This window comes from Spermophilus citellus (genome assembly GCF_964194105.1).
Source record: "Spermophilus citellus genome assembly, chromosome: 6".
Classification (NCBI taxonomy): domain Eukaryota; kingdom Metazoa; phylum Chordata; class Mammalia; order Rodentia; family Sciuridae; genus Spermophilus; species Spermophilus citellus.
In genome coordinates, this window is record NC_138187.1 from 61,683,493 (window position 1) to 61,734,681 (window position 51,189).

The 51,189-nt window shown below is 39.9% G+C and overlaps 1 protein-coding gene across 7 annotated transcripts; it reads right to left on the reverse strand.

Annotated features, from left to right (window-relative positions):
* Nucleotides 1-360: 360 nt before the first annotated feature.
* On the reverse strand, nt 361-45,135 carry SEPHS1 (selenophosphate synthetase 1). Of its 7 annotated transcripts, none has more exons than XM_081297123.1 (9): nt 41,379-45,135; nt 38,227-38,501; nt 32,926-33,029; nt 30,679-30,786; nt 29,400-29,554; nt 25,759-25,849; nt 23,348-23,447; nt 4,166-4,378; nt 361-2,270 (listed from the first exon to the last, which is right to left on the reverse strand). In XM_081297123.1, exons 2-9 carry the CDS (start codon nt 38,417-38,419, stop codon nt 2,056-2,058), a joined length of 1,179 nt encoding a protein of 392 aa, XP_081153249.1. In that variant the 5' UTR covers nt 38,420-38,501; nt 41,379-45,135; the 3' UTR covers nt 361-2,055. The 7 variants fall into 7 exon arrangements, with proteins under 7 accessions (XP_081153249.1, XP_081153251.1, XP_081153248.1 ...); XM_081297125.1 differs by lacking the exon at nt 41,379-45,135 and adding an exon at nt 40,586-41,367; XM_081297122.1 differs by lacking the exon at nt 41,379-45,135 and adding an exon at nt 40,582-41,367.
* Nucleotides 45,136-51,189: the final 6,054 nt, after the last annotated feature.

The window sequence follows — 51,189 nt, forward strand, 5'->3', positions numbered from 1 at the left end:
TCTGGGTACATATTTTAAGACAGAAATTCTTATTCTGTGAGTCTGGGGGAAAGGGCAGTAATGTCCCTTTTGACAAATAACCCCCAAGGGATTCTAAAATGCAGGAGTATCTGGGTCACTCTCTGAAAAATACCACTTAAGTTCTTGCTCCTGGGATCTATGAATCACACAGACATCTCAGGCATTTTCTCTTTATGAATATGAATCTTTAAAGAGCTGAAGGGCATAATCCAGTTCAGCTTACTTCCTCTTCTTGGGCCTGCCACCAAGGACAGCATCAGCATTGAGACCTAATCTATACCAAAGGTAGATCAGATTTGCATCACCTGTTAAAAAAAAAAAAAAAAAAGCTCAACAGTGTTTTTTGTACTCAGAGGTTTCCAACACATTTTATTTTGCAGACCACTGGCGGGCGTGCAGCTTGAGGACCGACATCTATATAAATTCCTATAAAAGTCCAGTATTGCCAGTCTGTGGCAGCCTCCTCTGCACTGCCCGCCACCAAGGGCCTCAGTCTCAGGTGCACACATGAGGGGGGCCTGAAGACCCTGGCTTCCAGGTAGCTTTTCGTGGGGAGGAGAGTTCCTTTGGCGAGGATCGACAGGTTTGGAGTGCGGCTGCAGTGCCGGCAAGCAGGAAGCCTTCAAAGCCTTGCGGAGGACTGGCACCCTTGATGCTTCTCTTCTTTCGAAGACACAGGAAGATGCAGCGCCCTTGTGCTTAACGATTGGAACCCCCTCGACTGCTTAGTAGGTTAAAATATAAGGAAGCCTCTGCTTTAAGTAACACAGATAACACCTCTTTAGATTGCCTATTTGTTCTAGAACTACAAAATTTAATTCAAGAAAATATAGGTCCCATGAAAGACTTAAAAGTTTTATAAAACTAAAATCTAGTTTTCCCCGATAAATTGTACTTTAGGCAAAACCCTCCCAACGCTTCTAAAATAATACTAAAAGGGGCATCTGATTATACAAGAGCAATTTAAAAAATTAAATATTTATTTGAATAACAAGTTTTAAGTTCGAGCTGCAATGTTGGCAATGCAGATTTTTAACAGATCACAAAAAGCGTGCACAAAAAAGTACTAGCGCAAAGGACAAAACAATGCTAGGAATTAGGCTAAAGAGCTGCTGATTTTAAGGAAACAAAAGGCCTGAAATCACTATACAAAATATAAAATGTATTAAACACTACCATCCACACAACAGCCTTTATTATTGATTATATTTAAAAATTATTTGCGTAGTTAATTATATATTGAATTGTAAATGAGTATTATACATGAACTCCCTATTGGAAGGCAATTCCTTGTTGCACTATAGAACATCTAATTACATTGAAAAAAGTATTCTTTTTTGCTATATCAGTAAAGAAAAGTTAATGATATTATTGTAAATATCAGGAAGGCTACAAAAAGAAATAACATTTCTTTTTTGTCTTCAAAGTGCTTTCCATGCAGACTGAAGCACTTGCCTTGTGAAACTGAATGCACTATTGGAGAATGTCCTGGGTCAAAGAGATGCTCTTGAATTATTAGTCTCAGCTTTACAAATCAAAGATGCAAAGGAATCATGCAACCTTCTTACTACCAGGAGACCATCTTGTCACTTACCAAATCTAACCTTCCAGAATACCATCCAAGATACAAAAAAAGACCAGACTGATATGATAAATACACATATAATGAAAAGACACAACTGTTATGTGACACTACTCTCAGTAATGTCTGTGCTGTGTGAAAGCACCTTTAGAAAGAGCCTATGCGGCAAGAGATACGTGTCTAAAGATTCAAAATGAATCAACAGTATTGGATAACAATATAATTCTCAACTCAGAAGCTGCCTCAAGATTAGGTGCATCTTCAGTTAATGTAACAGGAAAAGAAGGCCATGGATTTCATTTTATTAATTGTATCCACTCACAATCGACCTAAGGTCACCAGATGTGTAGACACAATGAGATTTTTGTTGTTGTTTATAGTCTTTAATTGAAGTGATGATAAAGGAAATAGATCTATTTAAAAACAAAACCAAATAGCTATTTCTGTCTACATTAGGAGGTGGCACCAGGTGTGGGATTCACATTTTGAGTGGCCACTTGTGGTGCAACTTCGATAATCCGGGGCTTGTCTATTATTCTGGCGGTACGGTTGCCCTTCTCTACAATCCCAATAATCCATGCTTGGTGACCTTCGCCATACTTGGGGGACTTTATCTCTGCACAGAACCGAGCAGCCTGCTCACGTGGTAAACATATTAGAAGGCCTCCTGGCAAAGGAAAAGAAAATAATTATCATTATTGTGATATTACAAGCTGAAGCAGTTTCTTTGCCTCTACTAAAAATTTCTTCTACACAAGATCTAAATTCAGCCAGCAACTTAATCAACTTGCTCTTTCCATTAAACCAAAATGCTTGCCCTATCCCATAGACTAAACAATTCCCTGGTATACACCTAGACAATAATAAACTTTAAACTGTGACAATGACCAATCTGCAAACCATTTAATGCTGTGTGTAGTAAGGTGCTGGGGCCTCAGTAACATGTGGTAGCTTTTTTTTTTTTTTTTAACACTACATTGAAAGAAATATTTACAAATGAATAGAAATGCTCATTTTCAATTTGGATTCCTCATCTCACCAAAACCACTCGTTTGTATTTTAAGACTCATGAAAGAGTTTATGCCTCAAAGAATCTAGGTTCTAGTTCCAACTCATTGTCTTCAAAACAGAAATAGTAACAACACATTAAAATAAATCTTCACTATTTCTAGTAACTAGGCCAGAGAAAAATTGCTTCTAAGTAAAAATTAACACAGGAACAATTTGTATAGTGTACTTTTACTTAAAAAGTAAAAACTCATTCTGAATAAAAAAACAAATTTAAGTAATTGGTATTATTCACTAACTCATTCAATATTCCCTCAGTGCCCACTAGATGGCAGACTGTTCCAACCAGATAACCAACAGGGGGAAATCTCTGCCTGCTTTGAGACAAAACTTTTTTCTTTCAAGCAGGAAGTTGAAGGGTCCTTATCAAAATCCGTAGGGGGCCTGATGAAGTCCGGAAATTCCAAGCCATTTCAAAGGGGCTGCAGTGGGCAGGGCTTTGTGGTCTTCACCTTTGCCTATACCAGAATCTTCAAGAGTACTAGGACCACTCCAGATCTGACATCAGGTATTCTGGGGGTCAGGTCTAGACAACTGACCATTTTTAAATTCTCAGGGTAGAAAACTAGAGTTATACAGAAAAGGAAAAAGAAATAAGAGAGAATCTGATAAGAGTCAAGATAAAGCACAAGGGAGAAATGGGGGAGAGAACTTTGAAAACAATACATTACTTTCTTTTTGTGGGGGGGAGGGGGTCCAGGGATTGAACCCAAAGTCACTTAATCATTGAGCCACATACTCAGCCCTTTTTATTTTAAGACAGGGTCTTATAATAAAAACGTTGCTTACAGCCTCACTAAGTTGCTGAGGCTGGCTTCAAACCTGTGATCCTCCTATCTAAGCCTCTCAAACTGCTGAGATTACAGGCATGTAATAATACAGCCATGACACCTGGCTCTATTTTTCTTTTATCTTCTTTTGGTACCAGAGATTGAACTCAGGGGTACTCGACCACTTAGCCACATACCCAGTTCTATTTTGTATTTTATGAGACAGGGTCTCACTGAGTTGCTCAGCACCTCACCATTGCTGAGGCTGGCTTTGAACTCGAGATTCTCCTGTCTCAGCCTTCTGAGCCTCTGGGATTACAGGCATGCACCACTAAGCCTAGCTCTATTTCATTCTTAAAAGAGCAATTTTAGACATTTTTTCAAGAAAAAATTATAGTCAGCTCAATGTCTTCTGTAGGTATTAGTTTATTTCAAATACTAAGCTTCCAATGACATTTGGGTAATGACTTATCTTTCCCACATTCTCCCACTCCCATTCCACTGCTATCTATATTCCTATATTCAAAAGGAGAAGAAGGGAACACTCAAAATATAGCTCTTGGTCACACATGGTAGGTACTGGAAACCCACACAGAGTTGGCCAGAAATAATTAGGACTACCCTCACAAAGTGGAGACACACTCACACACTAGGCCACTGCTTTCTCATGGAGCATTCTGTTGGCTTAAGTCCAACCCTCAGACTTGGACCCAGGATCCCATACCTGATGTCTCCGGGCAGGTTCCATGCATGAGACCAAACATGTTCCCACAGGCCTTGCTCACAGCAGCCATCTTGGCCAGCACAGGGAGGTTGTGAATCACAAACGACACTTCATTCCTCTGTTGCTTAGCCAGGTTCTGAGCATGGCCCAAGATCCCAAAGCCTGTGATGTCAGTGGCTGCGTGGGCATTGAACGTGTGCATAAGTCCTGCAGCTAAGAAAGCCAGAGGAAAAAAATACCTTAGTTGAAGAACTCAGAATCACAAAATAGTGAAAACTCATTTGTCAGGGAGATGGCATACAGAAATCACGAAAAAAGATAGTATTACAAAATTAGCAAAATCAATGAAATTCTGATTTTCCTTCTTCCTTTTCTTCCTCTTTTTGTGGTGCTGGGGATGGAACCCAGGGCCTCACACAAGCCAGTCAAATACTCTACCACAGAGCTATACCCCTAGCCCTGATCTATTTCAATCTAAACTGCCTGGAACCCGTCAGCAGTTTCAGTCAAGAGCTATTTCCAATATGCTGACAAAAACTATACAGAGGAATTATTAAACAGCAGGTAATTTAGATCTCCTCCTAAATACAAAGAGGACTTTTAAAGATTATTTGACTTAAAATCAAAGTACTCTTGCTAGAGATCAATTATCTGAAAGTTCTTTACTTTTCAATTGAAAAGAATATCAATAGGGGCTGGGGTTGTGGCTCTGTGGTAGTGTGCTTGTCTAGCATGTGTGATGCACTGGATTCAATTCTCAGCACCACATACAAATAAAATAAAGGTTCATCAACAACTAAAAAATATTAATAAAAAAAGAATATCAATAGACTATATTTTGGAGTTTGGGGGTAAGTTTAGGGAGTTCCCACATGCCCCTCCCCCAGTTTTACCTACATGAACATTTTGCATCTACAGCACAATGAGTCAAATTAGTACTTAACTATCAAAGAAAATTCATAACTCACATGAGGGTTGAGTGTGTTAATTCTACACATTTACAAATGTATAACAACAGCCATCCAACATTACAGTATCATGCTCTAAAAATCTTGTGCTGTGCCTAGTAACCCTCTCTCCCCCAAACCCCTGGCAGCCAATGATCATTTTACTGTCTTTACAGTTTTTCCTTTTCCAGAATGTGCTATCAGATGCATCATACTGTAGCAGCTTTTCAGAGTGGCTTCTTCCACGATAGCACCTTTCTTTTTAATATCAATGATATTCTATCATCTGGATATGCCAGTTGTTTATCTGTTAATCTACTGAGGGACGTCCTGATTCTAAGTTTTGGCAATTACAAAATCATGAATAAAGCTGCTGTAAACATTTACATGCAGGTTATTATGTGAATTTAAGTTTTCAGAAGGGTAAATTAACAAAAAGCACAATTGTTGGATCACATGGTAATAATGCCCATTGTTCCATATCTTTGTCAGCATTTGTTGTTGTCAGCCTACTGGATTTTAGCTGTTCTAATAGGTGTACAGTAGTAACTCTTAGTTTTTACTTTGCAATTCTCTAACAAAATAAAAGGCTGTGTAGCTTTTTATGATTATTTGCCATCTATGTATCTTCTTTGGTGATGTGTATGTTATGGGGTTTGGCCCTTTTTTTTTTTTAACTGAAATGTTTTTCTTAAAAAAAAAAAACTGGATTATTGACTTGTAAGAGTTCTTCATTTATTCTGGCCACCAGACATTTATCAGATACATTTTGCAGATTTTTCTCCCAATCTGAGGTTTATCTTTTCTTCTTCTTAATAGTCTCTCTCACAGAGCAGATTTTTATACTAATGAAGTCCAACTTACCCAATTTTTCTTTCACAGAAAATATTTTTGTGTTTTATCTAAAAAGTCATCTCCAAATTCAATGCTAACTAAATTTTCTATTTATCTTCCTGGAGTTTTACAGTTTTGTTTTATATTTAGGTCTACATCCATTTGAAGTTAACTTTTATAAAGCATGTAAAGTCTATGTCTAGATTTATGTTCTGCATGTGAATGTCCACTTGTTCCGGAACCATTTGTTGAAAAACATTTTTCCCAATGAATTGCCTTTGTGTCTCTGATAGAGGTCAGTAGTTTGACTATGGCTGTGTCAATCTATTTTTCTATTTCTCTCTATGGATCTATAAATTATTTCTTACAAGTAAAGGGGGGAAAGTATGAAAAATTTATATTTCAAAATAAATTGTTCGCAAATAGGTAACAGGTTACTAAGTGCAGTGTCACATCCCTGTAATCCCAGTGACGTGGGAGGCTAAGGCAAGAGGATTCTAAGTTCAAAGCCAACCTCAGCAACTTAGCAAAGCACTATCTCAAAATACAAAATAAAAGGGATTGAGGATGTAAGCTTAGTTATACTAAGTATCAATAAATGTTGACAAGGATTTGGGGGAAAAAAAAGGTATACTCATATGTTATTGGTGGGACTGCAAATTTTTTTATTTGGTACAAGCACTCTGGAAAACAGTATGGAAATTCCTCAGAAAACTTGGAATGGAACCACCATTTGACTCAGTTATCCCACACCTAAGTATATACCCAAAGGACTTAAAATCAGCAATACCATAGTTACACAGCCACATCAATGTTTATAGCAGCTCAATTTTCAACAGCTAAACTATGTATGGAACCAACCTAGGTACCCTTCAACAGATGAATAGATAAGAAAATATGGTACATGTACACAATGGAATATCACTCAGCCATAAAGAAGAATGAAATTATGGCATTTGCCAGTAAATAGATGGAACTGGAGATTATCATGCTCAGTGAAATAAGCCAAATCCCAAAAAACAAAGATTGATGTTCTTTCTGATGTGTGGATGCTAACACACAATAAGGGGACAGGGGATTAAAGTTATTTGGATTAGACAAAGGACAATGAAGGGAAGGGGGGATGGGAATAGGAAAGACAGTAGAATGAATCAGACATAACTTTCCTATGTTCATATGTGAATACACAATCAGTGAAACTTCACATCAGGTACAACTACAAGAATAGGATCCTAATTAGAATGAGTTATACTCTATATATGTATGCATGATATGTCAAAATACACTCTACTGTCATGTATGTCTAAAAGAAAAAAAACTATGTATATGAGGATATATAATATGGAAAAACAATCTTAAAATGTCAGATGAATAAAAGCAGATTCCAGAAACATAATTTATGATTCACACTAGTTTAAAAAACAGCAGGAAACCAAAAAAAGTTCTGCAGGAATAAGTAAAAAATACTAATGAGCTATTTGGGGTGGTGGAACTACAGATAATTTTCTTTTCTAACTGTTTTCCATCTTCTGATACTTTTTCTAAAATAAACATGTAATTCTTCTATAGTAGGATAAATGGGGAGAGAGAGATGTTAAAAAGAAAAGTTACATATAGTACACCACTGTAAATTGATACATAATACTTTAGAAAACAATTTGGCACTATCTAGAAAAGCTGAGACCAAAGAAGTTCTAGCAGCAATGCCCAGGTCCATCATTGACAGCAGATCAAATAAGGCAGCCATGCAGTGGAATGTTATAAAGTAATTAGAAAGGCAGATGCTAAAGTAAATCTTTTAATATTTTTAATACTTCAAAATCAAGAGTATCTCTTAAGATCTCCTGGGGACAAGAAAAGGAGAACAATGGAATGAGCCGGACCAAACTTTCCTATGTACATATATGAATATGCCACAGTATATTTCTGCTAGGAGCCACAAGCATATATACGATGTATGGCACCTTTGGTTGTAAAGTGACGCCAGCTAGCCACTGAGATGATTATGTTAAAATTTACATTCATATGCAAACTGGACTCCCGCTGTTCACCTTGGCCTGCTACCGGACTCAAGTTACGGGACTTTACGGGACTGTTGGAGAGTTCCCATTGGTTGGGGAAGGATAGTAGGAGGGAATTCCGGAGGAGGTGGGAGGAGACGGGGGGGTTCCGGTGGGCGCGCGGTTCCGGTCGGACACCCTCGTGGGAGGACCGGTTTTTGACTTGCTGGCGCTGAGAGTGTTAGCGGCTTTTTCAAAATAAAGTTTTGTTCCTGCTTGATTGGCTCGTGATTCTGTGCCCAGCCAAGACTGCGGCATTTGGCGGCCCGTGCGGGGAACGCCTGAAGCTTAGAGGTGAGTAAATTGCTCGCCCCTGAGGGAAGGCGACAGGATGGATGACCTTCTCAGAAAACAATGTGTTCTTGTTTTGATTTATTTTGTTTTCATTTCGAGCTCCCTAGCCCTAGAATTTTCTCAGGCGAACTGGAAAAAATGGTTGGCTCAAGGTTTGAAGTTATTCAGCCCTGAGAAAGAGAAAATTGATACAACCATTGTCTGCTCCGTCTTTGTTTCATTCTGCTTCGGCTTTGTTTTATCCTACCTTATTGGGTTAGGTTATAGTAGATTAGAATCCAATAAAAAACAAACCGAAAAACTGTTAAGTAAATTGTTAGAGGTCCAGACTATGGTAGAAAAAACGCTAGGTCAAGCAAAAGAGAAGGTCTCTCAAGCTAGTCAGACAGAGGAGAATTTAAAGAAAGCAAGCTTAGAGGACAAGCAGCCATCAGGTGGAGAATTACAACAGGAGGTTGCTACCAACTCCGTTCTATCACCAGAGGGCGTAACTCAGCCAACAGCTCCATCTACCGCTGAGCGGCCCTCAACTACCGTAGTTGATGGACGGAATTCTGAGGCAGGACCCCAAAGATTAGCATGCCCTGTACTTGAGCAGGCAGGAGGGCAACGAATTCACCGTGCTTTAGATTTCAAAACAATAAAGCAATTAAAGGAGGCTGTAACGACCTATGGGCCGCAAGCTCCCTTCACAATAAGCATGGTTGAATCTGTTACCAACTTGGACATGACACCAGCAGATTGGGCTAACATGTGTCGATCTGTGCTAAACGGAGGACAATATTTGTTATGGAAGGTTGCCAATGAGGAATTTTGCATGGAGACAGCTAGGCGAAATGCAGAAGCTGGGTACCCTCAAAGAAATATGGACATGCTTTTGGGGAAGGGACCTTATGAGGGTCAAAGACAACAAATTGAATATGACCCTGGTGTGTACGCACAAATTGCTGTAGATGCAGTTAGGGCATGGAAAACTTTACAGGGGCATGGAGACTTACAAGGTCAATTATCTAAGGTAATACAAGGAACTAATGAACCTTATGCTGAATTTGTAGATAGACTTATTCAGTCAGCCTCTAGGATATTTGGAAATACAGAACAGGTAATGCCATTTATAAAACAACTGGCTTATGACCAAGCAAATCGTTGCTGCAGAGAGGTCATTAGACCATGGAGACATGAGGATTTAAACACATATATTAAATTATGTAGAGACATTAATGAACAGGGGCAAGTCTTAGCAGCAGTACAACAGGCTTTAGATGCCAGGCCAAGAACATGCTATAATTGTAATCAAACAGGACATTTTAAAAGGAGTTGCCCCATAAGAGGAGGGTTTAACAAAGCTGGATATCAAAGGAATAGAATACCAGGTATTTGCCCACGATGCCGTAGAGGGAGACATTGGGCTAATGAATGCCGTTCTCAAACCACCATAGAGGGTATTCCGTTATCAAAAAACGGACAAGGACCAAGTGTTTACCCACGATATCGTGGAGAAAGGTATCAAGCTCCATTGCCAAAAAACGGACTAGAGGGCCCAATGCCCCGGGGCCCCAAACCACAAATATATGGGGCAATGGAGGAACCCAACAGCCCCATCAAGGTAGTGCCCAGGACGCATTATCCATTAAATCCCTCATCAGACAAACTAGAGGGAGCGCAGGGCTGGACATCTGCGCCTCTGCCAGAGCAGTACTAACCCCAGAGATGGGAATTCAAATCATTCCCACAGGAGTAAAAGGACCTCTTCCCCAGGGAACAGTAGGCTTATTATTGGGACGCAGTTCTTCTACACTAAAAGGACTTATGATAAGTCCTGGGGTAATTGATCCCGATTATGAAGGTGAAATAAAAATTATAGCTAGTTCTCCAAGAGGTATATCAGTAATTTCACCAGGAGATAGAATAGCACAGTTATTAATAATACCCAGCCTGCATGATAAATTTTCCAGTTGTAATGTAGAAAGAGGTTCCAAGGGATTAGGCTCCACAGGTGTAGATTGGGCTATGCTGTCTTTAAATTTAGATTCTCGCCCAATGCTAAAATTAAAAATTCAAGGACATGACTTTAATGGGCTGCTGGACACAGGAGCTGACCTCAGCATCATATCTCGTCAAGAATGGCCAAAACATTGGCCATTACAACAAGCCACTCAAACGCTTCGAGGCCTAGGAGTGGCAACAAATCCCCATAGAAGTGCTATGGTATTAGATTGGAGGGATCCTGAAGGATGTGAAGGAACTATACAGCCCTATGTATTGGATCATCTTCCTGTAAATTTATGGGGACGAGATGTCCTAGATCAATTAGGATTGACATTAACAAATAACATCAATCCTAACGCGCCCACTACTAGGGCTAAACAAGGCTTTAGGAAAGAAAAAAGATTAAGAGAACAAGAACAAGGTATGACAGCACCTATTCAAATAGATCAAGAAATAAATAGACATGAATTGGGTTTTCAGAAAGGGCCACTGAGACAATCAAAATTACTTGGAAATCAGAAAGACCAGTGTGGGTTCCTCAGTGGCCCTTGACTAAAGAAAAGATACAAGTAGCCCATGACTTGGTCAGACAACAGTTAGCGGAAGGACATATACAACCTTCCGTATCCCCCTATAATACTCCCATTTTTGTCATTAAAAAGAAATCTGGTAAATGGAGATTATTACAAGATTTAAGAGCCATTAATAATGAGATGGTTATTATGGGACCTGCTCAATCAGGGATTCCTCAATTGTCTGCTTTACCAAAAACCTGGCATGTTTTAGTTATAGATATTAAAGATTGTTTCTTTTCAATTCCAATTCATCCCGAGGATAGTCCACATTTTGCATTTACTATCCCTGCACTGAATCATGAAGGTCCTGATCAGAGATATGAATGGAAAGTACTCCCTCAAGGGATGGCTAACAGCCCAACTATGTGTCAAATTTATGTTAATAAAGCAATCCAGCCACTTAGAAACCAAAATCCTGAACTACAAATATTTCACTATATGGATGATGTGTTACTGGCACATAAAGATAAAAACACATTACTAGAATGTTATGCCACACTTACAAATTTATTGAAAAATTATAATCTAGAGATAGCAATAGATAAAGTACAATTAAATCTTCCAATTAATTATTTAGGAGTTCTATTATCCTCAACCATGGTCCGTCCACCAAAAATTCAAATACGAGTAGATCAACTCAAATCACTTAATGACTTTCAAAAGTTATTGGGAGACATAAATTGGATAAGGCCTTATCTAGGCATACCAACAGGAGAGTTAGGACCTTTATTTGATATTCTAAAAGGTCCATCAGATCCAAATTCACCCCGCATGTTAACGCCTGAAGCAAGAAAAGTATTAAAAATCATTGAAACATATATGGAAAATATGCATTTGGATAGAATTGATATAAGTTTGCCTTTATTATTTATTGTACTACCAACAAAAAATATTCCTACAGGAGTATTTTGGCAAGAAGGTCCATTATTGTGGATACATTTATCTTATTCCCCTAACACTATTCTTACTAGATATCCTGAGGCTGTAGGACAATTAATACTCAAAGGAATAAAAGCAGCTAAGGGAGTGTTTGGGATTTCTCCCAATAAAATTATTACTCCATATACTATGGATCAAATTGATGAGTTAGCTAATGAGTTAAATACTTGGGCAATAATCCTGTGTAAAACTAGTGTTTCATTTGATAATCACTTACCATCTAATCCTTTGTTGTCTTTTTGGTCTAAGCATCCTGTAGTTTTTCCAAAAATGACAAGAAAAACCCCTATCATAAATGCTCCAAATATATTCACTGATGGGTCAAACAATGGTACAGCAGCAGTAGTTACTCCTGATCAAACTTTTACATTTTTAGTACCCAAACAATCAGCTCAAAAGGTAGAGCTTAATGCAGTATTACAAGCTTTTATGATGTTTAAAGATTCTGTATTTAATTTATTTTCTGATAGTCAGTATGTAGTTAATGCTATTAATTCCCTTGAAGATGCTGGTAGGATTTCCCCTTCCTCTACTGTTTTCTCTTTGTTTTCCGCTATACAAAGTCTAATCTGGGACCGAAAAGATCCATTCTTCATAGGTCATATCAGGGCACATACAGGATTGCCTGGAGCCCTTAGTATGGGCAATGAACTAGCAGATAAATCTACACATGACATACATATTTTCTCCACAATAGAAGAAGCTATAAATTTTCATAAAAGGTTCCATGTCAATGCTAATACTTTACAAAAGCGTTTTAAAATAACTAAAGAACAGGCCAGACATATAATAAAACAATGTCAAAATTGTGTGACATTTTTACCACAAGTTAATCTTGGAGTCAATCCTAGAGGACTAATACCTAACCATATTTGGCAAATGGACGTCACACACTTGCCAGAATTTGGAAAATTAAAATATTTACATGTTACAGTTGATACCTCTTCCGGATTTTTGATGGGCTCCCTTCATGCCGGAGAAAAAACTAAAGATGTTATAGCTCATTGCTTACAAAATTTTGCCACTGTGGGCGTTCCAAAACAGTTAAAAACGGACAACGGTCCTGGTTATACTTCCTCCTCTTTTAAACAATTTTGCTCATCATTTGGTATTACTCACATAACAGGAATTCCATACAATCCACAAGGACAAGGCATAGTTGAAAGAGCTCATCAAACTATTAAAATGTACTTATTAAAACAAAAGGAGGGAATTGGAAAGGGGTATATATCCCCCAAAGATAAACTTAAAATAACCCTTTTTACTCTAAACTTTTTAAATTTAGATTCATCGGGACTTAGTGCTGCGGAAAGACATTTGTACCCCAAAAATGTACATAAGCCTAAGGTACTTTGGAAAGATATTCTAACAGGACAATGGAAAGGCCCGGATCCAGTGATAGTCTGGAATCGGGGCGCTGTCTGTGTTTTCCCACAGGATGAACAGCAACCGATTTGGATTCCAGAGAGATTAACTAAAACAATTTCTACAGAAAAAGAAGATGATTTGACTCAAATCCATAACAGCTGACATCCAGAGCTCCAGCTTGGCTATTCTTACATCTGCGACAGTGATTAACCAAGGTTTTTTTTTTTCAGTATCTATTTTATTATTGCATTTTTCCACATCATAAAGTTCTATTTTATTTTTGAGCTCATACAAACCTAGGTTAATGTTTTTCTGATCAGTTTTATTTTTTGACTGTGTTTTATTTTTTATTTATTTATTTATTTATTTATTTATTTATTTATTTTTTTTTGACTGTGGAGTTTTTAAACATTGCAATGGAGATTTCACCTAAGTATAGTTACAAGGCCTTTATTTACTATTGTCTTATGTGTTGTATGTTGTGTGCACACTTCTGTTTTGTGTTGTATGTCTGTATGTGTGTATGTCCATATTTCTTATATGAGGAGCGCTCATGAAAAAATGGATCCGAATTTTTTCTTTATTCACGTGATTTATATGGTTTAATTTAAATTAGGTGAACAGCTGTTTATGATTGTTGTTAAAGATGGTTAACAGATCTGTTTGTTTACTAATTTAAATTTGGTAAACGGCTGTTAAGGATTGTTTTTAAAGGAGTTTAACAGATCTGTTTGTTTACTTTCACCTTTTCTTTTTATTATATTTAATAATTCTGTTCAGGATAATGTCTCTTTACCATCATTGCCAGAATTTCCATCTCCATCCCAATTCCAGTGAAGACTGAGATAAAACCAAACTACAGCTTCTATGATAGCTATCACAGTAAACTGTATAAACTGATGCATCAATGAATATAACTCAACAAGTAATGCTATCAAGGACTTGATTTACTTTGGGAGGATATGGACATATTGATAGACTCCTCCAATTTGAACTGCTTGCAGAACTTGCCTGGACTATATATCAGTTGCATACATTGTGAAATATCATCTGGTGCACCGAATTGTGGTACTGCTGGCATATTTTTGCTGATGGTGTCACCAGTGATGCAATTTCCTTGCCAGCTCACCCCATGTTTATTGTGGTAATACTGGCATATCTTTGCTGATGGTGTCACCAGTGACGCAATTTTTCCAAAGGAGCCGTCAATTGGCTTGGTGTCGTGGCATTTCTGTATCCTCCTCCCTTCTACTAGTGATGGTCTAAATTTGGGGGCCAACAGAGGTGAGGCAAAGAACCTCACCCCCCCACTGGCACCAAGGCTAAATTTGGGGGCCAACAGAGGTGAGGCAAGAACCTCACCCCCCCACTGGTGCATAGGCCTATCCACAAGCATGGCTGAATGCTGGACCGGTAGTCAGCGACGGGTTGCTCTGATTACAGTGGATTCAACCTAAGACAGGAAGCTGACGCCTAAAGGTCAGTTCTCCCATGACGGGTAAGAACCATATGTTAAATTGGACAACCTACCAGGCACGGTCCCTAGCCACATTGCTTGTTGCTTAATTAAACAGAAGGGGGCAGATGCTAGGAGCCACAAGCATATATACGATGTATGGCACCTTTGGTTGTAAAGTGACGCCAGCTAGCCACTGAGATGATTATGTTAAAATTTACATTCATATGCAAACTGGACTCCCGCTGTTCACCTTGGCCTGCTACCGGACTCAAGTTACGGGACTTTACGGGACTGCTGGAGAGTTCCCATTGGTTGGGGAAGGATAGTAGGAGGGAATTCCGGAGGAGGTGGGAGGAGACGGGGGGGTTCCGGTGGGCGCGCGGTTCCGGTCGGACACCCTCGTGGGAGGACCGGTTTTTGACTTGCTGGCGCTGAGAGTGTTAGCGGCTTTTTCAAAATAAAGTTTTGTTCCTGCTTGATTGGCTCGTGATTCTGTGCCCAGCCAAGACTGCGGCATATTTCACCTTTATATATATCCACAATAGATTAATAAAAAACAAGACCAAAAAAAAAAAAAAAAAAAAAAACAAACCCTATAAGTAAACAGAAGAAAGATAAACAGAGTAGAGAAAAGGGAATAAGGGTAGGAGGATGAGACACAAATGCAAAGTAATAGAGATCAAATTGGAACAAATTATACTCTGTGTCTGTTTAATTTTGTCAAAATGAAAGCCAATATTATATATAACTAAAATGATAAAAAAAACTTTTTTAAAATTATTTTTTAATAATACAGTTAAGAAATTTTTAAAAATATCCTGGTCATGGGGCTGGGATTGTGGCTCAGCAATAGAGCACTAGCCTAGCATGTTCAAGGCCCTGGGTTCGATCCTCAGCACCACATAAAAATAAATAAAATAAAGGTATTGTGTCCAACCATAAAAATTTAAAAAAAAAAAAATTCTGGTCAGGCTGGAGGATGTAGCTCAATAGTAAAGTGCTTGCCTAGCATGAGCAAGGCCCTGGGTTGAACCCCCAGTACCATACACAAAATTTTTTGCTAGGCAAAGTGGTGCATACCTATCAACTCCAGCAACTCAGGAAACTGAGCCCCTAAGCAACTTAGCAAGACCCCTTCTCAAAATAAAAAACAAAAAGGGATGGGGATGTAGCTCAGTGATAAAGTACTCCTGGTTTTAATCCCCAACATTTCATTCAAACAAGAACAAAAACAAACAAACAAACAAAAACCCAAAGAATTCATGACTTAAGTATTACATATATTTGGATCAATATCATTTTGGGAAAGTTTAAAAATAAAAGGGAAAATACCAAGAAATCAGACAACCCATCCAATGTACAGAACACTCCTTGACTGCTGATGGGGTTGTGCAATAATCCATTGTACCCTGAAAACATCTTAAGTTGAAAACGCATTTAATACACACAATCTACCAAACAGCATAGGTTGGCAATACAGTAGACTATAGAATATTGGCTGTTTACCTTTGTGATAAAATAGCTGATTAGGAGCCAAGGCTGCCACGTAGCATTTCAATCATATTGCCTATCTCCGGTACCAGAAAGACCAATTATTCAAAATTCAAATTGTGGTTTCTGCTGAATATTTCTCACTCTAACACCATTGTAAAGATGAAAAATTGTAAGTAAAACCATCACTAGTACGGGACCTGTGCTTGGATTTCCATGAGTAAATTCACATAAGCCAAATCAGGTACCAAGAGAAGAAGGCCTATAGTCAACAATCACATCTGGCCAGCCACAAGTGGGTTTTCTTTTGTGTTAAAAAGCTGTGTGCAGGCATTAAAGACTTATGAGGAGAGATTCCAACATGGCGACGGGCGCAGAGAGATCAAGTCTCTGACCTCTTCAGCTGTGCAGGCATAGGGAGTCGTAAACAACCTAAATCTGTTTGCTCAGGATCACTAGGCAATGCTGAGCTGACGTGGATCTGGGGCGAACAGTCTGGGCCTCTCAGAACACACACTGAGCCCGGATCGGCTGAATTCAAGCTCCCGTTCGCCTGCTTCCCGCAAACAGCTGTGACTCAGCACTAATCCATCCTGCTGAAACAACTGGTCAGCCCTTCTGATCCTACGGAGGTAAATGCCTACCAAGCCTTCATAGGTAGTGGCCACAGGTTTGAAACGGGGCTTGGGAGAGACAGTAAGGACCCACCCGTTGCATTGGTCGCCCGGCAAAGGGAAACGAACTGTCGCCATTTGCAAGAGATACCAGAATGGCAGAGAACTGACGTCATCAGACTGCGGCGGAGGAGATAACTTCATTGAAACCTGTGGCTACAGGTGTGTAATTCCCTAGCCTTCCCTCTCCACACATCAGGGAAACCTTAAGGGCCCCTCCCAGCTCTCCCTTGAGCACGATAGCTAGACCGAGGGAATCAGAGGTGGCGCGGGACCCATGGCGCGGAACTACCGCTCCCACCAGTGCTGACAGCTGAGATCTCTTGCACCAGCTACCGGAAGCGTGGCTACCGGAAGGCAAGTAAAATTCGCTGAGGATTCTCAGCCCCAAGCTCTACAAACTTAGGGTCTGAGGGAATGGCAAACTGGAAGAGTGTGCCCAGTAGTTCATGAAAACAGGGCTCCCGGGAGCAACAGACCTGGCGTGTAGCCAGTATTGTGGTGAGCGGCACCCGTGAGAGGGGCCTGGCTAGAGGAAAAGTGGGAAGTGCCTAGTCACAAGAGGAGGCCCTAGGCACTCAGGATTGGAGACTCGCCCAGTCTGGGAGGGGCTGCTGCACAGTGATTGGTTCCCGCGTATTGAAAGGAGAAACTTGGCCTGGTGGGCACAGCGCCACCTACTGGAAGAGAAGTTAATCAAACTCTAAGACTGCATTTATTAGGTTTTTTTTGCTTTTTTTCTTTTCTCTTTTTTTTTTGATTTGGGTTTTTCTTTCATTTTCATTTTTCTTGTTGTTTTTTTAATTTTTTTTTTACAATTTTTTAAAATGTTTTTTTCTTCTAATTTTAATTTTTTTATTATTTTTTAAAAAAAAATTTTTTTCTTTTTTTATTTCCTATTTTTTTTCTTCTTTTGTCTTTTCATTTCTTTTCAATTATCTTATCCCCCCTTCCTTGAATTCTACCTGTTTACTCTCATTCTCTTTAGTGACTTCTTCCCTTCCCTTCCAATACCTTTCCTCCCAAGCATCTAATAAATTTATACGAGTAAACAGTAATTCATCAGTCATACAGAACAAGAAGTAACATGAGCAGCTTCAAAAAGCAAGGAAGAAAAGGAGTACAAACAATGCAGGACAGCCTAAATATTCAGGAGGACCTAGAGTCATCAGAAAAATGGTCATATAAAGAACTCAAGGAACATCTTAGACAGATGGAATGGAACCTTAAAGAGGATACAAGACAGCAAATTCAAACAGCAAAAGAACACATTGAGAATGAATTACATAAACAGATAAAAGAAGAAGTTAAGCATCTCTATCAGGAGATAGAGATTATAGAAAATAATCAAACAATAATTCTAGAAATGAAGGAAACGATAAACCAAATTAAAAACTCAATTGAGAGTATCACTAACAGAGTGGAGCAAGTAGAAGCCAGAACGTCAGATAATGAAGACAAAATATATCATCTTGAAAAGAGTCTAGCCAACTCAGAAAGGCTGGTAAAAAATCACAAGAAAAACATCCAAGAGTTATGAGATAACATAAAAAAACCAAACTTACGAGTCATCGGGATAGAAGAAGGTACAGAGATTCAAACCAAGGGAATGAGTAACCAGCTGAATGAAATAATTACAGAAAACTTTCCAGAAATAAAAAAGGAAACAGATATACAAATTGAAGATGCATACAGGACCGAGCACACAAAATCACAGTAGACCAATGCCAAGACACATTGTTATGAAGATATCCAATATACAGAACAAAGATAAAATATTAAAAGCTACAAAAGAAAGGAGACAGATTACATTCAGGGGTAAACCAATAAGGTTAACAACGGATTTTTCATCACAGACACTGAAAGCAAGAAGGTCATGGAACAATGTATTTCAAACACTGAAAGACAATGGATGCCAAGAATTCTGTATCCAGCAAAATTAAGCTTCAGGTATGACAACGAAATAAAAATCTTTCATGATAAACAAAAGTTAAAAGAATTTGCAGCCAGAAAACCAGCATTGCAAAGCATTTTGAGCAAAACACTACACGAGGAAGAAATGAAAAACAATAACCAAAACCATCAGTAAGAAGTGCCTCGGTAAAGACAGAGGGCGAGGGGAAAGATAATCATGGAGAAACTAAATTTTTTTTAAAAAGGATAAATAATCAAACATGGATGGAAGTACAAACCATATATCAATAGTAACTCTGAATGTTAATGGCTTAAACTCACCAATAAAGCGACATAGGCTGGTATCATGGATTAAAAAAACAAATCCAACAATATGCTGCCTCCAGGAGACACATCTGATTGGAAAAGACATACACAGGCTGAAGGTGAAAGGATGGGAAAAAATATACCACGCACACGGTCCTCGTAAGCAAGCAGGGGTGGCCATCCTCATATCGAATAAAATCGACTTCAAGACTAAGTTAATCAAAAGGGATAAAGAAGGACATTATATACTGTTAAAAGGAACCATTCACCAACAAGACATAACAATTATCAATATTTATGCACCAAATAATGGTGCTGCGACATTCATAAAAAAAATTCTCCTCAAGTTCAAGAATCAAATAGACCACAACACAATAATTATGGGTGACTTCAACACACCTCTCTCACCATTGGACAGATCCTCCAAACAAAAGTTGAATAAAGAAACGATAGAACTCAATATCACAATCAATAACCTAGACTTAACTGACATATATAGAATATATCAACCATCATCAAATGGATATACTTTTTTCTCAGCAGCACATGGATCCTTCTCAAAAATAGACCATATATTATGCCATAGGGCAACTCTCAGTAAATATAAAGGGGTGGAGATAATACCTTGCATTTTATCTGATCATTATGGAATGAAACTGGAAATCAATGATAAAAGAAGGAAGGAAAAATCCTACATCACATGGAAAATGAACAATATGTTACTGAATGATCAATGGGTTACAGAAGACATAAAGGAGGAAATTAAAAAATTCTTAGAGATAAATGAAAATACAGACACAACATATCGGAATCTATGGGACACAATGAAAGCAGTTTTAAGAGGAAAATTCATCGCCTGGTGGTCATTCCTCAAAAAAAGAAAAAACCAACAAATAAATGAGCTCACACTTCATCTCAAAGCCCTAGAAAAGGAAGAGCAAAACAACAGCAAATGTAGCAGAAGGCAAGAACTAATTAAAATCAGAGCAGAAATCAATGAAATTGAAACAAAAGAAACTATTGAAAAAAATTAACAAAACTGAAAGTTGGTTCTTCGAAAAAATAAATAAGATCGACAGACCTTTAGCCATGCTAACGAAGAGAAGAAGAGAGAGAACTCAAATTACTAACATACGGGATGAAAAAGGCAATATCACAACAGATGCTACAGAAATACAGAAGACAATTAGAAATTATTTTGAAAACCTATATTCCAATAAAATAGAAGATAGTGAAGACATCGATAAATTTCTTAAGTCATATGATTTGCCCAGACTGAGTCAGGAGGATACACACAATTTGAACAGACCAATATCAATGGATGAAATTAAAGAAGCCATCGAAAGACTACCAACCAAGAAAAGCCCAGGACCGGATGGGTATACAGCGGAGTTTTACAAAACCTTTAAAGAAGAATTAATACCAATACTTTTCAAGTTATTTCAGGAAATAGAAAAAGAGGGAGCTCTTCCAAATTCATTCTATGAGGCCAACATCACCCTGATTCCGAAACCAGACAAAGACACCTCAAAGAAAGAAAACTACAGACCAATATCTCTAATGAACCTAGATGCAAAAATCTTCAATAAAATTCTGGCGAATCGAATACAAAAACACATCAAAAAAATTGTGCACCATGATTAAGTAGGATTCATCCCTGGGATGCAAGGATGGTTCAACATACGGAAATCAATAAATGTTATTCACCACATCAATAGACTTAAAGATAAGAACCATATGATCATCTCCACAGACGCAGAGAAAGCATTCGACAAAGTACAGCATCCCTTTATGTTCAAAACATTAGAAAAACTAGGGATAACAGGAACTTACCTTGATCTATGCTAAGCCTCAGGCTAGCATCATTCTGAATGGAAAAAAATTGAAGGCATTCCCTCTAAAATCTGGAACAAGACAGGGATGCCCTCTATCACCACTTCTGTTCAACATAGTTCTCGAAACACTGGCCAGAGCAATTAGACGAAAGAAATTAAAGGCATAAAAATAGGAAAAGAAGAACTTAAATTATCACTATTTGCAGATGACATGATTCTATACCTAGAAGACCCAAAAGGGTCTACAAAGAAACTACTAGAACTAATAAATGAATTCAGCAAAGTGGCAGGATATAAAATCAACACGCATAAATCAAAGGCATTTCTGTGTATCAGCGACAAAACTTCTGAAACGGAAATGAGGAAAGACACTCCATTCACAATATCCTCAAAAAAAAATAAAATACTTGGGAATCAACCTAACAAAAGAGGTGAAAGACTTATACAATGAAAACTACAGAACCCTAAAGAGAGAAGTAGAAGATCTTAGAAGATGGAAAAATATACCCTGCTCATGGATAGGCAGAACTAACATCATCAAAATGGCGACATTACCAAAAGTTCTCTATAGGTTTAATGCAATGCCAATCAAAATCCCAACAGCATTTCTTGTAGAAATAGATATAGCAATCATGAAATTCATATGGAAAAATAAAAGACCCAGAATAGCAAAAGCAATTCTAAACAGGAAGTGTGAATCAGGCGGTATAGCGATACCAGATTTCAAACTATATTACAGAGCAATAGTGACAAAAACAGCATGGTACTGGTACCAAAACAGGCAGGTGGACCAATGGTATAGAATAGAGGACACAGAGACTAATCCACAAAGTTACAACTATCTTATATTTGATAAAGGGGCTAAAAGCATGCAATGGAGGAAGGATAGCATCTTCAACAAATGGTGTTGGGAAAACTGGAAATCCATATGCAACAAAATGAAACTGAATCCCTTTCTCTCGCCATGCACAAAAGTTAACTCAAAATGGATCAAGGAGCTTGATATCAAATCAGAGACTCTGCGTCTGATAGAAGAAAAAGTTGGCTCCGATCTACATATTGTGGGGTCGGGCTCCAAATTCCTTAATAGGACACCCATAGCACAAGAGTTAATAACAAGAATCAACAAATGGGACTTACTCAAACTAAAAAGTTTTTTCTCAGCAAGAGAAACAATAAGAGAGGTAAATGGGGAGCCTACATCCTGGGAACAAATTTTTACTCCTCACAGTTCAGATAGAGCCCTAATATCCAGAGTATACAAAGAACTCAAAAAATTAGACAATAAGATAACAAATAACCCAATCAACAAATGGGCCAAGGACCTGAACAGACACTTCTCAGAGGAGGATATACAATCAATCAACAAGTACATGAAAAAATGCTCACCATCTCTAGCAGTCAGAGAAATGCAAATCAAAACCACCCTAAGATACCATCTCACTGCAGTAAGATTGGCAGCCACTATGAAGTCAAACAACAACAAGTGCTGGCGAGGATGTGGAGAAAAGGGTACACTTGTACATTGCTGGTGGGACTGCAAATTGGTGCGGCCAATTTGGAAAGCAGTTTGGAGATTCCTGGGAAAGATGGGAATGGAACCACCATTTGACCCTGCTATTGCCCTTCTCGGACTATTCCCTGAAGACCTTAAAAGAGCATGCTACAGGGATACTGCCACATCGATGTTCATAGCAGCACAATTCACAATAGCTAGACTGTGGAACCAACCCAGATGCCCTTCAATAGATGAATGGATAAAAAAAATGTGGCATCTATACACAATGGAGTACTATGCAGCAATAAAAAATGACAAAATCATAGAATTTGCAGGGAAATGGATGGCACTAGAGCAGATTATGCTTAGTGAAGCTAGCCAATCCCTAAAAAACAAATACCAAATGTCTTCTTTGATATAATGAGAGCAACTATGAACAGAGCAGGGAGGAAGAGCAGGAAGAAAAGATTAACATTAAACAGAGACATGAGATGGGAGGGAAAGGGAGAGAAAAGGGAAAATGCATGGAAATGAAGGGAGACCCTCATTGCTATACAAAATTACATATAAGAGGTTGTGAGGGGAATGGGAAAATATACAAGGAGAGAAATGAATTACAGTAGATGGGGTAGAGAGAGAAGATGGGAGGGGAGGGGAGGGGGGATAGTAGGGGATAGGAAAGGTAGCAGAATACAACAATTACTAATAGGGCATTATGTAAAATTGTGGATGTGTAACCGACGTGATTCTGCAATCTGCATTTGGGGTAAAATTGGGGGTTCATAACCCACTTCAATCTAATGTATGAAATATGATATGTCAAGAGCTTTGTAATGTTGTGAACCAATAAAAAAAAAAAAAAGCTGTGTGCATGTATGTGGTAGGGGAAATCAATGAGAAACTGAAACTCTATGTGGCCTTCAAAGCCTAAAATATCTACTACCTTGGCCTTTTCAGAATGTCTGTCAACCCTACCACAGAACCCTTCCCTGCCCATACCTGTCCTGTTGAGCCGTGCCATATTCATCATTGCTTCTTGGTATGCCAACTCTACGTCTTCTTGGGTGACTACTAGCTTAATTTTATTCCATTTTTCAGGCTAACAACAGAAACATAAGTCAAGGAGAAAAGAGGGGGAAAATATGATTAATCTTTACTTCTTACCACTGACACAAAGAACACCTTTTTGCTTAGTCATCTTCTGAGTTTTATTTATCTAACTTTATACCAAATATTAAGTGTCCATCAGTCCTATCATCATGATTTCTTTTCTGTTCTCATTCTACATTTCTGTCACCAATATTGCATCTTATTGGCTATGTAAACCTGGCAATACACACAGCTACACTAAGATGGCAACAGGTGTGTGAGCACAGGCTGAAGCTTGCTCCTCTTTGGGAGGGTGTAAATCACATTATCAATAGCTTTGAATGTCCTCTGGTTCTCCTCTCATCTCTCCTATTATGTCCACAGCTTTCATTTTTCATATTATAATTATATTTTTATTGATTTTAATTGAGGCCTGGAGTAAAGCTTTTCTTTTGGAGACTGGGTCTCACTATGTTGCCCAAGCTGGCCTTGAGTTTGCAATCCTGCCCTCTCAGCATCCTGGGATTATGGGCACATGCCTCTGCCTAGGAGTGAAGCTATCTTAATGAAGAACTGGAAACAACTTTAAGTGCATGCACACTCAGGTCAGTCATGGGTAATAAAAGGACATCATACTGAGGACAAAGAGATCTGCCTTTATTCCCCTCAGCCTAATTTTTGAAGAATCCAGCACTATGATGCTGGGTTCATGACATACTGTTATATGGCCCATTAACTACCCCCATTTATGCATCTACTTATTTGTTTTATTACAGAATAAAGAAAACCCAGTAACCTACCACCAAGTGTAATATCTAAACATCAGCAATATCGTCTATCTACCCTCACTCCATTGCTCCATCTCTCCCAAGAAGTAGCAATTATCCTGGATTTTGTACTTTCTTAACATTCATAATGCCTAAACAGCACACTCTTTGGTTGTTTCTGTTCTTTATTAAAAAGAGCATATAGTAGGGCTGTGATTGTCAATGATAGAACACTTGCCTAGCACATGTGAAGCATTAGGTTTGGTCCTCAGTACCACATAAAAATAAATAAATAAAATGAAGGTATAAAAAATAAATAAAATGAAGGTATAAAAAATCCAATAACATTAAAAAAAAAAAGCATATTGTGCTGTTGATGTGTCTTTGGTACTTGCTTTCTTCAATTCTGAGCATTTAAAAAAACTGGTTAAAAAAAAGCAAAGGTAATGTTGACCTCAGGTGGAGATACCAACCCCCTTGCCTTGCCTGCTTCCAGCTCCCTTGCTCAACTGTGTAGTCCTGGGAGGTTGTCCTGGCTAGCATCTGTGAAGTACCCCCTGCAATGCCCTTCCTATCTAGTTTACATCCCTGGGTGAGGAGGGAAAAAATAACTGAGAAGGTGCAAACTTAGAGAATCTCTTACTCTGCTACATCTGCTACAAATAAGATATATACCCGAGGTTTATGAATGAGAGAATATACCACAATCTTATTAATTTCTGAGTTGTTATGGAAGAGAAAAAACAAACTCAGGTATGATTACAGTTCAGTGGAAAAATGCTTAGGAGAAATACCTTTCTATTCTAGATGCATTCTCCATGAGAGAATTACACATCAAAATGTTCATAATTACTAGGGCTAGGGTTGTGGCTCAGTGCTGGAGTGCTTGTTTAGCATGTGTGAGGCACTGGGTTTGATCCTTAGCACCACATAAAAATAAATAAATAAAATAAACGTACTGTGTCTACCTACAACTAAAAAAATATTTTTAAAAAATGTTCTTAATTACTAATCCATTTAAAAGACAATTACCAAACAAAAACTCAACCCCCAAGACTAAAAATTTGTCCCTAACTGGCCTTATTTATACCCCAAATACCACTTTCCACAAATTCTCCCCACAGTGTTTTTACTATCATCATCATAATCATTTTGTTATGCTGGGACTAAGCCCAATGCCTCACACATGCCAACAAGAAATCTACCACTGAACTACGCCCCCAGCCCCGTATTACTTTTTAATGATGTTTAAGATGTGAAAATCAAACCAAAAATACATGATGCTAATCACTGGCCTCCCAAATTCTTTATAGAAAACCTCTGAAGCCCTAAGCTGGGGTTACTTACTTCAAAAGCTACTTGAAACTTTCATTTGATACAAGAATATGGGCAATTCTGAGGATATCTTTTAAGGACCTGATTGATTAAATTAAATTCTATGGTACTAAAAACTAAAAGTTTCATTTTCTAAACCCTCCTACAAAAATCACTACAACTCTGAAAACTAATTATTGTGCTCCCGCCCCCATCACACACAAGCAGCAGTTTACTCACAATATCCAGCCACTGATGCACAGCGACAGCAACTTGTGTCCCCAGAGGTTTTGTCAACACAAGCACATCCCCTGGTACTGCATTATCTGGCCTGAAGAAAAGAAAAATAGCACATTCTTGTAAAACTAACCAAGGAGATCAACTCATTAAAACAGGAGAAGGAAAATTCTGTTAAAAAAAAAAAAAAGTACTTGCTTTTGGACTTACTTAAATTTAAGCCAACTGTTACCATGTACTAGGTGACATGGCCTTACAACCTCCTACTGAAGCTATTACTGCAACAAAATATTAAAAGGAAAATGAAAACATCCAGACTTAAACACATTGGTCAATTATCTATAGATTTTTTTAAAAAAATGTAACAGGCACAGTCCTACACACCTGTAATCCCAGTGGCTGAGAGGCTAAGGCAGAAGGATTGGAAGTTTGAGGCCAATCTGGGTAACTTAGTTAAGACCCTGTCTCAAAATAATATTAAAACAAAAAGGGCTAGGAATACAGTTCAGAGGTGGAACACTCCTGGGTTTGATCCCAGTAACATACACACACAGTATGCAAAGAAGCAAATCATTTAGTCTTCCAAGTTCCCATCAGGCCGTTTTCCCTTAGCCATATATGAGTGGGTGTAATTCACAGATGTACCAGAGTTCCAAATTATTTGAGGCAACAAGACTTCTCAAAGATGGCTTTCGTGATCACTTATATGGTAGAGACTCAGGTAGAATTTTTTAGATTATGGGATTTGGCTGGAATTTGAGTCTGGTGTTTGGTGATTTCTGCAACCAGCTTCCCAAACTCAGTGACCAATAATAAGTTTCCTATTTGGCACTCAAGGGTCAGGGTAGACCCTGCTTTAAAGAAAGAAAGCAAATTCTAAAAGGGCAGCCCTGAAAAGGAAAAGACATCCTCCAAAGAAAATAACTATTATATTTGTATCCTCACTACCAGGATGTGCATCCACCACTCAGACCTTTCTTGTCTCAGCTCAAGGAGCTGTCCACATCACTGGAACTACTAAAATGATATAAAAGCAAGTTAGGGCAAAGACTTCAGAACGCATACCACACTCCCTAAATCAACCTATAAGATTTGTATTCATTGTCAACTTTGAGCAATATAAAACTTGGAAATTGTACAGGACTCTCATCTCACAAAAACTAGACCTTCAGATAAAAGTATCCTTCAATCCTGGTCCACTCATACCTGAGGCTAGTAAATTATTCCACTTTAACAGTTATGTGCAAGCAACAAATTTATATCAAGTGTAATAAACTATGGAGTTATTTTCAAGTTTATGGGCAATATGACAGAATGTAATCATATGTACAAGTTCTTTCAGCTTTTTTAAAAAAGTAAATATATATGCTATTGGCAAAATATTCGTTAATTTTTCTCCCCATTCAATTCTTTACTAAAAAGCTGAAATGGGTGAGATAAAGATCCTTTAGTATCTAAGTGGAAAGCCTGAAAACTACTAACATATGCTATATGTTGGGAAAATAAAGCATTGGTGGTATGTAAAATGCACGATCCTTAATGCAGAAGCTATCTGATAGTAAAAATAACAAGGAGCTTCCATCAATTAAAAAAAAATGGGCAAAAGATCTTATTGTGAAAAATGTTCACCCCTACTTATAAGAATAAGGTTAACTGGGTATAGTGGCACATGTCTGTAATCCCAGTGACTCAGGAAACTTAAGACAGGAGGATCGCAAGTTCAAGTCCAGTCTCAGCAATTTAGCGAGGTCCTAAGCAACTTAGACCCTGTCTCAAAAGAATAAAAAATCAAAAGGTCCGGGGATACAGTAGTAAAGCACTCCTGTGTTAAATCCCCAGTATCAACAAAAAAAAAAAAAAAAAAAAAAAAGAATAAGGTTAAAACCACCAAGCAGATTAGGCTGGGGATGTGGCTCAAGCGGTAGCATGCTCGCCTGGCATGCGCGTGGCGCTGGATTCGATCCTCAGCACTACATACAAATAAAAATGTTGTGTCTGCCGAAAACTAAAAAAAAAAAAAAAAATATTAGAAAAAACCCAAAAACCCACCAAGCAGATCAGTGAAGATCAAGTTTGTTAACCCCACTGAGTTTTCAGGATGTGGGGAAACTGATCCACTAAATTCATTGCTATGGAGCATAATCTAGTAGAGCATCTATGAAGGGCAAACTAAATGGAGATATCAGAATCATCAGCACATGTCACCCTGCTCTGGTGATTCCACTGAGAAATTTTTTTTCAGTAGATTCCCCTGAGTAAAATGATCTGTTACCTCTAAGGCCCCTCACTAGAGTATTATTTGTAATGTCAAAATGACTGAATATCATCTAGTGTCAATAGCAGATTGGTTTAACAATATACAAGACTAATAAAAAGGATGCCTTGCAGGCAGGAATCAATCTGGTGATCTAGCCATAGGTGAAACCATTTGCACTGTGGATTCTTTTCATACCTTTTTGAATTCTGAACCTGCTCAACACAGTCCCTATCAGTACCTATTCAAGAAAGAAAGAAATAGAGTTTACAGTGCCTTCAAAAACAGGGCAGAGTGGCTTTTCTTAACAAGACATTAAATATGGAAAGTGACAACCTGTGTTTAGTTACATTTCCAAAGAATATAGAGAAAGGACCAAAAAACATATGAAAAGATACTTTGATTAAGAAATGCAAATTAAAAGCACAACAGGCTACTACTTCACACACAGTAGGATGGCTATAATCAAAAAGAAACAATAAACAGATTTTAGAAGGGATGTGGAGAGACTTATGTCCAACCAAAAAATCTGCATGAGTATTTATAGTATCATTCACAACAGATAATAACCCAAAGGTCCACCAACCAATAAATGGGTAATAAAACATGTGTGTCCAAATGATGGGTTACTCAGCCATAAAAAAGTAGATAGTAAGGATTTATGCTACAACTTCTTTTTTTTTTTTTTTTTTTTTTTGGTGTGCTGGGGAATCGAATCCAGGTCCTTGTGCATCGGAGGCAAGCATGCTACCAACTGAGCTATATCTCCACCCCTATGCTACAACTTGGAAACATTACAATGAGTGAATGAAGCCAGACACAAAATGTCATACATTGCATGATTCCATTTATATAAAATGTTCAAAACACTTAAATCCCTATAGACAAAAAGTAGAGTGGTTGCCAGAGGATGGTAGGGAGGAAGGAACTGGAAGGGATTGCTAATATGTATAGGGTTGCTTCTGGAATTGGATAGTAATGATGATTATATAACCCCATCCTCACAAAAATCAATGAATTATGTACATTAGAATGATGAATCATGTGACATTTTGTTATGTGAATTATAATTCAATTTAAATATAGAAAATGTTCAAAAACAGGATCAAAGAAGTACCACTTGCTACAAAATGGATAGACTTTAAAATGTTAATTATATGAAGTAAAATAAGCCAAGAAGGGATAGAAATGGGACTGACAACCAAGGGGCTTCTTGTTGGGATGATAAAAATTTTCTACAATTGACTGGTGATGGCTGTACTTTATAGACACAAACCCACCTAATTGAATACTTTTGGGGTGAACTATATGGTATGTGAATGATTTATATAACAGTGAAACAGATCAGGTGGCATGAAACAAAAATCAACTTACATGATAATCAACTTACATGATAAATTCATTGGGCTGGCAGACAGTTGTAGCAACTCCTCCCAGAACAATCCAGGGGTTTAATACTGTTTGGCCACCGGTTACAGATGTTCCTGCTTCCTCAGCTGCATCTTTAAAACCCTGTATAATTAAGGGCATCACTTTATCCCTTTCCTAGGGTTTAAAAGGACAAAAAGGAAAAGTCAATTCTCTTCAACTCAGAAAAGAGCTTCTATAGTTATAAAAAGAATCACAGGATCCTAAATCCTGAAAACTAACAATAAGGCAGGGTGTAACAAAAATAGGAAGTATTTCACATTGTAACCGTTTTTATCAAATGCTGGAAGTTGTTATAGGCTACAATGCTAAGAGAACTCAGTCAAGAGAGGAGGAGAGATGTATGGGACTGGTCCACAGGCTGGGCTCCAAGTCTGATGACCATCAGACTCTCTCTAAAAATAAAAAATTAAAAGGCCTGGGGATATAGCTCAGTGGCAGAGTGCCTGGGTTCAATCCCCAACACTGCAAAACAAAACAAAAACCAACCTAGCTCCCTCTGCATATTCACCTTACCTTTGGGGAGGCTTACATTTACCAAAGAGTGTGAAGACTGGTGAGGGCCAAGATGGGAATGCACACCCACAAGGCCCTTGCTGACACCACTACATATAACAGATCAAAGCACACATTGCTAGGGTAGAACAGAGGGCCTACTAAAAACGCAAGAAAAAAAAAAAAAAAAAAACTTTACTTTTTCCGTAAAGTAAGGCAAGCTGATTTGGGGGGAACACAGGGGTGGAGAGTCAATAAAACCAAGTATCTGTCAAAAGTAGCCAAGAGGAATTCATTTTTGGTTCAAGGAACAAGTACCAAAGACAAAGTATCTCCAGGAAATTACACAGAAGTGTCTTCAGTGACACCTTGCCACCAACACAAGGTTACTGACCCTCTAAGTGTCAAGAGTCCTGGACCTATATATAAGGCAGTGCCTGATCCCACAAGTCTGGCACTTAGGTACTATTACTATGGCCTATACTTTATTAAAACACACATACATAAAACTTATAAGTTTCAATCTACCTGGAAGAGAAGGAGATAGCAGGGTGGTAGAAATAAAAAGATAAATAAACCAGATGCTCTCATTTTAATTTACTGCTAACCACCCCAAATTAGAGAGCTGGAAGGGCTATTGGAAGCCACATGGCCTCCTCACTTTCCAGATGGGAAACAAGTCAGAAAAGTCTCACAACTAAGACCACAAAGACCAGCAAGCAGACACAGAGGGACCTCCTACTTACCCTGTCGGTCATTTTATTACTGACTCCAAGGAGCATCAGCATATTGTCACATTCTGTAACCCCCATTGCATAGAGGTCACTGAGGACATTGGCACATGCTATCCTGCCCTGGGAAGAGAGGGGAGATGTGAGAAGCACAAACAGGGAGTTTCCAACTGCAGAAATGAAGACCAAGCCTATGGTTTGGCCTCCAAGGAGAACTCAGAGACTCTCCAGGAAGAGCAATTACCAGGATGTGGTCCTCAACTTCTAGATTTGCAAACTAGTTACCTTTCTTTTGGTATGTCTTTCTCAGACATTCCTGATAACACATTCCCTTTCTGTGTAGAATAAAGATTTACATGTTCTTTTTTTGTTTTTCCCCCCAATATCATCATCCTGAATATCAGAAGCCTGATTTATCTAGATAAAGGAGGTTGTGGGGAGATGTCAGGAAGACCAAAATTAGAACCAATAGTCTAAGAGAGTCAGGGAGTGAAAGAGTCTGAAAACAATGACACTAAGGCAAACTTGGAAACATCCACTTATCTTAATTAAACAGATTCTACAAAAATGTTGACATTACTGGTTATGAAAAGAAAAGAAGATGGTTTTTATGTACTTGGATTGAAAAATTTTTGTAGCCTCAAGACTATAAGAAATAAACAGGAAAACCATCTTGTTTGAGAAACAAACAAAAAAAAAAAAATAGAAGAAATAAGAAATATACAGGCCTAAAGTAAGACTTTTTTCTAAAGAAGTATTTCCCAGTAAACTATACTGCTTTATTAGGAACTTGAAATTGTTTAATAGGAATGTAACAATAAAGGTTGTTTTTTTTTTAACTGCCATTGGGGATTTTTAAAATGTAAGCTGCTATTATATAAATTACTCTTTTTTCAGACAGTAACGAGAAAATGAAGTTTTTCCACTCATAAAAAGATAATCAAACTCTAAGGTAGTATTATCAGTTTCAATGGCTGTTTAATTGTTTTATATTTTCTTATAAATTCCTGGTAGATTAACAACCTTCTGCAGATCCACTAACATTAGGCCAACAGGTAGTATACAACTTGGAGACACCAATCACTGGTCCGAGTGGTAGTGACTTACTGGGAACTCACAAATGCTTTTTTAAAAATATTTTTTAGTTGTGGTTGGACACAATATCTTTATTTTATTTATTTATTTACTTTTATGTGGTGCTGAGGATTGAACCCAGTGCCTTGCACGTGCTAGGTGAGCAAGCGCTCTACCGCTGAGCCACAACCCCAGCCCCTCACAAATGCTTTTAAGAGATGGTATAAAGAGAATAAATTCTGGCTTTAACCTCTCTGCCTCCTGCTCAGGTGGGACACATGGGTGTGGCTCACCTGCCCAGTCTCTCAGGAGTTTTGGACTAGAAGAGGGAACAGATGGAGGTGCAGAAAGAACACTGGTTCCTAATAACCTGTTTACTTGTTACAGGAATCCTAGCAGTGAATACCCATTATTTTGCTACCTCACAGTCTAAATTCCTCTTATGCAGATTAATCCCAATGTCCTCACCATATAGGAAGGACATCTGGCATTTTATAATAAGTGGGATATCCCCATGTCTTGATTGGCCTCTCTTGGTTGGTAGGGAAGTAGGGTTAAAGGCTGACTAGGTTAATGTGGTCAAAAGCATGCAATAGAAAAATGGAAAATATATCTGTGTGATACATGATCAGTAGCTAGGAACTTCAATTCAATGATCAGATATATGTCATACATAGTGTCATAAACACTGTAGTGGGTAGGTATGCAGATAACTGATGGGAAGTAACCAATGCTGACGTTTATCAGAATAAATGTTCAAGAAGTCAAATTACAATGAGACACTAAGCTCCTTTATTTCTGGAAGGAAACCTTTGAGACAGAGTTCAGTAACATAGGAATGGTGAGGTTTATGAATGTCAAAGAAACAGAATATAAGAAAAGAAAACAGAAACCTATATCAGTCTTACAAACGACTAAAACAATAGGTGTTCTTATGCACAAACATACACTCAGGTACAAAAGCAAGAGAGGGACTTCCCTGTTTTACTTACTTTATGACAGTGCCAAGCATGAGCACAGAATGGGCCCACTGCTTTGACTACAGGAGTCACAGCAGGGATGGGTAGTGTACTTTGGATATAGCAAGAACAAAAACCCCCATATCACAGACAGACAAAACTACAGCTACAACCACAAACCAAATGCATATGTAATTCCAATGATAAAAACACATTAGGTTAAACTTACCATCATGTAAGGGTCATCTACGATAGGATAAATGTAATCTGTGGTTTGAACCAAGGAAAGACCACCATGCCTCAAAGGAATGACACAAGTATCCATTCCAATGCCTGGGAAGATGGAAGTCATCAGCATCCAAAAATAAAAGGGGAAGGTCATTTTATTTCATATGATCAACATTATGAACAAGAAGATTTCTGTATAAAATACTTATGGAAATTCTGCATTGCAAATGAGGCCATGTGTTTCCTATCAAGAACCATAACATGAAACTTAACTAGATTAAGAAAGAAAATATGAATAAAAAAGTTAGTCATCAAAACCCAATTTCAATATGGGATGATTTTTAATCCTTAATGTTTGAATAAAAATTCTTTTTATTACTGTATTTTTATTGCATTACTATATCATATTACGGGTACCATTCAGGAATTCTTTAAAGATGAAAATAGTACATATGAATTTGTGGTTTTTTTATCTATAAATACTGAGTATATTTTTAGATATTATTCTATTTTTCCAGTGGGGTATTTATGTATTTCACATACAGAAAATGCTACCATTACTTTTTTATTTTAATGAAAAATGAAAATGAGAAAGAACAAAGCCAGAATAAAAATTCAAAATTTTCTACTAACATCTATGTAATTCATTTATAGGTTCCCAAAAGCAATTTTTAAAAGATCTTAAAATTCCATGTTAGTCCCTTTCTGAAAAACTTAAAATCATCACATGTACTAGCTTTCAATATAAATTTTCTGTCCACTGTAAAGAAAATTTCTCAGTGGGGCATTGTGACTTACGCCTATAATCCTAGCTATATGGGAGGCTTAGCTCAGTGGTAGAGTACTTGGGCTCTGGATTCAATCTCCAGCATTGCCCCCCCGACCCAAATTACTCAGTATGGGTATGAGCAATACTTCAGGTTATTAAAAATTATTCCTCAATATTTAGAAAGGTAGTAGGGACCACCAATGGGCTAATTAAAAAGAATTCCTTTTTTCTGAAAACAGTTTTGATGCCACTACAGTAGTCTACGTTAATCTGAAAATTACCTGTAATGTACACATTTTACAAATTCAGACTGGCATTCCCAAATAAGCTGAATACAGAGTGTTTTCCTATACCACCCCTCTCAAAAGGATGCCCTTCCATGCTCTTAGGAAATATTTCACTTTGGCAGTCCAATAGCCAAAGTCAGGAAAAAAAAAATCAGGATGAAGTACAAAAATAAGAAGATAGAGTCAACCCTATAAATGTGGAATTCCAAATGAAATAAAATCATATCTCAATCTCATTGAAAGGACTTTTCATACTTTACAGCACCAAAACTGTTTTAAACCATCTCATATCATGACAGCAACAGATCCAATAGCATTTGATTGCTGCTACCCTTTCTCTTTTCTAGAGTTGGTCCACTATAACTAAAGCAAAAATAAAATTAACCTTTAAAAAAAAAAGCCATACTGTGAAAACAGGCTTTTTACTATATTTTACTATACCTGATGGCAAAATAGAAATTTTTAAAGAGATAAGTAAGGAATGGAGAATATAATTTCAGAATGGCAAGTCTCACAAACTGGAGACAATAGTACACCTGACTTGTGCTCAGTTTTTATCAATTCGGTAACAAAGTATGAAAATTCATCTCAATGGCACACATGCACAGACACAAATTTCACCCAACAGTGCTCTTTCCCAGGTAAGTGCACTCAGCAAGAACTGCTACTATCTCCCTAAATAACAATTCTAACAACAAGTTCTGAGTGTACTATTATTCACTTTGGAAAACAGTGAGATAGTTTCCTCTGGGTTTCTATTTAAACTACAAGACTACTGAAAGAGATAGTTGTTGAATGTTACACACACACTGAGGATTGAACCCAGGGGCACTGTACCACTGAGCCCAGCCCTTTTTTCTGTTTGTATAGGGTCTAAGTTGCTTAAGTCCTTGTTAAATTGCTGACAATGATCTCAATATTAAATTTGTATTAAATAAACTGGGAATGGTGGAGAATGACTATAACCCTGGTGATTCGCTGAGGCAGAAGATCACAAGTTCAAGGCCAGCCTCAGCTACTAAGTGAGATCCTGTCTCTAAATAAAAAAGAAGGGCTATGGATGCAGCTCAGATTATAGAGTACTCCACATCCCAAACTGAACTAAATACATTTGATTTGTAAAGCACTTTATTTCTATACTTAGCCAATTCTTTAACAGAGTAGCTAATGACTCTGAGTATGTTCCTGGGCTAAAAAGAAACTGCCATTATCCACATTTTCCCTTTCACAACTGTGACACTACTGTAATGAAGACCAGTGCTGTCCCATGTGGTAGCCACTAGCCACTTGAGGTTGTTAAGCACTTGAAACACGGCTAGTCCAAATTGAGATGTGATATAAGTGTAAAATAGACACCAGACTTTAAATAATTTTTTAAAAACTCATTAATAATGTTTTATATGCATTCAAAATAAATTTTTTATATACTGGGGTAAATCACCTCCAAAATTTTAAGGAAGGGAAAGGCATAAGCCTGAGACAGACCATAGGCTTTGAAAAACTAAGGTTTCAAATTTAAAGAGAGGAAAAGGGAAATGAACAAAGGAAAATGCCATGAAGTAAGGAAAAAACTACTAGTCTGGGAAGCTTATGTTGAATTATTAGCAGGTGATGGGGAATTCTCAGATTAAAACTCTCCATCAAAATAAATAAATAATCCAACTCATCATATACCACCAATATGTCAAGTATGTACCAGCTTCTAACACACACTTAGGCTAACATTTCTTTAATTGGGATACATCTAGTAAACATGTGCACCTTTTTTTTTTTCCTTTAAGTTACTGATGGACCTTTATTTTACTTATTTATATGTGGTACTGAGAATCGAACCCAGGGCCTCACACATGCTAAGTAAGCGCTCTACCACTGAGCCAAAACCCCAGCCCCAAGTGTATGCATCTTTAAGCTGTTTTGATTCATTCTTCAATTAGAATGAATTATGATATTCAATTAAAAGTAGAAACACAATCACATATAAATATGCATCTGTATTATATATACACACACATATACACATCTAATACACATATTATACATATGGATACAGACACAGGTAAAGAAAACAGAAAATTTCTGGCATTCACAACTATTTCAATAAGTATTGTTGTCTCTTATTGTAGACTGGAAATTGAGTAACATTAGTGACTGGTACAAGATTAGCAGGTTAAGTATAACTCTGATTCCAAGGAAAAGTTCTGGCATGAAGGTACACCACTTCTATAGGTTTTACTACTCTGCTTCTTTCAGCATCCATTTGCTTGTCATCTGGAGATCTGTATACCTTCAGGGTTTGCCATGAATGCAAATTTAGGGGATGTGTTTTTTCTGAGAAAATTAAGTTTCATTTGCTTCTCAAAAACCATATGTGACCAGACAAATGGTCTTTGTGTTCTTCTATCTACTTTTTCCTGCCTTTTCATTGGTTCCTTCTGTCACTGATGAAAGCTGAAGCCAAAGCAGATCCTCTCCCTACTTCCAACCCATTTCGTTTTAGAAACCAGAAGGCAAGCAACACGAAGAGGTAGAGTTCAGATCTTGACCCAACTCTGCCCACAGAATGGGCACCACCTTTCCAAGCTTCACAAATTACTGGAAGAACAGTGACCAGACCCCATCAAAGCACTCAGGGACATAAGGCAGGCCCAAGATCTCAAACAAGATCAACAGGATGATGCTATGAATAGCAATTACTACTTAACTTTTTTTAAAAAAACATGTTTTTATTTTTTAGTTGTAGGTGGTCACACAATATCTTTATTACATTTTCACATGGTGCTAAGGATAGAACCCAGTTCCACACGCATGGTGGGCGAGCGCTCTACCACTAAGCCACAACCCCAGCCCTACTACTTTACTTTATCCATAGGAGATTCCCCCCCCCTTCTTTTTTTGAAGTACTGGGTATTGAACCCAGGGCCTTCTGCATGCTAAGCAAGCACTCTACCTCTGAGCTACATCTCCAGCCCTATTTCATTTGGTTTTGACCACTGAGTGGCTTATTTTTCTATACTATTTTCAAGAGCTTCCTCAATGTACTCTCACTTCTTGACAAGTCAGTCAACATTAAATCCAACTCATTCATGTTGATATTCCTCCACAGCTAGAGGAGAGAAACTGTTTTCAAATTGAGCTTCTGGGAATCCTGTAGGCCATGGGGGAGGGGATGAGGAGTAATTTTCCTCCCTCCCAACCAAAGCAACTCCCTACCCACCCCAGTACTGAGGACTGAACCCAGGAGGGCTCTACCACTGAGCCAAATCTCCAGGCCTTTATATTTTTATTTTGAGAGAGGGATTTGCGAGGCTCTGCGAGGCTAGTCTTGAATTTGTGATCCTCCACAGGAATATAGCACCAAGCCCAGTGCAATCCTTTTATTAACTTTATATATTATGGAATAAAGAAGTAACTCAAGCTCAAAACCAAGATGGTAAGACAGAATTTTCTAACAAAATAGTGAGCCAAAACAAATGAAATTAAATTGTATGTGAGAAAGATCAAGTCACCCTAACTACAGAATATCCACACCCCCAAAACACAATCCACTCACAGGGTAAAGTGATAAGTATTTCATCATGCACTTAATAAACCATACAAAAAACTCTAATGAACAATTTCCCAGACCCTAAAGTGTCTCTCTGAACTCTGTTTGGGAAAAGGAAAACCATAAGCACCAGGAATTTAGAAAAGAAAAAACTACTGCCCTCAATTCCAGATGGCACCCTGAGGTCAAGCAGGGTTTCAACCTGTCTTTTGAGTCTGGAGCAGTCCTGTGTGTCCTACTCTCAGCTTTTCAATCATTGCCTACTGTATAGGATCTCAAGTTCCTCCCAGGCCCAGTCACTACTCTCAAAGTATTATACATTATGCTTATAGTATAACCTTCCCTAGGGCTGTCAAGAGGATGCATGAATTTCAGGGATCATTTTAAGAAAAAAGCATAAAAGAATTTCTGCTTAATCCTCGGCTAACCAAAAAATTCAATTTAACATAAAAAAATGCTTTTACTGTACTATAATGATGTCAATCACATACTCCATAGTTTAATAACTGTTATAGACTCCGTGTCTTGATGCTTTTCAAGTACTTCCTCTAAACTAGGGATAATAACATAAAACTGTCACCACTGGATTGCTCTTTGAATTCTACAGACATTTTTTTTAAAAAGGCAACATGGGTAGACAGAAGTTTGGTTTTGGCCTCACTGACTGGACTGTAAAGTATGGAAGAACAATGGTTTACATACCAAGCCTTGGCATAACAGCTCCCAGAAACTGTTCATCTTCTTGGAAGTGGTTCTCTTGTAAAGACTCCAGTAACTTCTGCAGGACATCTTGGGGCACTTTGCAGCCTGTGCCCTTCAGTTCAGTAAATCTGGTTAACCGGAAGCTCTTATCCAATTCATAACTTTCCGGGTTAAAGGACTCCCGCGTAGACATGGTTCTGGGGCCCACACTCCTCACAGGTTAGCCCTTCCCCTCCCTCTCTCTTGTTTGGCTGAGTTTTTTACTTCTGATCCACCTAGGTATCACCAAAACATAAAAACATCATTAAAAGAATACACACATGTACTTGCCAACAATCAAGTGAACACATTAGGGAAATTCAGTATGTGACAAGGGCTGAAACCACTAAGACCATAAGGAAATAATAGCCACAATACCTTGTTCATAATGGTAATGCATAAGTTGGAATACATCTTTTTAAAAAAGAGCCTATATGTGGGTTGGGGATATAGCTCAGTGGTAGAGTCAATGCTTGGCAAGGGCAAGGCCCTGGGTTCAATTTCCAGAACAAACAAGAAAAGGGCCCATGCCATCCCAGATATCTATGCAAGATCTGAAGTGTGGTTATAATGTTGGCTCTGAAAATAGTAAGGAAGATCTTCCCTGAAGAAGGCAGTCTGGCCAGCAAGCTCATATGGCACTGTGCCACCTTGAACAATAACCCCAAAAGGTTCTTCTAGGGTGCAATATCATGAGAACCAAACTGCCAGCCACTTCATTTGTAGATCTGAAAGCCACCATGGTGACTTTTCTAAAGTGACTTTTCTAGAAAACCTTTTGATCTTTTGGTATCTGATAGAAAAACAAAACACCTATTGGAAACTGGAAAAGGACATTTATACAAATACATTTGATGAAATTCTTCAAGATACTAAATTCTAATTTTAGAAAACCATGTTTCCTTCCCAGCCATAAGAATACAACACAATACAAAACTAATGAACTAACAGGAGGCTTCCCTAATAGACTTAACTTTAAAAACTTGAATGGCTGTTTAACACAGTAAAGTCTGTCTTCTTTAAGAACACTTGGAAAGTTCTCTGATGTTTTAATGCAGTGCTATTTCCTAGAAAGCAAACATCCCGCCCAACAAACTAGTACACACATCATTGACAAAATATGCTACTGCTCATTACCATTTCATTACAGAACTAAAACAATAAATTAAAACCTCCCAAATCACTAGCATTTACAATATCTAGGACCATCATAAGTTTCTGGAACATGCCCTTCTAAGTTAGAAGCCTTCTGGCTAAAGCAAAAAACATGTGCTCCCAATAAAGTATCAATCTAAAGGTTTGTAAACCTCCAGATTGATACTTTATTGGGCATAGAATTATAGACACCCCAAGTTTTAGGGTCATTTTCCCCAATAAAATCTATGATTAAGAACATAATTCCCATTTATAGAGTTTTGCATCCTCTGGGAAGCACATCGTTCATATAAAATAAATTTACAAAGCCTGAGTTTGAGTAGTAATCCTAAGCATCCTTACAAAAACATGTTCGGAATGAGCAATGACTTTAGCGGGAAAGCTACAACTGTACCAGGACAAACCTTCCAATACCATTCCAAGAAACCAAACTGCCCCCAAAGAGAAAGCGAGCCAAGCAAGTTACAGTGATGGGAATTTTGAAGCCATTTTAGAGTTTGGAAAGTCTTAATAACACTTCGACTAAGAAAGGTTTGAACAAAAACAGCAAAGTTCTTGCCTCCGCAAAATGCCTTACATTTAACACCACCCGATCCCCACCAGGGGGAAAAAGAAAGAAAGAAAGAAAGAAAATCCAACTCCTCAGAGCATCCAATTATTTTCCTACCTCCCATCCCTATATCCTGCCCCACCACCAGAAGGTGGGGAGGAGAATTTGGGGATTGAACTTCCTTTTTAATTTCTATTTTCCCACACTTTTAGAAGGGGGAAAAAAGTTAGAAACACCTTACATCAAGAAGGAGCTCAGTAGTTTTAAAATTCCAAGTGGAATGAGAAATACAAGCCACCACGTTCACATTCCAAGCTTAAAAAAAAAAAGTTGAACTTATATTTTTGCAGGGGAGGAGAAAAGAGGAGGGTCGCTGGGACCGCTAGTGAAGTAAAGATTAGAAAGAGGGGCTAAATTTGCATAATAAGAGAGTCGACCGCGACTGAGGAGCCACGTGTTTACACCTTTAAAACAATGACATGAATATTTAAAGATAACGTTTAACCCTTTGCTTCCTGGGCACGTTTTCATTTTTGACTCGAGAGCGAGACGCAGGGCCGGAGAGCGCGGTCAGCGCGGTGGGCAGGGCGAGCGGCCCGCCTTGTACCTACCTACCCCCAGGCCCCGCACGTGCAGAGGGGTGGACACCGCGGCGTGCGCGCAGGGCCCGGGCGCTCTCCATGAGGCCCGTGGCGCAGGCGGCCCGGGCGCGAAGGACGGCACTCGGGAACACCTTAAGTCTCAGGCTGCCGCCTTTAAAGGCACAGCAGGCCCGGGCCCCACTCTTTGTGCGGCGCCGCGCTGCGGGCTGGCGGCCGGGGGGAGGCTAAGCGGAGCTGCCCACTGGGCCATGCTCACTCAGGCCGGTCCGCGGCGTCGAGGGTGGCGGGAAGCGCGCGCGGCCCACGGCGCTGGAAGGGCGCGAGGTGCGCGCGACCCACAGGCCCAGCCCGGCGCCCAGGTCCGGCTGCGCCCGCGGGGCCTGCAGACGCGGGCCGGGTGGGGGCGGGGAGGGCCGGAGGCGCGGCACCCGGGACACCGAGCTGGCTCCCCCGCCGCGCGCGCGCGCGGGTCCCCACAGCCGCCGCACAAAAATGTCGGCGGGCGAAAAAATTAACCCCTGCGTGGCCGCCCTCCCCCTCCACTCCTCCCCGCCTCCTCCCTCCCTCTTTCCCCGGCCCCGCGCGGCGGCGGCGGCGGCGCGGGCGGTGCTTCTTTTTTAAAGCGGCCCCACCAAGCCCAGGCTCTGCCCCTCTCCAGGCAGGGCTGGAAGGGCCGGCCGTGCACGGCTCCCCGGCGGTCCCGGGCGGCCCGGAGGGGGGATTTGCAACGGCCGCCGCGGGCCTGCGGACCGATATTCCCCTTTAAGCCTGGTGTCTCGCCCCCCCTCGCCAGGCCCGCCGCTTACCGGCTCGCTTTGCGCCCTCCGCCTCCTCCCGAAAACGGGCCGCGGCCGCTCCCACAATGCACCGGGCGCGCCGGGCTCCCTTAAGCGTCGCCTGAATAAAAATGCTGCTCCCGGCGGCGGAGGCCCGGCCCGCGCCTGGGCGCCGCGGGGGTCGGCCTGACTGCGCGCGGCCCTGCGGGAACCGGGCCGCCGCGCTCCCGCCGGCTGGGCCGCAAAGGTTCCTTGAGGCCGGCCACCTCTTTTTAAGAGGCGGCGGGCCGCGGCCGGAGCGGCTCGGTGGCTGCGTGCGGCCCGGGAAGGGGGCGGGGGCGCTGTGCAGGCCCGAGCGCGGCAATGATTGGTCTCGGGGGAGGGGTGGGGGGTTGCAAACCCGAGGAGCGGTGGCATCCGTTGTATGATGCAAAAAGGATTGATTTCAAAAGTTGCGAGTTGCATTGGCAGGAGCCTGGGGCGTCGTGTCCACCTCCTTTTCCCCGACCCGATGGAAAGGCCAGGAGTGATTTCTTCAACCTGGCAGTGCTCGACCGCGCTGCACCAGCGGGACGCAATACCTGCTCCTCAAACGCAGCGGTTGGAGTATGCTGGAAGACAATAACCATGGAAACAATTTGCAGAGTGTAGGAGCCGAGGAAAAGCCACCTCTGCTCCAGTGAAAGATTTGAAAACATAAACGGCGCATTTGAGTCTCATTGACTCCCATCATCTTCTCCACCTATTGTTTACCCGGGCTCCGGAGTTCACTGGAGCCTCAGTGAAATATGCAAATTCCCTGCAAAGTTTCTTGAACATTTTAATATGCTTGGTAGGAAGTTTGGGGGGAAAGCTTAAGGTTCCCCAGTTACATCATTTTGTTATTCACATGTCCCAGGAAACATGGCAGCCTACTCCTGTGTTTGCTTAAAGTGACATCAGTGAGGCAGCTTCACCTCATGAAATTGAAATGACTTTTCAGGTTTTCGACTTTCTAATGCATTGTGGATGTAAACAAAGTAAAAATGTGTCGGTGTAATGTCTTTTAGGGCTTCCCTTAAAACTGAGCAGGGTAAAGCAATGCCATACCAAACTTTTGGAGTGGGTCAGCATTTTCTGAATTATTTTGGAGCAATGGAACAGGGCTTTATGGGCGCTTTCAGGTTTTCACATTACAGAGTTGTCCATTTTCTTCTTGAAATGTTTGCAAGCTACCTAAGGTTTTAATCTAGGTGTGGATGCAGAAGTGATGCCACTTCCAAGACTGGGTGGATACAAGCTCCTGTTTTTGTCTTTTTCTCCTTGACCTGTAAGGTTTCAGAAGTGCATGGTAGCATTTTTCGGTTCTTTAACGTGCAATTAGACTTTTGTAAGATCATCAGGACTCCTGCGGTTGACAAAACCGGATTTGTCTGGGAACTTCCTGGAAAGAGGACACCTGCACACAATCACCAGGTACCACTCTTCGGAGTCCAGAATCAGGGGAAAAGGATAAAAATAGTTTTATCCCTCCACACCTTTTTAAAATTGATTGTGTTTTTGGCAATGTGATTTTTTTTAAGTGAAAATTTCATGATTAGAGAAAATTTGGTGGGGTAGGGGTTAGGTGAAGGTGACATAGGACCCTATGCTAAGATTTGTGTGTCATGCCAAGGAGTAGTTTTAGCTCTGAAACAGTGTTGGAGGATGCCCTCTCCCAGAGGGGAAACCAGAGCAATGTTCCTGGTTGAGAGGTCTTTGTACTAGTTAAGCCTGCAGATGTACTTGAATTGAAAGTAGGGGGAGTGTAGATAGGGAAAGGAGCTGATGTGACTTAATGTGTGCGAAGAAGAGGAAGAAGACCCCAAGTTTCTAGCTTGGGACAGAATGGGTAGCAATGTTTCTGATATTGGAACTCTTAGAGGGCAAGCAAGATTTGGGGTGAGTTCAGCTTTGGAAATGTTAGATTCCAAGCTCACAGGGTATTCGAGGTAATTGGAAAACAGACTCATGAGTTTGAGAAGCAAATCTGAGTTCCATGTAAATGGTGTCTGAAGCCTCTGTGAGAGGTGGGATTAACCCAGAGGAAGGGTTCAGGAAAAAAGGGAGGAAGACATTGGACTGAGCTCTGCAGAACTTGGAAACAGAATGGCTGGGCAAGCTAGAGTTGATGAGTTCTTCCAAGACTGGAGAGAGCAAGTATCCCTAGAACCATCCCTTATTGCAGCCACCAGGGCTAGAACTCTTAAGCATCTCTCAAATAGTTCTGGAGATGGAATCCAGAGCTTCACACATGCTAGATAGCCCTGTATCTGTGAGCTACACCTTGGTCCTGAAATGGTTCTCTTGAACCCAGGCTGCAGATTCTTGATTGAGTCATAGAAACCATGATTCATCTGGGGCCCAGATAATCTAGCAGACCTCTTGTCCCTCTTTCTTTCTTCTAGATAGAGCTCCTTCCACATGTATTGCTTTGCTTGAAGTCAGCCTTTCTCTTGCTAACCTGTCAAATAGTTCTCTCTCCGGAGGGCTCACCCAAACTTTATTTCGGGGAGCCAACACCCTTGGGTTCTCAGGTTCTGCTGGCTCTCTGGTTCCTCTCGGTAGCATTATCTGACTGAGGCTTATTTGAAATACCATTTACCAGCTGCATTTGAAAAGTTACATGTAGTATCTGTAATGAGTTGAATGATGTCCCCCAAAAGATATGTTGAAGACCCCCCCCAAGCCTATGAATGTGGCCTTATTTACAAATAGAAGTCTTTGTAGATGTAATTAAGTTAAAATGAAATGAAGGCTGAATTAGAGTGGATCCTAAATCCACTCTATCCTAATACAATCACACCTGTAATCCTTGCTACTTAAGAGGTTGAGGCAGGAAAATTACAAATTTCAGGCCGACACGGGCAACTTAGTGATACCCTCTCTCAAAAAATAAAAAGAGCTGGGGATATAACTTAGTGGTAGTATACCTGTAGGTGTTCAATCCTCACTTAAAAAAAAAAAAAAAAAGCATGCAAGAAAAGAGAGATTTGAAGATGTTGACACAAGGAAGCCATGTGAAGACCTTGGTAGAGGATGAAGTGGTGTAGCCAGGAGGCAAGGCACATCAAGGATTGCCAGTAAATACCATAAGCTGGAAGAGGCACAGAAGGATTCTTCCCTTGAGTCTGCAAAAGGAATGCAGCCCCACTGACACCTTGACTTCAGGTTTCCAGCCTCCAGAAGGATGAGAGAACAAATGTCTATTGCTCTAAGGCCCCCAGTTGTGGTACTTTGTTGTAGCAGCCCCAGGATCCAAATCCAGCAGCTCTGAGGTATATGTTGTGGGGAAGGGGTGCTAAGAATCCATGCTTTATTGGGCTTCTCAGGTGATCCTGATGCCTCTGAGGAACACTCCCAGACTGGCTCTTTCTTTCTTAATTAATTATATATTATATAAATATGTATTACTATTCATATTACACAATGGTTGTTCTTTTGAACCCTGTGTTCTGGAGTCCTCAAAACAGCTCTGATTATTTGACTTCTCTATTGGTCTGCCTTTCTCATTCATTCATGACTCTTGCTATGCAGCTTTCCCACCACTTGCTGACTTACATTGTTACACACCCAGTTCAGGGGTCTGATGCTATCCTACTGTCAAGTCACAAGTCAGAGGGTGGACCTGGTGAGACTCTGGAAACTTCCCTGGGGTCCCCAATATAACTGGGGAACGAGGGGATAGGGACCTCTGAGAGGAGGCACTCCCTCCCTTTTTCCCTTGAGAGTGTCTCTTTCCCTTTCCCTTCTAATAAATCCCTATCTGCTACTATGTGTGACTTGATTGAAATTCTTCAGACAACAGTGCAAAGAACCTGTGGGCACAGACACCGCCCCCCCTCACCTGGACTATGTGGCTGGATCTTGCCCTAACACTGTGAACCTTCCTAGCCCTGGAAAGCTTAAATGTCAGTCAGTACTCCATCTCCTACCTGGTAGTTCTATCCTATCTTTACACCCTGGTACCTGCACTTTACCTCTTAAGGATTACTAACTAGTCTCCCAAAATGATCCCTTTCTCTTTCCATTAGCGTGGATCTCACACTTAACTTTGCAGGCTCCCTTCCTAACCTCCCATGCAACTACTTCTTTGACCCTCTCCATCCTCAAATGTCCAACCCTAGGATCTTTTTATTTTTCCCTAATACTAGGGATGGAACCCAGGGTCAGAGTTTCATCTCCAGCACCTTCCCCACTGCTTTTTTTTTTTTTTTTTTTTTTGAAATTAGGGTCTTTAAATAAATTGTTGAAGCTGGCCTCAAACTTGTGATCCTGCTGCCTCAGCCTCCCAAGTTGCTGGGATTACAAATGGGGCCCTAAGTCCTTTCTGTCCACCCTCTTCAGTCACTTGACTAGAGAAAACTCAGAACGTGGAGATCTTGACATGATGAATATACAATCCCCTGTGCCAGCTGGGTTGTTTTTTTTGTTGTTGTTCTGTTTTGTTTTGTTTTGTTTTGTTTTGTGTGTGTGTCTGTGTATTGTTGGGGATTGAACCCAGGGTCTGTGCATTTGAGGCAAGCATTCTACCAACTGAGCTACATCCCTATCCCCCTAGCTGGGCTTTTCTGACAGCTCAGAAATTCTGGAGGGCTGATGATGTGGCTTAGTGGTAGAGTGTACTAGGCCCTAGACTCAACTCCCAGAATAGCAACAATAACAACAAAAAGTCCTCAAGACTGTCATTTCCAAAGTTCATTATTTTCCCTGAGGCCTGTTCCACATTCCAGTGCCTTCAAGAACAGGTGGATACCTGTCTGTCCAAGGGTAATGCCTGTCTGTACCCCACATTCTATCTCTCCATCAGTTGCTCACCTTTTTTGAGGACCTACTCAGTACTCCCTGTTCCAGAGGTTTTACAGGTTTCCTCAGAATTATCCTGGAAGAAGGTTCCATTACACATTTTGTTTCCTGAGGGAAGAAACTAGGACTTAGTTGATTACATAACTTGCCCAAGGTCACTATCTTAGTTTGGGTTCCCCCAAGGCAGATCTTTGAATAAGAATTAGGAGGAAAGGAGTTAATTTGGGAAGTGATCCCAGGAAACCAGGAAGGAAGAAAACCAAAAAGAATGTTAATGAGTCTCTTATCACCAGGAGCAACTGGGACTCAGCCCTGTTGTGCTCCTTGAAAAACTATAGTGAGCAGCTCCCTACCAGGGGACAAGGAGGGGGAATAAAGGCCCACTCAAGGATGTCTATGTCCTAGTCCCCAGAACTGCAGATATATTATGTCATTCCTAGATGGAATGAAACTTGTTAATCAGTTGAGTTTAAACAAGGGCAATTATCCTGAATTATCTTGGTGAACCCAAGCGTAATCCACTCCTCCTTAAGAATGGAAGAGAGGACCTGAGAGATGGCAGCATAAGAAGGCTTGACCATCATTACCAGCTGTGAAGATGGAAGAAGGGGCTAAGCATTTAGGAAAGCAAGTAGCCTTTAGAAGGAGTGGAGGGCAAGGACAAGGGATTCTCCTCCACTGTCCCCAGGAGGGGCCCTGACCTCAGCCCAGTGAAATCCATGTCAGACCTATGATTCACAGGACTGTCAGCTAACAATTCAAGCCAGGGACTTAGTGTTAATTTGTCACAGCAAAAACAGAAAACTAACCCACTCCTTTAAATTTGTGCCACTGGCAGGCCGGGAGGCTAAAGCATTTATGAGCTCACTCCCACCCTTCCTTGATTAAGGTTGCCCTGGGACATTAGCTCCCATCCTGGCCCTTCACTGGACTGGAAAAGACTTGGAACTTTTGGAGTCACAGAGCAGCCCTGGAGAACCAGGCAGACAATCAAGATGGGGTGTTGTCAGGGGGATGCACACTGTCCCCTGCAGCTTCGGGTAGGCAGAGGTGTGGGCAGCTCTATCACAGTGCCTAGCTGTAAGCAGTAAGGCCAATATTTGAACTTGAGCTGTTTTAAGTCTGGAGCCCTCATACCTTGCCCTGAGAGCCTCCCTCCAGCATTTGATGGCATTCAGTATTCACACTTTTCTTTTTAAAAAATACTCTGGGTTCCATGGTTAGCTATTCCTTGCTATTCCTTCACTCTCCCATCTCTTTGACTACTTCTGCACATACTAGGCAAGTGCTATACCACTAAGCCAATTCCTTCCTCTCTTTCCAGTCTGCCCCCTACTATCTATCAATTCTGTCTCCTTGATAGTTTTGACATCCAGACCCTCCCCTCTACTTCTACCATTCTGGCCTGTGACTCATGCTGTTGAACAGTAATGTATCAAAGGCAAACCTGGTCATGTTCTTTCCCTGCATACAACCTTGAAGAGGCTTCTGTTGCTTATGACTTATTTCTCAAAGTCTGGTACTCATTTGTGAATATGTGCAGATGAGTTCCAGTGTTCCATGAAGGAACATTTTCTTTCTTTCTTTTAACCTTGATTTTATGTATTTATTTTTATGTGATGCTGAGGATCGAACCCAGTGCCTCACATGTACTGGGCAAGTGCTCTAGCATTGAGCCACAACCCCAGCCCAGAACATTTTCTTTTTATGATCGAATATTCACATATAATGTCTATCGGAAAGATGTAACTAATATATAAAATCTGTGATTTCACAAATAGTAAGGTTCAGGATGAAAATGACTCAGTTTAGATGTTGGGATGTAACTCAGTGGTAGAGTACTCAAGGCCCTGGATTCAGTCCCTAGCACAAAACAAAAACAAGCTCAACCAAGCAAACAAAAATTATTAAAAAGTAATCTGGTTGAAGGAAAAGTATAAAGAAACAGCACAATTTAAAGTAGAAGCCCTGGCTCAATAACTAGTAGCTATAGGATAAATTTTGAACTCCTTCATATGATAAAAATGAAAATCCAAATGAAACCAAAAAATCAGCCAGGTGTAGTGGTACCTCCTATCCCAGTTACTTAGGAGGCTAAGGCAGAGGATCACAAGTTCCAGGCCATTCTGGGCAATTTAATGAGACCCTATCTCAAAATAAAACAGGAAAGGGCTGGGTTTTTAGCTCAGGGATAGAGTATCCTTAGGTTCAATCCCCATTACTATAAAAACACACACACACAAAAATCCCTTCAGGATCTATCTTCTACTTTTCCTTTAAAAAAAAAATGGTACTAAGGATTGAACTCAGGGGTACTTCATCACTAAGCCACATTGGGAGTCCATTTTATTTTTATTTTGAGACAGGGTCTCACTAAGTTGTTGAGGTCAGCCTCAAACTTGTTATCCTCCTGCCTCCACCTCATGAGTTGCTGGTGTTGTAGGGACAAACGAGGCAAGGCACCAAAGATAGCAGGAAACAATTTTATTTGACTGCAGCCAGGTTCAGAGGGTACAGCTTTTGCTGTGATCAATTAATCCCCTGAACCCCAAATTCAGGGATTTTCAGAGTTTTATACCCAGCATGTAAGGGGAGGGGCTCAGAAGTTCACAGTCTGCAGAAGTTCACATAAAAGCAGCTTTTTCTTTCAGTGTTCTGGGCAAGTTAACTCTTCAAGGACAACACCTGAGAAGGGCAGAGCTTCTTCTCCCCTTTCTTTTCCTCCCCCTGCCAGCTGTTACCATGGAGCCCATTTGTAACTTGTCTTAAAAATGTAGACATCTCTGTGAAGCCCAGCTCAAGGCCAGAGGCCTTGTTTGCACATTTCTTCAAAGTGCTATACTGGATACGTTTGTGAAAAACTAGTAAGGGGGTGTCCAGCACCTGGAGTGCTGGTATCTTCTCGGCCAGTGGCCAAGTAAACAGGGCGACACGAAAATAGGAAGTTTATCTACATTGGACTCTTTTGCTGACAGTCCTAAAATCAACCATGGTCAAGAGGGCTTTTCTGTGGAGAAAGGGGGTGCCACTTCAATTCCCCCCTTTAATGATGCTCCCCATAATTTAATCCTTTAAATTTAAGAGCATCATTACCATTATCTTGGCTTAAAGCCTTATATAATGCCAAAACCTTAATTGTTGTCATCCTTTCAACAGCAGCTTCTTTAGTGGACCCATTAGTTTTAATGCACAGTGGAGCCAAACATGGGAGCAATAAACAGGTTAACAGCAAAATACTCACTACCAGTTAAGCTTCTAAATCTACCAAGAGTTGAAAACCATCTTCCAAAAGCATGTTTGGGACCCAAAATTTAATGCCCTTCTAGGTAGGCACTAACATGTGCTAGTTCTCTTGTGTTGTTGGCTATATTCTTAACTGTTTGTCTATTGTCATTCATTTGGATGCAACCATCTGAGCTGTTGAACTCTCCACATATTTCTTTTTCCTCAGCCAGTAGGTAATCTAATGCCAAGCGGTTTTGATAGTTAGCCACTGGTGTCAGGTCTGTTGTGTGGCTAGGAGGTCTAAGGCTTTGGCAGTCTGATTAATAATAATTTCTAGTGTAGTTTGTAAGTGAATAATTCTGTTTAACATGTAAATAAGAGTTCTATAGCTCCAACTGCCATTTTGTGCCCAGGTAGCTGAAGCATAAGTGGCAATAATCCTCTGGGGTGGCCAGATACCTTCACCCCAAGATTGGTGACTTCCTAAATCAAGTTTCTTTCCAATGGACCTCTTTTTCCTTTCCAAACAGTCATCAATCTATAGCATTCCTCTGGTGGGGCAGGTCCTAAATATATGTTTTACCACCTCTTGGTTATAGTGGATTGTCTTGACACATGGTTCACATGATCTCCATGGTTAGAATAGGAGTAGGGCAGAATCCCTTAAGGTTATCAAAGGAAACCAAACTAAATAATAGACTAACCTTTTGGTTAGCATAGGTTAAACAGCATAAATTAACAAAGCCAAACTAATAACAAACCATGCAAGTCCTAGAAAACTTATATAAGCAAGATAAAAAACTATAAGTAAAATTTTGTTACCCAGAGTCCAGTCAGTAGGAGTTACTATAATCAAACCAGTAGCAAAAAACCAGAGAATTATGTATATATCTAGAAACAAGGGGTGGCAATGCATTACAGTATAAGAACTAACTCAGAGGTTGAAATAGTTCATTAGTTCTGGTGGGAAGTTTATCTTTCACCATTCATTGGTCATCGAGTCCCTCCTTTGTGGCTGAAACAGGGCCATAGTCTCCTCAAGCTTCGGCCGTGCGTAGACCAGTCAGCTTCCAGAGTGACTGGAGCAGGGCTGTTGTCCTTCTGATCCTCAAGCTTCTCTGGTGCTCCTTTTTCTTCAGGATAGTCAGCTTCAAGGATGTAGCAGCATATGGAGAGCACTCCCAGTCCACAGCTGCAGGCATGAGTCTGGTGTAGTAAATCCAGGGATCTATCTCTGCAAACTTTACGGCAGTTGGGGTGGATAAAATAACATCGAAAGGGCCCTTCCAAAGAAGTTCCGGGATTGGATATTTCATTCTTTGACCCAGACTCAATCTCCAGTCTTGAAGGAGTGTGCACTTGGGTCAAACTTACTGGCAATCTTTCTCTAACCCATTGGTTGAGAACCTGTAAAGTTCTCCCTAAGGCCTGAAGCTGTCGTCTCAGGGTTAATTTTCCTACCTCTCTTAAGTCTCCCTGTAGTACCCTAGTAAGAGGGGGGGACGTCCCATATATTATCTCAAAAGAAAAATCCACTCCTAGTGGGAGTGGATCTAATCCTCAACAGTGTCACAGGGAGAAGTTCATCACAATGTGAGTCTTCTGACACAGCTTACCCAATTGAGCCTTAAAGTCCTGTTCATCCTTTGAAGTTTACCAGAACTTCACAGCCTATAGGCAGTACATAACTTTCATCTGATATTTAAACTCCTGTCAGTAATTGTATCACCTCAGCCACAAAAGCCCATTGTCTGAGCCAATAGTTATTGGGACACCAAATCTGGGAATCGTT

Excerpts from the sequence above, each read along its gene's own strand:
- SEPHS1 (XM_081297123.1), bottom strand. The coding sequence starts at position 38,419 with ATGTCTACGCGGGAGTCCTTTAACCCGGAAAGTTATGAATTGGATAAG. Across the intron at positions 29,555-30,678 it reads GTAATAAAATGACCGACAGG|GAAAGGGATAAAGTGATGCC; the intron begins GTAAGTAGGAGG and ends TTTAAACCCTAG. Across the intron at positions 2,271-4,165 it reads AACCTGCCCGGAGACATCAG|GAGGCCTTCTAATATGTTTA; the intron begins GTATGGGATCCT and ends TTCCTTTGCCAG.